This window comes from Rattus norvegicus, chromosome 15 (assembly GCF_036323735.1).
Source record: "Rattus norvegicus strain BN/NHsdMcwi chromosome 15, GRCr8, whole genome shotgun sequence".
NCBI lineage: Eukaryota > Metazoa > Chordata > Mammalia > Rodentia > Muridae > Rattus > Rattus norvegicus.
This window is the reverse complement of record NC_086033.1, coordinates 42,973,080-43,044,509: the sequence shown is the minus strand read 5'-3', so window position 1 is coordinate 43,044,509 and position 71,430 is coordinate 42,973,080. Positions and strand designations below refer to the sequence as shown.

Sequence of the window (71,430 nt, the reverse complement as noted above, 5' to 3'; positions counted from 1 at the left end):
TCGATGGGGGAAATGACATTAACTCCCCTCTGTCTGAGCCAGCATTTCCATTTCCCTAACACACGCTGTTTTGTTGAAAACCACTTTATCTCTCCCCTGCAACATGTGTCAGAGAATGTGTTAGAGAACACCACCAAATAGATGCCTTTGGCACCCAAGGGTGCTATGGAGCCCCTGCCCCTTCCTTCCTTCCTTCCTTCCTTCCTTCCTTCCTTCCTTCCTTCCTTTTTCTTTTCTCTTCTTTTCTTTTCTTTTCTTTTCTTTTTGAGACAGAATCTTACACTGCCACCCCAGAACTTGATATATAGACCTTGATATATATTAATATATATATATCAGAGCTCAATGCATATATATATATATATATATATATATATATATATATATATATATGCAGAGCTCAATGTGCCTCTACCTCTGAGTGCTGGGATTAAAGGAGTGGACCACCAAGCTTGGCTTGGCAGTGTGTGCCTTTCTCAGCACTCAGAGGCAGAGGTAGGTAGATCTCCACCAGTCCTAGGCTAGTCTGGTGTACATAGTGAGTTCCAGGACAGCCAGGACTATGTAGAGAGACCTTGTTTTAAAAACAAACAAACAAGCAAACAAGTAAATGTGTTTGCTACCATACTGAGCTGTTCCCACCTCTTAGCTATTTGACTTTTCAAAATTTTAAAATGGGTTTATTTTATTTTTAGAATTATTTATTTTATGTATGTATGTATGTATGTACGTACACTGCTGCTGTCTTTAGACACACATCAGATTTCATTACAGATGGTTGGGGGCCACCATGTGGTTGCTGGGAATTGAACTCAGGATCTCTGGAAGAGCAATCAGTGCTCTTAACCACTGAGCCATCTCTCCACCCTAAAATACTTTTTATTTATGTGCTTTATTGTTGCATGAGTACTCTGTCTGTGTGTATACCTGCATGACAGAAGAGGGCAACAGACCCTTTTGTAGATGGTTTTGAGACACCATATTGGTGTTGGGAATTGAACTCAGGACGTCTGGAAGAACAGCCAGCGCTCTTAACTGCTGAACCATCCCTCTAGCCCCTTAAGTATTTAACTTTAAAAACATTATTTTATGTGTATGGTGTTTTGCCTTCATATATGTTTGTCCACCATGAGTCTTTGGAGGCCAGAGTAGGGCATTAGAGCCCCTGGAATTGGGGTTACAGTTGTTGTGATCCACTTTGTGGGTGCTAGGAATTGAACCTGGGTCCTCTGGGAGAGCACAAGTTGTAATCGCAGCACTCAGGAGGCAGAGTTATCCTTGGCTGTAGTGAAATCAAGACCAACCTCAAAACCAACAAACAAAAAACGTTTGGTCAACAGACATGTGGTTTACTAGTGAGCGCTTTGCAACTCAGACAGGTAGAAGGTCTACCAGGACCAGATTGACAAGAGTCTGAAGCTGCAGTGTTTCGGAGGAATGAGCGTTTCAGACAGCCCATGTCTGCGTTTGTCCTGCCTGGTAGGTCAAAGGGGACATCATGGGTCCTTGATGTGTTTGACAGGACAGAGGAAAGATGGGGCACAGTCCTCTCCACTGTGGACTGCCTTCTGCCTTCTGCCTTCTGTTAATACACTTACCTGGAGCACCTCTCGAAGTCTTCAGGTCACAGTCCTTCCCCATCCCGTGACTGCCGTCCTACTGCGCATGCGCTGCTTTGTGGGTAGACGGATGATAGATGACTCTCTAGTGTCTGGGACTCTTTGTTCCCTGGTTGTTTTCGTTCTTTTGTAGCTGCCTTGGCTGTCTTTTCCTTTAGAAATCTGTGTCCTGGGTGTAGAGCTGGCTTGGGGTGAGCTGTTCATCTGGGTTTGTTTGACTGTGAAGCACTGTCTTGTATTTAAAGTTATTGTGGTCCATGCTCAAGAGCAGACCCAAGGGTGCTATTCCCTAGCCCAGAGATTGCAAGAAGACGCTGGGGCTTGCACCAGCACAGGAGGCAGGCGATCTGGGGAGTCATCTGGTGTTCCGAGATACTCTGTTTGTCCCGAATCTCAGGCAAGTGAGGCCAGGAGCATCGTGGGTTGTCAATCTTTCGCACACTGTGGATAACTTGCAGCGATCTTAGTTTGAAGCTGTGATTTAGATAAGGCATGTTTTTGGTGGCATATGGATATTCAAAAATAATGTTTGCAATACTCCAAATTTCTGCCAATGTATGTTGTTGGTCTACAACCTGGCATCATTAGGAAAGAAGATAATTCTATTCATTTCAATAAAAGTAATTCTGTTCAATAAAATAATAATTTTCAGGGCAAATATTTCTACTACTAATACTATACTACCAAATCATAAACCACACACACACACACACACACACACACACACACACACACACACCATACATAAACACACACATTCACTACCACACACTCATATCCCATATACACCACACACATACCACACATACCATACACACGTACAGCATACACACACATCATGCATACATATATCTGCACACACACACCAAACTTAACAACCTTTAAAAAATAATCAGTATTAAATACTAATTATAGTCCAGTCCTTTATACACATCACTGCATTTGACCTCCGGCAACCTTGAATTTGGAATTATTATGGGAGTTTAGCTGGTAAGAAAAAGAACTCAGCCACATCACTGTGGTTGGGTGTGAGAAAGAGGGGCTAAATCTAATTCTTCCCACTCCAAAGGTTCGGACTTTGTTTGCATGCTGTGATGCCTCTGATGTTTTATGACTTAAGGATTTTCAAGTGTACTTTGAACCCCTAGGACAGTAAGTGGCATGCTCATGGTCCTCCAGGATGGCACAGTGCAGAGGCACCGCCTTGGGGGCCTGGAGAGATGGCTCTGTAGGTCAGTGCTCACTGCTCAAGCATGAGGACTTGCGTTTGGAGTCCCAGCGTCCACGTAAAATCTCTCTGTGGGTGTGCAAATATTGGTAACTCAAGCACTGCTGGGAAGGGCACAGAGAGGAAGGTCCTGGAGCTCCCTGACCAGCCACACTAGCCAATTAGTGAGTACGAGGTTCAGGGAGAATAAAATGGAAATGATAGAGAAAGAAACCGTGAACCTATGACTTCCATATGTGAGCACACAGGCACATAGCACAGACAGATAACACACAAACTCCACAGAGGGAGGGGAGAGAGAGAGGGAGGGAGGGGGGGAGGGAAAGGGAGAGGGAGAGGGAGGGATGGAGGGAGAGAGAGAGAAGCACATACCAAAAGAAAGATTAATTATTTAATTTTTAGATAGAACTGTAGAAACCAATTGCGGGAGATATTCAATAAGAAATAAGAAATGTCATATCTTTAAAAAAAAATCCATCTTAAAAAAGTGTTGGTGCCAGGGGAAGGTAGAAATGGATAAGCAACACAGGCACTGATTTTTTCCAAGTCCAAAAGGAGGCATCTCCAACTCTAACAGAAGCAGGTTTAAAACCACTGGAAACAGTGCCTTTTCACGCCTTGATAATGAATGTCTGAAATGGACAAGTGCAAGAGCTGCAAGAGGGTAATAACAGAAATATACATGCTTAAAACGTAGTCATAGGGGGCTGGAGAGACGGCTTAGCACTTAAGAGCACTTGCTGCTTTTGTAGAGGATCGGGTTTGGTTCCCAGCATTCACAGTGTGGCTCACAATCATCCCTAATGCCACTTCCAGGAGATCTGATGACTTCCTCTGACTTCCATGAGCACCAAGCATGCCCATGGTGCACACATACATACCTGCATGCAAAATACTCATGCACATAAACTAAGTAAATACTTTTAAAAGATTTATTTATTTATTTTATGTATATAAGTAGCCGTCTTCAGACACACCAGAAGGGGGCATCAGATCCCATTACAGATGATTGTGAGCCACCATGTGGATGCTGGGAACTGGACTCAGGGACTTTAGAAGAGCAGCCAGTGGTCTTAACCACTGAGCCAACTCTCCAGCATAAGTAAATATTTTTTAAAAGTTAAAAAGAAAAATGGATTCCTAAAGATTCACTTAAGATACTAGGAAGCATTTCTTATGCATGTGGGGCAGTGTGTGCATTCACAGGTGCATGCGGAGGTCAGAGGAGGACTTTGGGGGTCTTCCTGTACTGCCCTTCATCCTAATTCTATTTATTTACCTATTCATGCATTTATTTATTTAATGTATATGAATACACTGCCACTGTCTTCAGACACACCAGAAGAGGGCATCAGATCCCATTACAGATGGTTGTGAGCCACCATGTGGTTGCTGGGAATTGAACTCAGGACCTCTGGAAGAGCAGCCAGTGCTCTTAACCGCTGAGCCATCTCTCCAGTCCACATCTTAATTCTTGGTACAGTGTTTCTTACCTTTCGACTAGGTTGGCTGGCCAGTGAGTTCCCAGGATCTACTCCCCAAAATGTTAGGGTTATGTGTGCCCATGTACAGCTTTAACTTGGGTACTAAGGATTTGAACTCAGGTCCTCTTGGGTTCACAGCAAGTGGCTTTACCTACTGAGCCATCTTCTAACCCCCCAATGTTTCCCGCTTGGACTATGGTGTCATAGAGAGCCACACTCTTCTACCATAGGATCCCAAGTATGGCAATGTGTGCATTTGAAAGCAAATCCCACAGACAGTTGCTGACTTCTCTCATGCCACACCCCATCCCAGCAGCTCAGTGCAGGAGAGATGAAGAGAACGCTCTGCCCTCTGGAAGCCCCTTACCTGGCGTCCTGCTGAAGCTGGTGAATGTTCTATTGTTCAGGAATTCAGTGCTGGTGACATCATTTGTGGGGCTAAGTGAATGTCATCCTGACACATATTATTTTTAATGATATCCTGATTAATAGTCACACTTGGGGCTATTTTAAAAATGGAAGCAGTCGCTGTGAAATGTGATAGGAATTACCCCAAAATAGATGTTTTATCCTCTGTGAATAATTTAGACGCCGGCGCTGCAAAGCAGCAGGAGTGAACTGTGAAAAAGCCGATGGGAACTGTTGGAAAGGAGAGTCAGGCTGTGGTTCTCTGCAACCCAGGGATGCCTGTTACCCCACAGGTAGTTAGGCCTCAACAAGGGAAAGCTGAACCTACCATCCGAACGGTTTTCTTGCTCTTAATTTATGTCAGTTTGGACCGGATAGAGATTATGGGACTCTGCCATTAGTAACTAGAAAGTGACTTTGATTAGGGTTAGGGGGAGCTGGGATGGGATACAAGACAAAAGGAAGGAAAAGGGGACCGGCAAGATGGCTCTGAAGGTAAATAAAGGTGCTCGCCAGTGAATGCGAGAAGAGAACTGACGACACATGTTTGTCTCTGACCTCGCAGGTTTGTCACCCGGCATGTATCTGTGTGTGCACACACGACAATAAACACATAGCCTTTGATTGTTTTAGACAGGGTCTGTCTATGTTGTCTGGCTGTCCCGGAATTTACTATGTTGACCAGGCTAGCCTAGGACTCAAAGTGAGCCACCTGTCTCTGCCTACCCAGAGCTGGGATTAAAGGCATGCACAGACACGTCTAATTTACAAGTTTGTTTGTTTGTTTTTGAAAAGATAATAGGGTTGTCAAGATGGCTCAGCAGGTGAAGGTGCTTGTCACCAAGCCTGATGACTACAGTTTTATTCCATATGGTAGAAGGAGGGAGCTAACACTTGAATATTGCTCTTTGACCTCCAAACACACACACATATACACACAGCTTAGTTAATTAATTAAAGAAGTACAGGTGTAAAAATCCAATCCTGTCTTCCATCAGGTTACGATGAACTGTGAGAAGCACCACCACCATATGCCAACCCCTTGATCTTGGACTGACTGTTTCCAGTTCCATGAGATAAGAGTAAGACCCTTCTTCTTCTTCTTCTTCTTCTTCTTCTTCTTCTTCTTCTTCTTCTTCTTCTTCTTCTTCTTCTTCTTCTTCTTCTTCTTCTTCTTCTTCTTCTTCTTCTACTACTTCTTCTTCTTCTACTACCTCTTCCTCTTCCTCTTCCTCTTCTTCTTCTTCTTCTTCTTCTTCTTCTTCTTCTTCTTCTTCTTCTTCTTCTTCTTCTTCTTCTTCTTCTACTACTTCTTCTTCTTCTACTACCTCTTCCTCTTCCTCTTCCTCTTCTTCTTCTTCTTCTTCTTCTTCTTCTTCTTCTTCTTCTTCTTCTTCTTCTTCTTCTTCTTCTACTACTACTTCTTCTTCTTCTACTACTTCTTCCTCTTCCTCTTCTTCTTCTTCTTCTTCTTCTTCTTCTTCTTCTTCTTCTTCTTCTTCTTCTTCTTCTTCTTCTTCTTCTTCTTCTACTTCTTCTTCTTCTTCTTCTTCTTCTACTTCTTCTTCTTCTTCTTCTTCTTCTTCTTCTTCTTCTTCTTCTTCTTCTTCTTCTTCTTCTTCTTCTTCTTCTTCTTCTTCTTCTTCTTCTCCCCCCCTCTCTCTCCCCCTCCCTGTCTCTCTGTCTGTCTCTCTCTCTCTCTCAGAATTGAATCCAGGGAGTCATCGATGCTAAGCACTCACTCTACCATTGAGCCACGAAGCCTCTACTTTTTTTATAAATTACCCGGCCTGTGGGACCCAATCACAGCACACTTTCAATGCTGGATGCTGACCAGGAATTGCTTCAGACTCAGGCCAAGAGTAGCCTCAATTTCAGCTCTTGAACAGAGCAGACTGATGATGCTATGTCTCCGTGGCATGTGAAGACTCTCTTCCCCAGTCCAATGAAAGGAGAGGGTTAAACAGCGCCATGGGCAGGGTGCATGCCTTGACTTTGACCCCTAGCACCACAGATAGTGTGCCCAGAACTTGGGAAATGGAGGTAGGGAGGGTCAGAAGTTCAAGGTCATGCTCTACTATGCAGTGAGTCTGAGGTCAGCCTGGGATACATGACATCCTGTCTCAATAAAAAGGAAGGGAGGGAGGGAAGAAGGAGAAGGAAGGAGGAAAAGGATGGAGAAAGGAAGGAGGAAGGAAGGAAGAAAGGAAGGAAGGAAGGAAGGAAGATTTGCATTTTGTGGTGTGGACAATGCTCACTTACAGTCTCTTTCTAAAGTATTAATCCAAAGAGACCAAAGTATGTGACTATGTGACTCAGAGCTCATCACAGCCACGACAGCGATTTACTAATTCTGTAACATACTGTACCATTTTGTGGCAGCTGGCCTTGCTGAATCCTGAAGTGGATTATTTTTCCTTTTTTGGTAAGTTTTCACTTTTTGATTTGTTTACGTTGTCCTGTCTGCAGGGGTGTGTGTGTGTGTGTGTGTGTGTGTGTGTGTGTGTGTGTGTGTGCATCACCTGTGTGCCTGGTGCCTGTGGCGGTCAGAAGAGGGCGTCAGATCTCCTGGAACTGGAGTTACTGATATGTGTGAGCTGCTGTGCGCGATCTGGGAATGGAACCCAGAGATCTACAAGAGCGAGTGCCCTTAACTGCTGAGCCATCTCTTCCAGCCCCTTAAGTGACTTTAAAAGGAGCAACTGCAATGCTAGCTCAGAGGGAACAGTAAGTGCAGTGAGTGCTTCTTACCCGCTAGACACTCATTGTTCCAGCTCTCTGCCTTTTAAATTAAACTTATGTACAGTCTCACGTAACCCTGGTGGGTCTTGGACTCTGTACGTTGTCAAGGATAACCTTGAGCTTCTGACTCTCATGCTTCCACCTCCCAAATGTGCAGGTTGCAGGTATGTGCCAGCACACAGGTTTGTTTCTGTCAGTTTGACACAATCTAGGGTAATCTTGGAAGAGGAAGCTCAATTGAGAAAATACCTCCATCAGACTGGCCTGCAGGCAAGCCTGACCTAGTTGTTTTGGTCATGCTCTTTATATCATAGCAATTGAAACCAGGTAGGGTACCCTTTTTTGTTTTGTTTTGTTTTTAAGACAGGGTTTCTCCTTGTAACAGAGCCTTGGCTGTCCTGGACTCAAGTTCCTAGAGATCCATCTGCCTCTGCCTTCCAAGTGCTGGGATTAAAGGTGTGGCCACCACACCCAGCCTGAGTCATCCTTTTAATCCTATTGGTGCTGGGCAGTGAAGCCAGGGCCTGTACATGCTAGGTAAGCTCTCTACCAACTGAGTTACATCCTCAGCCCCAAGTCAAAGACGCTTCCTTCTAACCTTTTTTTCCTTCTGTGGCTTCCCGTCTGACAACCACCCAGCCTGTTTCCCTTCCTGTCTTTCTGCTCTCACCAATGCTTTCCTTAACAACCCTTACACATTTAATTCTGTCTCGGCACTTACTCAGCTGTGTGTAGGAAAACTGAACTTCTGAAGAAGCCAAATGCATTCGTTTCCCTGGCATAGTCTCATCACAGGACTTCTACTCATGATTCTCCCAGAATTACTAAACAGCCCTCAGGCTCTGGAATAAGCCATTTCAATATATGGCTTCACCTGCCTTGGGTGTGTGTGTGTGAGAGAGAGAATGGGGACCCCACAAGTGGGCAGATGGGTCAAAATTTGAGATAGTGGAGAAATTAACCGTCAGTGTTGGTCTCTGTAGGATGGGGCCATGGTCTGGATGTGCTATATCCCTCGAAGGCTCCTATGCTAGAAGCGGGGTCATCACTATAGCGATGTTGAGATCATGGGACCGTCAAGATATAAAGTTTTGGCAGGGCATGGTGGGTCATGCTTATAAATCCAGCACTTGGGAAGGAAAGGCAGGTGGATTGCTACAAGTTCCAGGACAGTCAAGTCTACATACTGACATGTCTCAAAAATACGAAACCCAACCAAGTGAAAAACTTTACCAAGACTAAAATTAGGCCATGGTACTCCCCGATCATGAATGGATTTGCGCTGTCAGCCTGGGAATGGGTTAGTTCTGACAAAAATGGGTTGTGATGGGCAAGTCTGGCTTTTCCCTCAAACAGTTCTTCTTGACTAGCTTTATGGTGCCAAATGTACTGAGGCCATCACCAAGCTGGCCAGACGTCAGCTTCATGCTCTCTAACTTCCAGAAAGCTGGGCTAAGCCGGCCTCTTCTCTGTGGTGGTGACATAAAATGTATCAGTGCATGTCTCTTTCTCTGTGTCCTTTGACCCAGAACTTCACGTGTGTTCAAGTTATCCTGACTTCGATACCTGTTCAGTGGTGCGGGCATGCTCAAACAAATGTGTCCTTAAGTGTTTCCCGTACAGACACAAATCAAGTTCTACATCTTTATAAAGCTTTTCATTGTGCAGTAAAAGTATTATATTAAAAATTGTATCTAGGGTTTGAAGAGTTGGGTCTGCAGTTAGGAGCACTGGCTGCTCTTCCAGAGGACCAGGGTTCCACTGCTAGAACAACGTGGCTGCTCACAATCTGAAACTTCAGTTTCAGGGGATTGAGCGCCCTCTTCTGGTCTCAGCAGACACTGCATGCACATAGCTTACAAAGATGCAAACACTCATGCACATAAATCTTTAACAACAAACAAAACCTATTCAACAGCTCCCCCTTTCCCTAGAGAGGTGTTTGTTACAATGGAGAGTGCTAATAAGTATTTTTAAAATTAGGGCAACATTAGTTTAAGCAAAACAGGGCAGGTTTCATCATGCCTGGGCTAATGTGATAAGCGAATGTTCACGGCAAATATCCCACAGTGAGGTCTGGTCTGCTTTGTCAGACTTATCCTGTGCGGGCCTCACTTTGTCTTTGCGGAGCAACTCTTAGAACTAGTGTTCTGTGGGACACTGGAAATGCTGGGTGAATGACAGCCAGACTCCTTAGTCCCTCCTTCAAGGTCCACCCATTGCCTATGTTCAACAGCCGTCTGGCCTTAATCCTCCTGAGAACCTTTGAGACAGGGTCTCACTGTGTAGCCCTGGCTGGCCTGGAACTCTCTATGTCAATCAGGCTAGCCTCAAACTCAGAGATGCACCTGCCTCTGTTTCCCAGCCACTGAGAGTGAATGCCACCAAACCCTATCGACCATCTTCTTGAACCTTACACCGGACACAACTCAAAGCTCTCAGTGGGCCAACTTCTGGAGGCTTCTCTGCTTTTGGTTCCCTTTCTCCTGGCCTCCTCCAGCTCTCAGATCTGCCTTCCTCTTCCTGACACATTGAAGCTTGTTGATCCTTTCAGGCCCAGTTCAGTGTTCCTCTTCAGTAAGAGTTTAAAACGGTGATAAACTACATCCAACAGGAAAGTTACTGTCTTGACCACTCTTTTTTTTCTTTTCTTTTCTTTTTTTTCTCAGAGCTGGGGACTGAACCCAGGGCTTTGTGCTTGCTAGGCAAGCGCTCTACCACTGAGCTAAATCCCCAACCCCGACTCTTTCTTTTTTAAAGATTTTTTTTAACATTTATTTATTTATTATGTATACGCCATACAGCTTTCTGCCTGCATGTATGCCTGCAGGCCAGAAGAGGGCACCAGGCCTGATTACAGATGGTTGTGAGCCACCATGTGGTTGCTGGGAATTGAACTCAGGACCTTTGGAAGAGCAGATGGTGCTCTTAACCTCTGAGCCATCTCTCCAGCCCCTGTCTTGACCACTCTTAACTGTGTAGTTCTGTGGCACTTAGCACACTCACATTTCCCGGCGATGGTTTCTATCACTTCCAGAGTGTTCCCATTTCATTAAGCTCCGACTTTGCACATTGCCTTACCAGAAACCCCAGACAACCTCAGTGTGGCGGTTTGAGTAAGAGTGGCCCCTGTAGGTTCATATATTTAAATGCTTAGGGAGTGCCACTGTTTGAAAGGATTAGGAGGTGTGGACTTGTTGGAGGAAGTGTGTCACTGGGGGTGGGCTTTGGGGTTTCAAAAGCTCAAGCCAGGCCCATGTGGGTCCCCATTCCTGCTGCCTGCAGATTCGGTTGTAGCTACTTTTCCAGCACCGTGACTGCCTGTATGCCACCATGTCATGATGACAATGGGCTGAACTTCTGGAACTGTAAGCCAGCCCCAGTTAAACGCTTTCTTTTATAAGAATTGCCATGGTCATGGTGTCTCTTTACAGCAATAGAACATTGACTAAGACACCCTATCTCTCACATCTCTCCTTTGGCTTTTTTCGAGGCAGGGTTTTTCTGAGTAACCCTGGCTATCCTGGAGTTTTCTCTGTAGACCATGCTGATCTCAAACTCATAGAGATCCACCTGCCTCTGCCTCCCAAGTGCTGAGACTAAAGGCTATGCCACTACCGCCTGGCTTTTCTGGCTTATTTCACCCAGCATCATCTTCTCCAAATCCATTCATGTTTTAGCACATATCAAAATTAGGATTTCCTTGTCTGGGATGGAGAGATGTCTCGGCAATTAAGAGTGACTACTGGAGCCAGATGTCACCACCTGGAAGCCAGGGCAGGCAGGTACCACTGTGACAAGCAAGTAGAGTGGAGAGATGGGAAAGAAAGAGAAGCAGAGAGGCTTGTGGGCTAGAAGAAGAGAGGCAGAACTAGAGATGCGATGAGGGAGGGGGACAGCCTGACGTGAGAGGCCTGCATTGCCACCTGAGGCCATGGTGATGTCCAGGCCATGCTGCTGCCAAGGGTCTCTTCTGGGTCTATGACCCATGTTACCACCAAAGACCATTCCATTCGGACGTCTGTGGTCTGGGCTGCCACCTGAATCCATGTTGATGTGCAGGGGCCTCTCTGAGCTGGCCCTGCCCCTCACTGGCCACTGCATGGTGGTGCTAGCTGTGACAAGGGTGTGGGAGAGCTGACCCCGTCCCTTGCCTGGGACAGCTTAGGCAAGTTGGCCTTGGTGGCGTGGGTGCAGGAAAACTGACAGGCTGACCGACTCACCTACCACCCAGGCCCAGTTCCAGGGCTCTCCCACCCCAACAGCTACAACATTTATAAGCCCCTGGAGCCCATAAAGGGGCTGGTCCTGCAGATCCAAAGCAGTAGAATCTCCATGACTCAGGGCAACAGCAGGCTCTCCCAGAGGAGTCTCAGTATTGGTAGGCCAGAAGCAGAGGCCTTGGACAGGACTGAGGACTCACTGCAACGAACATTTGCAAATAAAGTTGTTTGAGTAAAAGGTTACACTGTGGGGCACACAGTGACAGACCGTAGCTTCTAGGTAAGACTTTTTTGTTTGTTTTGTTTTTTAATTTAATTTTTAATTTTTATTTTCTTTTGTGGGGAAAGTTCCGAAAGTGGAGGGTGGATATGGAAGGAATGGAAAGAGTGGGATTGGGATGCATGATGTGAAATTCATAAAGAGTCAATAAAAAATCATGTTTTAAAAAAGAGTGACTACTTTTTTTTTTTTTTTCAGAAAAAGGGAGTTCAGTTTCCATGAACTCCCTTGAACAGTGGGTGGTTCACAACTTTCTTTTTTCTTTAAACCAAACATTTTTTAAAAGATATATTTATTTTATGTATGTGAGCACACTGTAGCTGTTTTCAGACACACCAGAAGAGGGTATCAGATCCCATTACAGATGGTTGTGAGCCACCATGTGGTTGCTGGGAATTGAACTCAGGACCTCTGGAAGAGCAGTCAGGGCTCTTAACCACTGAGCCATCTCTCCAGCCGATTCACAACTTTCTATAACTCCAGTTCCAGTTCTATCTCTCTATTTCCTCCATGGGCACCACACTAGTGCCCATATCCCCACACAGACATACACACATGCATGCGGACACACACACACACACACACACACACACTTAGAAATAGTACACAAATCTTTTAGAAACAAATTTTCTTTTCACCGAAAGCTGGATGATATATTTATCACGTTTGTTTACATGTTTACCTAAGATTTATTTCATTCTCTCTCTCCCCCCCGCCCCTGTGTGGGTGTGTGTTTTCATGCACAAATGTACAGGTGCCCCTGGAGACCAAAAGAGGGCATTAGATCCCTGAAGGCTGAAGTTACAGTCGGTTCTGAGCAGCCCGACATGGGTGCTGGGATCTGAACCCAGGTTCTCTGAAGAGCAAGTGCTCTTAACCACTGAGCCACCCCTCTAGTCCTTCCTCTAATGTTGGATACATGAGCTGCTTCTGCACTCTGATGGTTTGAGAATCCTGCTGTGGCAGGCATAGGCGCAGTATTGTCTGCTGGCATTCCTGCTTTCCCTGGATACATATGCAGAAGTGGGACGCTGGATCGCGTGATAATCCCGTGTTTAACTTTCTGAGAAGCCTCTATATACTGGTCCCTGTGGAGGCTGTGTCATTTAATATCTCCAAAACCACATGACCTTTTAAAGCCAGCCTGAGTTCGTTATCACTTCCCAGCATGTGCTTAGCCGTTTTAGTCAAGTTTTGCCTTTGCTGTATTGTAAATCTTTTTTTTTTTTTGGTTCTTTTTTTTTTTTTTTTCCGGAGCTGGGGACCGAACCCAGGGCCTTGCGCTTCCTAGGTAAGCGCTCTACCACTGAGCTAAATCCCCAGCCCCTGTATTGTAAATCTTTAAAGGTAAAATCCATGCCCCTGTTCTGTCCCTTATCTCTAGTGGCTTAAGACTGTGCCACTGATGTTTGGCTCCATGCTGATGTGCCTCACAGCCTTTCAGCTGAATTTCACACTGACATCTACCAGCAAGCTAACACACACACACACACACACACACACACACACACACACACACACATGAATGTATGCACACACACATACACACATGTACATACACACATGCACATACACAATGCACATGCACATACCCAATGCACACAAACACACATGCACACAAATATACACATGCACACACATACACTGACATGCACACGTCCTCATCACGAGATTTTCTGTTTTGCTTTTGTTGGCCTCAGACTTGCTATGAACCCAAGGATGATGTCTTAGTTAGGGTCTCTATTGCAGTGAAAAGACACCATGACCCCAGCAACTTTTCTAAAGAAAAATATTTAACTGGGGCTGGCTAACAGTCCAGAGGGTTTTTCCATTATCATCCTGGTGGCATACAGGCAGACATGATGCCAGAGAGGTAGCTGAGAGTTCTATGTCTGGGTTTTCAGGTAGCAGAAAGAAAGAGTGACACTGGGACTGGCTTGATCATCTGAGACCTCAAAGCCCACCTCCAGTGACACACATCCTTTAACAAGGTCACACTTCCTAATAGTGTCACTCCCTATGGGTCTACAGGGGCCATTTTCATTCAAACCACCACAGATTACTTTGAATTTATGATCCTCCTGCCTCTACCTCTTAAGTGCTATTATAGTACATGCCACCATACCTAAGTTGTCTTTGGTGCTGGGGTGTGAAATCCAGGCCTTCCTTGTGCAAACCGGATAAGCATAAAGCATAATCATCCTGTATCCCCAGCCTGCTGTTATAAGCCATCTACTTTTGCTCATGGTAAATGAGTCCTCCACCAAAGGCTGTTGAGGAAGATCCTAATGTTTACTTGAACCAAGAAGATTGTCCCATTATGGTAAAGCATTCAAAAATGTTGCTTTAGCAGGGTTAAATTGGATTAGGGTTAGGGTCTCAGAGATGGTGCTTTCTCAGTGGTTTGGATGGAAATGGCCCCATAGGCTCATAGGGAGTGGCATTATTAGGAGGTGTGGCCTTGTGGGAGTGGGCGTGGCCTTATTGAAGGAAGTGTGTCTCAGTTCTCTGCCTGCTGTCTGTGCATCAGGATGTAGAATGCTTGGCTCCCTCTCTAGGTCCATGTCTGCCTGCAGGCTGCCATGCTTCCTGCCATGACAATAGATTAAACCTCTGAAACTGTAAACCCCAGGTATGTTTTTCTTTATGAGAGTTGCTGTGGTCAGGATGTCTCTTCACAGCAGATAGAACCCTAACCAAGACACCCAGTGTCAGTTACTCGTGCACTGGGACACACTCATCCTCTGATCTGGTCACAGGAAATATAAACCTGGGAGCTGCCATTTTTGCCCCCCTGTCTAGGCTGCTCCCTGTTTGGATCCCCCAAGGTCAGGTGTGGAATTCTCTTTTCCTCTCACCCTGGCATTCAGCTCCTCTTTTGGACCTTTCCCTATGTGAGAAAGGAGCAAAGGCAGATGGAGAGCCACTGCTCAGATTCCCATCCCTTCACACTCTCCCTGTAGCACTGTTCTTCTATAGGTTAACATTTAACATGGGGGGGTGGTGGTGGTGGAGGGGCCACTACTCAGAAATTTGAACAAATGTCAGTCACCAGCAGTAGCGTCAGTAATCTAGTTTTAACATTTCTCCCGAGGTGTGCAAGGTTAATTTAGCTTGTCAGAGGAGGCTCTGTCTGCAATTAACCTCTCCACCTCTTTGTCTTTCCCTAGTCTAGTTGCTTTAGCAGGGCTAAATTGGACTAGGGTTAGGGTCTCAGAGATATTCAGATCTGGGACCTTTATTAGCCAAGGCAATAGAAAACAGAAGGTATGGGAGGGTCATTAGTTTGATACCTGGCAAAAAGGAGGGATTCAAGGCAGAATCAGTGACCCATGGGGACAAGGGCTTCCCATGGGAATTTTCTTCAGGCCCCCAATTGCTCATTGACAAGGAGTCCTGGGAGAGGAGAGTCTAGTGATACCTGCTGCTCTTCTTAATTTTCGCTTCTTCTTTTATAAAAGGGATAGGAAATTCTGGTGGCTGGTTAAGGATCAAAGCAGTACAGGGAGGTAGAACAGGGCAGTATGCAAAGAAACTCATGTTATGTAGCTGGTAGAACACACACACACACACACACACAGGTACACACAGAGGTACATACATAGATACACAATACATGCACACATATGCATACACACATGCATACACACACATACACACACAGAGGTACATACATAGATACACACAGAGATAAACATGCATACATGCACACACATGCACACACATGCACACACACACACACACACACACACACACACACACACACACCACTCCAGCTTTTGTCATAAGCTAATTTTGGATGCTGAAGCCTACAGGAACTTGGATTCAGGACCAGAAGAAGACATAGGCAACATTTTGAACAACAGGACCCATCAGGGCCTATAAACCTGTAATCCTAGTTACTAGGAAGACTGAGAAGCAGGAGGACCACAAGTTCAAAGCCAGCCATAGAGAGCAAGGCTATAGAGAGTTTTAAGGCCAGCCTGAGGAATTTAATGAGATCTCAAAATAAATAAGGATATAAGTAAATAAAATAAAAAAGTAAAGAAAGTGGAAAAAAGAGAGTTCCTGTAGTATATTTGTTATTACCTTTGCCTTACAAATGAAAAATGTGCCCTTATTGAACCAGGTGGAAACAGCATAGGTATCGCTTTGGCCTGGTGTGGTGGCACAGGCCTTTAATCCCAGCAACGAGGAAGCAGAGACAGGTGGACCTCTGAGTTTGAGGCCAGCCTGGTCTACATAAAATCATTTAAATACGGGCTGGGGATTTAGCTCAGTGGTAGAGCGCTTACCTAGGAAGCGCAAGGCCCTGGGTTCGGTCCCCAGCTCCGAAAAAAAGAACCAAAAAAAAAAAAAATCATTTAAATAACGTGTTTGGAAGGTGCCCTCCACAAAGTCTAGTCACTTAGAACTTTCAGGAGGTGTGGCAGGTTTGCATGCTGCCTTGCAGGGTCTTTGCCTCTTAGTAAGTTTGGAGAAAAGAAAAAAAGAAGGAAGGAAGGCAGGCAGGCAGGCAGGCAGGCCAATCCTGATAGGTTTCTGAGAGGCCCTGGGATCACATTAAGTAATTTTCCTAGCTGTGCCCGAATGCTGCCTTGGTTGGATCTTAGTCAGCAGTGTGAAGGGCGATTCAGAAATGGGATCAGACAGGCCCGACAGGCGGGGACTCAGGATGGGCTGGCTGAGATAGGCTGTTGGAGACCTGCCCCTGCCACCTCCCATGCTGGACTATGGCCACTGGTGGATATGCCATTCCAGCAGGAGCCCCAGGTAGAAGGAAGACGGGAAGGGTGGGGGGAGAGATAAGTTATTCTTTGTAGGGCAAACTCTTCTAAGACTAGGATACCAATTAATCACTACGAAATCCCAGTATCCTCTGATTCCTGCTCTAAAGATTTGCTTCTGGATCTGGCCTTGTTGTGGCCTGAAATTCTAATGCATTGTGTGCCTGGAACACAGGGTGAATTTATTCTGCTTGGACAGTCAGGGAGATAAAGGAGCTCAGGTTCAGCCAAGAAGATGTTAGCAGAGGACAGGAAGAGGAAACCAAGCCAACAGTGCAAAGTACCAGAGTTGAATTCTCCTCAATTACTCCTGGCCTACCTTGGGCTGGTAGGATAAAGTAATCTTTTGGGGCCACATGCTCTCCTATTTATCAATTAATTATACATGCTTCGAGGAGGCATTACAAACAGAACTCACAGTTATGCAAAATAACAGGAAAGGGCTGGCTTTGAACCTTCAAAGTCACAGCAGCCTTAATCTAGAGGAGAGTCTGTCTGCTGTGGAGTCAAAATCATGGGAATTTGTGTTAAAAGCTTGGGGGCTCCTAACTGCCTATCAGTGACTTTGAGGGGACTGAATAGCTAGCAAAAGGGAGGGCACTGGAGAGGCAGATGAGTAGAAACTAAGTATAATTACAAGTTTGGATGCCACGAGGAAAGCCATTACCTTGTGTGGTAACTTTTTAAAAGATTATTTATTTTATTTTATGTATGAGTGTTTTGCCTACATGCACACACATGTACCACATGTTTGAAATGTCAACGAAGGCTGGAGTGTTGGATCCCAGAACTGGGGATTACTGGTGATTGTTAATCCCCATGTGGGTGATGGGAGTTGAACTCAGGTCCTCTTAACTCCTGAGCCTCTAATGGCTTTAACAATTTATATTAAAGCGAAAAGAAGAAACCGCTGCGGTTACAGCTCCCTCAGCATGTAAGAACCTCTTCTAGGGTGAAAAAAATATCATTGACAACATTATGAGATCTCCAGCAAATCACAGGGTCGTGTGAAGGGTCTGCCCTGGAGACTTCCTTCTTCCAAATGCTTATGTCCTTTTTATCTGCATATATGTTTTGTTTGCATGCCTGCCTGTGTCCTATGTGTGTGCCTGTGCTCATAGAAGCCAGAGAGTTGTTGGATCCTCTGGAACTGTAGTATACATGGCTGTGAATACCATGTGCATGCGGGGAATCAAACTAGGGTCCACTGGAAGAATGGCCAGTGCTCTTAACCACTGAGCCACCTCTCAAGCACCTCCTCACACTTTTTGAATGAGGAGAACACAAACATTTTGAAGAGGGCTAGAGGAGGGGAATAGGGCCCAGGGGTTTATTTACTTTTTAATAATATTTTTATTACATCCTTGAGAATTTTGTACAATTTATTTTTGATTACATTCACACCAGCTCGAGTCTTCTTTTTTCTTTTCGAAGATTTTATTTATTTATTTCATGGGAGTGCACTGTCTTCAGACACACCAGAAGAGGGCATCAGATCCCATTACACATGGTTGTGAACTACCATGTGGTTGCTGGGATTTGATCTCAGGACCTCGGGAAGAGGAGTCAGGGCTCTTAAACCACCTCTCTAGCCTGGCTCAGAAGTTTATTATTGTTTTTTTTTTTTTTTTGTTTTTTTTTTAAAGAGTGCAGATTCTGATGGGTAAGACCTTGTGTGAGAAATGGACCAGTGAGATTTGAACAGAAAGAACATTGTTCTCTGTAGGGAAGATGGAAGGATGGGAAAGATGACTTTCCCTCTTAGCAATTCCTTCTGGGACAGACAGAGCATAGCATGGGGTTTCCTTGTCATGCACCAGAGTGTTTGATATCACAGTTCCACACACCTAGCCAAGCCGAGGCAAGTTGAGGACATAAAGGAACCAGACATTTTTTAAAAAAATTAAAATTATATTTATAAACGTGTGTGTGTGTGTGTGGGGTCAGGATTGGGAAGGGGGGTGGTGCACTCAGCAGGGGGGAGACTTTTCCTTTACCTGCTGAGCTATGTGCCCAGCCCCAGAAAATGTTTTGAAGTCCTTCCTGCCCTAAGAGACCATTCTGTGTAGCCTCAGCCTAAGAGGCCCTATGCATAATTGTAGCCTTTCTGTAGGAAAAGGCGAACAGCTGCTGCTGGTTTAATGACATCCAATTTGGGTGGTATTTATTGAGCCTTATGTGTAAGGGACTTCTTCACAATATCCCAGCTCCCCCCACTCCCCACAACATTCACCACCCACTCCCCCCACTATGAAAACTCTAATCACAGGATTCCCAGGCAGTGGAAGCTTCCAGCCAGCTGCCTCAGAAAAGCCCAATCCTCCAGGTGGCCTGGGAGGAGGCTTCAACTCCTAGGGAGCCGTGGAAGGGTACAAGCTGGCAAGGAAAGTGTTGTTTCCAAATGAGGGGAGAAGGAAGGCAGACAAAGAAGAAATGTGCTGACCTCAGGGATCCTGTGTTCCTTTTCCTGTTTCCAGAGGTTGATGGGAAGCGCCTGCTTCCTCCCTTGGGCCTATGAGCTTGCAGCTCTCAGAGATGACAAGGCAGGAGCACACTTTTGGTTTTTTAAGGCTTGTGCCCCAAAGTAGGACCCTGTGATGAAAGTCGACAGCTTTCCCAGGGTATTAGTGGGAACCTGCATGAGGTAGGGAGGGAGGCTGTCCTCCCCATCTTGAATATATTGTCTTCTCCTTTCCTACAATTCCCTCTCAGGTTGTCCAATGATGTCCTTAGAGCATTATGAATCTGTGAGGATGTAATGTCTGTAGTGGCTTTGGAGGGATACTGGGAAAGTAACAAGGGAAGTGGGTGGGTGAGGAGAGGAAGTCTAGGCCAAAAGGATACTTTCTCGCCTTTCTCCCTTTCTGCCTCTCTCCCTACCCCCAGCCTTCCTCAGAAATAGGATCTAACTGTGTAGCTTAGGAAGCTGGCCTTGAACTCAAAGTCCTTCTGCCTCAAGCTATTGTGTAGTACCACAAGCATGTGCCATTAAGTCAGGCTACATTTCCCTTCATTTGGTGTAAAAATGACTTCAGAACCAAGGGTGGCAGGCAGCCCATGCCCGCCATCCCCGCATTTGGGAGGTTGAGGTGGAGGGATCTAGAGTACAGCTTGGGCTACAAAGTGAAAGACAGTGGGGAAAACTATAGCATTTAATTTCTCTCTTTTGTTCTTTCTTCCTTTTCTTTGAGATAAGGTCTCTTGTAGCTCAGGCTGGTCTGCTCTCTTCCTCTCTCATTTTTTAAGTTCTGGGATTATAGGTATGCATCACCACACCTGGCTCTAAATTTCCTTTTAAAAAGTTTTAGTTAAGCATTGTGGTGCACACCATTAATCACAGTGCTCAGGAGGTAGAGAAGGCAGGTGTCTCCGTGAGTTCAAGGCCGGACTGGTCTACATATCAGGCTCCAGGACTCTCTCATATATATATGTATGTATGTATCCAATATATATGTATTTCTATATATATATCCAATATATATGCATTTCTATAAACAACTATTATTTAAATAATTAAATAATTTAATTTTAAGTAATTAAATAACAATTATTTAAATAATTATTTAGAATTTAGATAGAGTCTCACTATGTAGCTCTGGCTGTCCTGGAACTTGCTATGTAGATCAGATTAGCCCTGAACTCACAAAGATTAGGCTGCCTCTGTTTCCCGAGTGCTGGGATTAAGGTGTGCACCATCCCATCTGACATAAGTTTCTAATTTCTTAAAAAGGCAGAGGCAGAGGCAGAGGCAGAGGCAGAGGCAGAGGCAGAGGCAGAGGCAGAGGCAGAGGCAGAGGCAGAGGCAGAGGCAGAGGCAGAGGCAGAGGCAGAGGCAGAGGCAGAGGCAGAGGCAGAGGCAGAGGCAGAGGAGGCAGAAGCAGAGGCAGAGGCAGAGGCAGAGGCAGAGGCAGAGGCAGAGGCAGGCTGATTTCTGAGTTTAAGGCCAGCCTGGTTTACAGAGTGGGTTCTAGGACAGTCATGGCTACACAGAGAAACCCTGTCTTGAAAAGCAAACAAACAAATAACAAAGTAAGCAAGCAGGCAAGCAAAAAAAGGAAGGAAGGAAGGAAGGAAGGAAGGAAGGAAGGAAATTATATACTTCAAGAGCAGAAACTTCCCTCATGGGGTAAAAGCCATGAAGAACGCCCCAAACCCCACGTGGACAGCCAGGCTGGAGCCTCTAGAGAGAATGTGTACACTGCCTCATGTGGGCAGGAGAGACCTGCAATGGAAGGCACAGTTGGGCAGAGCCACAGGAACCTGCAGAGGCAGGAACAGCAAAGCCTAGGCTATGGGATCCATAATTGGCTAACAAATAATAATGCCAAAATTGGATATTAACAGCAATTAGTTTCCATAGAAGCACTGGGGAAAAGAGCTGCAGAAAAGCCCACTGGGCCTCAAACCCAAGCAATCTGAAATTAAACTAGTGTCTCAATTAAATGGGAATAAATATTGCCACATGAATCAATGTTCGTGTGGGAGGAGGCTGGGGAGGAGACCCCTGTGAATCTCAAGGCTACTTTTCTGCCTATGGGCAAGCTTTTGCAGGGCCAGCTTGAATCAGTTGACTTCTAGGCCTGACATATGACCTAGGCAGGCTAAGTAGTTAATGTATGACCTTGAAACCAGAGTCTCAAGGTTATTTCGGTTTTCTGGCTTATTGACCCTTAGGAGGGCTGCTTACCTCATTAACGGAGCCCAGGTAGGCCCAACAAATGAGGGGCACGAGGAATTTCGTTCTTTGTATAAACAGAAACCTTGTTCTGTCCTTGCAGGGCAGTTTGAGAAGATCTGACTTCTCTCTGGCTGATTCAGTTCCGCAGCTCCATCCCAGTGGCAGAGATCTGGGACTAGCGCCACCTAGGGAGCGTGCTCTTCAGGTGTAGGATTTTTGTTGTTTTACCTTATTTAGAGTGTAAATGGGGTGGGGAAGTGTTGTGTAAGGGGTTATGGGGATGTGGGGGAAGATGCCTCAGCCTTGGCCCCATCATCCTGCGTATCAAGAAGGGTGGAGTAGGTTGGGGTGGGGTTATGAAAAGGCCACTCACCCCTCCCGGAAAATAGTCTAACTGGAGCGCCCTGTTGGTGCAAGCAACTGACCACAAAGTGGCTTTCCCCGGTAAAGTCCTCCCCTTCCTCCCCTTCCTCCCCTTCCTCCCCTTCCTCCCCTTCCTCCCCTTCCTCCCCTTCCTCCCCTTCCTCCCCTTCCTCCCCTTCCTCCCCTTCCTCCCCTTAGCTATAATCGTCTCTAGGCCGCACAGTCAGCCCCTCTTACACTCTGTGAGCCTTTTTTGGTTTACCGGATGGCGGATATCGCTATCCAGACCACAGGCAGATTGCAAAGGACAGGCTGGCCTTAGGCAAGGCCTGAATCTCAGGAGCAGGGTGGAGTGGGGTGGTGGTGGTTGCTGTAGTCTGGGAGTGGCAAAGGAGACAATACACTTAGCTGAGGTCGCGGGGCTTGGTGTAGTCTATTCTTTGAAGGTGTACCCACTCGACCTGCTCCTGTCCTGAATTTTGTAACCACTCTGAGGGTGGGCTGTCGGTATGGGCTGGCTGCAGAGTGAAATTGAGGCGGGTGGAATGGGCGCGAGTTGAAGTAGGAGCAATGTGCGAGCTCAGGGACTGCCTCTGCAGTTGGTTGACACGAGTGGGAATTAGGATTTCGGCTTTAGGTGCATCTTGGAACTGAATTGAAATAAACCCACTTCTTTGTGAACCTCAGATCGGCCAGTGTTTAAAACAAACGAACAAACAAAAAATCAGGGACATCTAAAATCTCCAGGATCCGAAATCTGCATGATTGGGAAGAGGGTCACAGAAAATTTGGGAGCACAAAAGGACGTAAACAGTACTGGCTGGAGTACATGTCTCTGCACCCGGAGCAGAAGAGAAGAAAACGAGTTTTCTCTTAGAAACAGCAGGGTTTGGGTCTCAGCACATCCAGCCTGTGCTAGGCTATCACCGAACGGGCATATTGGCGCCTGGTGAAGTAGCTGCCTTGAGAACACAGCATGAAGCTTCAAAATGCAGTCATCTTGCCTCCCGGGTCCCAGGTCTGGCAATTTTGTCATATATTTAAGCAGCAAAGAGATTTGATTTGAATTTAAAATGACCCTAGCTTCAGTAAAATCTCCTAATGACCCTGGAATTTATTTGGGGGCTTCTGTGGCTATGACCCCGGGCAGGCCCTTGTTGCTAGGTCATGTTTCCATTTTAAGACAAAAGAGAAAAATGTTAAGATGGACCTCTCTGACCTGGAACTTTCCTTGTTCTCCAGAAGGTCTGCTGCCCCACCCCCACATGAATTTGGTACTTCAAAATCTCTAGGCACAAAGGCTGCTTCCAACAAACTCAGCTGAAAAGTCTTCTCCCACCCTGCTCCCCCTCCCCGCACCACGTTTTCGTGTGTGGCGCAATTAATTATTAAAAATTTGATTCGATTTGGCTAGGACTTGGCAAAAATACCCAATGAAAGAACTATAGATGGGTCTTGAAAGAAAAAAGATCTTTATTAGGTGTCATAATTCTCAACATTGTTGTTGATATTCTCAATGTGAATCAGACTGCTAAGACTCATACACACACACACACACACACACACACACACACACACCACCACCACCACCACCACCATCACCACTACCACCACCGCTGCTGCAGCCAGCACACACTACAGTCTGCCCATGTTGACTCATGGGCTCAAAACCACCCACAGAGTAGCTGAGGAAGGGGAGGCTCCATCTGTCCCAGGCAGGAATTCTGCAGCTGCCCCCAGACGGCACTCTAAGGTTGGAATGGGGGTGGGTATTATGTAAGTTCAATAGTGGGAGAGAAATTTTCCTTGTAGAGCTGGTGTGGATGGGTGCACATTTTTCTGTGGTCAAGTGCCTTCCACATTAGCGATGGATACGGTGATGTGAGAAAATCTATGGCTTAATACGTGTGCACGGAGAAATACTAGCTGGGGACATACCCCTCCCACATATTAGTTATCTGATGAAAGTTTTTAATGCACCCTCCCCCAACAGAAGACATTCATAGATTTCCCCCCCCTCGCACTGTCTCTGTTAAAGAATGGATTCTTTCTCACTGAGACAGATCTGGGCTGTCTCTGGCAGGGGAGAGAAACATAGCAATTGTAATTAGTTCTTTGATACATTACTAAATCTAGTCCCAGCGCTGGGTTCCTTAAGGAACACAAGAGATTGTACCCCATAGGGACTAAGGCAGTAGTGGTTGTGAACAAATCCAAGGGGAAAAGAAAACACATTCAGTCATCAAGCGATGGCAACCTCATCCTACTGTTAGATCATACGTTTCTCCTTTCATTTTAGCCAGAAGATGTAATTAGAAGGTTCAGACAGGCAGGGGAGATGATGTTGAGAATTCTAGAGGTGCCTTGGGAGAGTCGAAAGCTTCGAGTTCTCTGCATAATTACTGATGGGCAGAGAAGGGCGACAAGGGTAGAGGAAGGAGGTGGCTCAGGCTGACCTCGCCTCTTCATTTGGTGGAAGCGAAAGGGGGCTTGCAATTATACCTGGGGCTGAGCAGGTCATTAGAGACCTACACATAAACCCCTTCTGTGAAGGGGATCTGGTAGACACATACTCACACTGGTTCACACAGACTGGCCAGCCCAGAGCACTCCCACACACTAATAATGCTTTCTGGACCAAGAGTTTACGTAAGCAATAAAATAACAATGCACCCCTCCCAACACGGATCCTCTGTAGCAGATCCCAGGCAGGCCTTATGGACGGGGCCTGCGGTTGGAGTTCTCAAAGAAAAAGCATATTGGGTTTCTACCTAAAAGGACCTTACTTGGGGGAAGCATCTGGAGGTTATGTAAGATGAAATATTGGTGAAGGACGAGGGGACATTTGAAGGAATCACGGGGAAGCAATTACTGAGCAGAGGATTGCTAATGGGGACATTTGTGGTCCAGGGGGTGTTGAGCCATCAGCAGCTTAGGCCATTGCTTGAAGGCAAAATAACATCTCAACGAGCATGAAGAGGGGGGTGTTGCGGCAAATGGGCGTACCCCCAAATGGTACAGCACACTAGCTGCCCTCTTCTAAACTATTCATAAGGTAGGGGAGCATTCCAGGATGGGGCCAATTCTTATTTCAAGGGAGGTAGATTTTGAAGGTAATGACTATGACATCTCTTAGGACAGCCATTGCTGAGTCTTTCCTTTTCCACCTTGAAGCAGTCCTGTTTGCCTTGTAGGACTCAGCCAGAGAAGCCCTCAGGATGTGTGCACTGCAGCTTTCTGCCTGCAAGAGTGAGCAGGCAGTGGTGGCTCATTTTTGCAGAGCAGAGAAGGATCTAGGACTGCCTAGGTGCAATGTGGTGAGTTTAACCTCAGCCTGGCTGGCTCTAACACTCTCCTCTGTGAGGAAATTTAGAAGTTGAAATAATCGCAAAGTAGGACACATAGTAGATACTCAAGAAATAATGAATATTCTTGAGGAAAGTAGGCCAGAGAGGTACTGATCCATGATACCTTCAGATACTAATATACTAGACAAGATGAGGCTGAGGCTTTGAGACAAGAGTCCTCCATTAACTTCAACGGATGCTCTTTTAGACCCTGATTACTGTGTTAGGAATCAGATTAAACTCCTAAACATCCTTTATGGGCTTGGCCTTGCAAAGGCAGGCCTCTGGCATGGCAGCAGGGGGGAGGGCTACAGCCTGCTTCCTGGGGGTAGGGGGAAGGCCAGCTCTTGGCCTCCTTTCCCTCCCTCTGCTGCTGTGTCCTGCCCCTCCTCCATTTTCTCCACCTGGAAATTAATGAGTTTAGGTCGGCCACCAGGCCACCATCCATCCACTGCAGGTTGGCGGAACACTGAGATGGAGACTGGATGGAACTGTGTCGGGGGGCCTCCAGGACCAGCTGCTGCTGGGGGCTGATTTGGGAAGCAGGTGCTTCAGGATGAGGGAGGCTTAACCCTTTCTGTTCTTGGACAGCCTGTTTCGAAACAGACTTTCCGCAGGCCCCCACCTTACACATGCTGTTTTTCCTTCTGTCCGGGGGTTTTAAGAGCAACGGGGAGCAGCCCTCACTCTGGGTTGGTGGGGGGAGGCTATGCGGGGTACTGCGCCTTTTTTTCCCTGTAGCTTCTGGATCTCTGCCTGAAACTTCAGTCACAGCCCCAAGGAGTCTGGGAGGCCCTGCTTTGAGCAGTGGGCTAGCTGTCAGTTTTGATGGAGTCTGTGTGCTGCCCACGAACAAATTTGCTGATTGCCTTCACCCCAGAGTCCTGCTTAAGCCTGTCAAATGCCCGCAGCTCTCCACCGAAGGGTGACAAACAGCTTCCCCTAAAGACTACCCCCAGCAACCCCCAAGCAGTACACAAGGTAGCTGCAGTCCAGGCTCTGGGGCAGTCCGCCAGTCGCATGGGTACTCGATTATTTTTTGTTTAAGGGTAAATTGAAATTCGGAACTAAAACGGATAGGGATGAAGGTGCTGGCCTTCTACAATGGGCAGGGTCCCAGATGCTAAGATGCACGTTTCACTCTCCACCCTCCTGCCAGGCTATTTTCTACTTTCACCACCACCCTGCTTGCATAGATACGTGTTCCTATCACAGAACGAGTTGTTTGCTTCCTAGATTCTATTCGCATCTGCACAAACCCCTCTCTGTTGGTAGCCGCACACCTCCCCACCCTAAGGGCTACATTGCGAGGCACTTAGAAGTCCGCTACCCCTACTGTGGGCGCCTGCAGCTGCAGCACTGAAATCTGCACAAGGCGTTGTGCTGAGTCGATCCTTCCGTGGCGGGCCCTCGTGGACCCAAGGTGCTCAGACAGCCCCATTCTTGGCATTCACCGCGTGCCTTAATTGTATGGACATTTAAATCAAGGTCCGCTGTGAACACGGAGAGAGAGGCCTTTCTCCTGAGGAAGGAAGAAGGAAGGAAGGAAAGAAAGATCGGAAGAAGGAAGGATGGGAGGGAGGGAGGATAGGAGAAAGGGAGGGGGGAGGGGGAAGAAAAGGAGGGAGGGAGAAAGGAAGGAAAGGTGGAAAGAAAGGGAGGGGATGGGGAGAAGATGAAATGAAAAAAACGAGGGATGAGAAAAAAAAAGAGCTGGCGACGCGTGCGTGTGCGTGCGCACTGACAGCAGAGAGGGTGTGGGGTTTGGGGAACGCGATGAGCTAAGGACCACCGCATCCTTCCTACCGCAGCTCCCCCAGTCACAGACAATGAGATAACAGCCACGTCCTCCGTAGGCTCTTTGTTCTCCCGCATCCTTTCGTTTCCAAGCTTTTTCCTGCAAAGGGGAGGGGGGTGGAGGGTTCGGGGTGTGGGTGGAAGTGGGAGACGGAGGGGTGCCTCCCCAGTGTTAATTACCCCTACTCCCTCACTCCTCTCCTCGCGCTTCGCCTCCCCTGCAGTTCCAGACAATGAAAAAACATCAACCCCACCTCGCCCCACCGCAGCGAATCCTACCCACCCAGTTCGCTCTCAGCTTCGCCTAGGAAACTGAGGGGGGCCAGGAGGAGGGAGATGACAGCGAGGAAAGGGATGGGAAGCAGGGGCCCAGCTACCGCTGCCTGGGCAGGGCGTGTGGCCGCGGTCTTTACCTAGAGTGTAGAGTCCTGGTGCAGCCTGGCCGGGCGTGCCGCAGGGCAGAGCCGCAGTGGTCCCTTACCAGGATCTGTGGGAATCAGCCTTCCGGAACTCTCCTGCTGCGGTCCTCTCGCTTAGGTCCCAAGTGGTAGATGGGAAAAAGGAAAAGAAAAAAAATAATAAATAAATAAGAGCGAGGCCCATCTGGCCCCTCATCAGCCTTGTCAAGTCTTGCATACGCTAAAATGCTAATGACCTAGATAGCTCATGCAAAATGCAGCAGGGAGGGACGAAGAAGGAGGGGGAGCGAAAGGAGAGCGAGGGAGGGAGGAGTGAAGGGAGAGGGAGGGGGAGACAGAGGGAGGAGGGAGACTGGGAAGGGGGAGGGAGGGGAGAGAGAGAGAGAGAGAGAGAGAGAGAGAGAGAGAGAGAGAGAGAGAGAGAGAGAGAGAGCCCCTACTCGTTCCCCACCCCACCCGTCAACCGGTTTTACAGCGGTAAAGGGTGGGCGTAGATTTAAAAGGTCACCCCTATAGAAGGTAGCTAGATGGGATGGGGGAGAGATCCTCAAACCCTTTGGGACAATAAAACATTATTTTAAGACCCCTCCCTCTCTTCTCTCCACCACTCTGTTTACACACAAGTCCAGTCACCTTATGCGTGTACATATCAATTTCTCAAGACTGCTTTCGACACCCACGTTGCCATTCTCTGAGCAAACCCACCCAGTGCACCAGAGTGAGGAAGATGCTTTCTAAACCACAGCCGCCCCCTCCTCCCCCGGCCCATCCCACTCCCCACTAGTGCCTTAGCCTTTCAGGCAGACCCCCACTGCTTCTCTTTTCTAAGCCTTCCTCATTCTCCGTCCAGAAGGCTCAAAAAGACCAGGTAGAGGGCATATAGGACAAATTAAATCCAACTGGATCGGTTCCGCTCAGCTTCCCACCCACCCCATAGGGTTGGGGGACACAGTCTTTATCTAACACTGACCCTCTTAAAGCATGCCACAAAAATCAATAAAATTGAGTCCACATACCCTCAGAGGTCCGCAGGTCCTGCTGGGTACCGTTGGGCAGCGTTGATCTCTTCAGTCCGGGAGCCAGAGTTCCGCGTGACCCTTGTCACCGGGCCCAAGACGCTTTGTCCCGGAGCCCCGCACAAGATCCTCATCTTTTTGTTCTCCCTTAAAAGACACTGGTTGCAGCCCGCAGCGTCTCAGCCAGTCCAAACCAACGGCAGATCTATTGGAATAAAAAGGGATGGGGATAATATACAGGCAGATGGATGCGGAAGAGTAGTGGAGGCTAAAGGCAGCCCCGCAAGCAGGGAGCGGCCTCCCTGGCCAAGCCCCAAGCGCTTCCTTGGCTTTTGCTGCCAGCCGGCACTGGTGGTTGCTCCACCTGGCCGGAGGAAAAGCTAACGGTTAAACCCAGCATCCTGGCGATGACCCTGAAGAGAACTAAGACATAAAACCAAAAACCAAACCAAACCAAAAACCAAAACCAAACCAAAACAAAACAAAAATAGCAAAAAACCAGAATCCTCCTTTGGTGAACCAGAGCTTGCGTGCAGAAGAAACTGCACTGCTGGTGGCCGTGGCCGAGGGGAAAGGATGCTAGCGCAGGAGGCGAAGGTTGCAGAGGCTGCACCCTCAGATGAATAATAATAACGCGCTGAGAAGTTGCAGTGCAGCCTGGAAATCCAGCCCTGCGCGTGAACTCGCGTCGAGTGCGGATTGCAGGGGATGGGGGAGAAGGGGGGGAGGAGAGAGGGGGAGGGGGTGAGGGGATTGAGAGGAAGACAGAGAGAGGGACGCAGAGAATTTAGTGCCTTTTCTTTTAGTCTTACCAGGCGCTGATCTCCTTCACTGTCCTCGTTGGGTGAGGCCGAAGTCCTTTTTAAAAATTATTATTCCTTTAACGGATTATTCAGCTAAGAGAAGCCACATCTGCTGACGGTTCCGAAAACAAGAGGATTAGGAGTCGGTCCACAGAGCCCAGCCCGCAGCCCCCCACCCCCCTCTGCACCAGCACACGTCACTCTCACTGCCCCCGGGCACCTCCCTCTCTTAGCTCGGTGTTCGGGAGGGCTGTGCCAAGAAAAATGCGGATTTTGGGAAAGTGAGAAGTGGGGGTGCTCTCAGGAACGGGAAAGCCAAGGCCGGAGGTGGCGATTCGCACCCCCACACTTACACTCGCTTCCGTTTATCCGTTTAGATCCTGGGAGAAGTGGGTGCTTTCGCCGCACCCACATGAGCCGCATCTGCAGTGGTCAGAACCCTCCGATTCCTTGAAGCCACCCTTGCTGCCCCAGGCCCTGCCAAAGTCCTCTGTGCGGACTCTGAGGCTCAATCCTACCCCGTCTGAATCGCTTCATGTTTTCCAGTCCTCTTTTTCTCAGTCCCCTTGGTGCAGTACCGCATCTAGCCCACTCCGGGTTTCTTGCGCTTCGGTCAATGGAGTGGGGGCTCGGGGCACCTGCACACCTTCTGCTTCTGGTCCTCAGCCGGAACTGCCGGGCTAGGGCTCGGTCCAGGCTGGTGAGGATGGAGCTGGGTGCTGCTGCAGTTGCGGTTGCTGTCACTGCGGAGAGCGCGCGGCTGCGGGGCGGTGCGGCGACCCGAGCGCCAGTGCAGCCTCCTCCTCACCCCTCCCTAGGCTGGCGTCTGGGCAGGACAGTGCTGGGGGTGGGAAGACGAATGGCGGAAGGTGGGGGGATGGAGAACCATAGTCTCTTGTCGTCCCCCCCAACCTCCCCCCCCCCCGCAGTCAAGGTGAAAGTGAAGGAGAGCGGGCGCGCGTGCTCGCGCCTCTAGTTGCGTGCGCGCGCTCCTCCCCTGCCCGCGCCCTCCCGCCCGCCCTCGCCCGCCGGGGCCAGATGGACGTCCGAGATTACAGAGGCACAAAAGTGCGTCTACACGTCCAGCCACCCGTCCTGCGGACGTGGAGAGCCACTTCGGGGAGGCGCCTTTTGTTGTAGTTGTGCGGCTGTGTAACTGTTTTTTTTTTTTTTTTTCTTTCCAAGAGCACAGAGTTAGCTGTGGCTTAAAGAAGGACCCAGAATGAATGTCCCCATAAGAGCGAACCGAAAAGACCTTCCCCCATTCGAGCCCCCGCGCCTGCGATGAGAAATCTGTCTTCCCAAAGGGTTATTGCGGCAGCCGCGAGGCAGCTCCGACCAGCACACGCAGGCCCATCTGCTTTCCCTACGCCTGCTTTTCTTTGATGACTTAAAAGAAAAAAGAAACAAACAAACAAAAACCCCGAACTGTTTCTTGGGCTATGTTGAATTCAAGACATGTAGACGTGGGGAGAACAAATTCACAAACTCGGACAGCTAAAAGCAGCCTTAAGTGTTGTAGATGTCAATGGCCAGTGCAGGGGGTGGTGGCCGAGGCATCTACCTAGCCGGGATGGATCTCCGGGGATGCCCCCTCCCCCTGGATGCAAGGCCATTGCTATTTCTGTCAACTGTTAGGTAAGGGCCCCAACAGAAGAATGGCTGTAACAAAACCTCCCTCATTTGCTTTATTTTTTTTCCCCCTTCAACAATGTGTGGTTAGAAACTTAGGAAATAAGCAGTTTTTGTAAATTTCTAGAATTGAGAATCTTGGGGGGTGGGTGAGTGAGAACTAAAACATCCTTGCAACAGATTTTAATAAAAAATAATGTAGCTAGTTGGCAAAGGTCCCCACTAGGCGATCTTTCTGGGAATACTGACCACTTTATAATAGTCTCCACCAATTCGCACCACCCTGTAAGTGATGACTTGGTCTTACTTCCCACCATTTTGATCAAGGTTTTTAGATTTAGGGCTATTCTATGTTCTGTTTACAAAGCATTCCTTGGCAGACAGTTTCGAACCCCTGCACCAGGGAAGGACGGGGCTGTGACTTGAGGTCCAGTCGGTTTTGACTGAAGAGCAATGGTGCATAGAGGCTACTGTCCTTTGCTAGATTGTCAGAGAGGCCTGGTTTTGTTCAGCTTGAGGACGGTTTCAATGCAAGTCTCCTGCGCAGTTGCGGCATTGCGGGATGCTGGCTCTCTCATCTTGCTGCGTGGGGCGCGCGCGCGCGCGGGGGTGGGGTGGGGGTGGAGTGGGGGTGGAGTGGGGGAGCGGAGACCTGGTTTTGTAACAGGCTCCGCGGGCCGGAGTGGGAACGCCTTAAATGATGAGAACCAGGGTTAAAAAAGAAAAGGAGAGGTGGGGGGGGGGGCTTAGATACGGCAGCTGATGCTGAATTAATAGTTAGAGCGTACCCCTGGGACTTTCTCCGACCAGGGGGTCAGGAGTCCTCGCCCCTCCCCCAGCCACAGATTTCATATCTGTTTTTAACCAGTCTGAGCGGATGGATGCTGGGCCATTTGTAATGGCTTCTTAAAACCTAAACCCTTGGGCTTAAGGGCTGTCCATGCGCCTGATCAAACTCACCCCAAATACTAACACGTTAAGAAATTACATTGTAAAACCTCCCCAAATCGGATTGACTGGGCTGTTTGGGGCCCATATGGCTGGACAGCTGTACAGCTCCACTGAAAAGACACCATTGCCCCTCGGATGGGATAAAGCCGGGCTTCCCCAGAGAGCTCAGACATGACCTAAGTATTAGCGTAGCCTGGGGTGAAGACTGAGTTAAATCTCTCCCCCTTCTTGAGGTTAAAATAAAGACAACAGAAATCAAAAGGGGAGTACTTTTGAATTCATTGTGAATGGCGTGCCTCCTGCTGGTCCCACCGTAGGAAGGAAGGAAGACTGAGAGGTGCCCTTCAGCTGGGCACACGCATGAGGGTGGGGAAACGGAAGGGGCAGGAGATTGGAAAGAAATATATTATCTGCCAAGCCGTGGCATGTGTCAGTGACATTTGTGGTTCCCTTTTTAGAAAAGCAGGGTTCTGACCTTCCTCAGCTGATGCTCCCGTGTTAAACATGAAGAACAGCGTCTGAGTACGATTTTCACCACGGTGAGAGGAAAGATGGGAGCTGTACACACACACACACACACACACACACACACACACACACACACACACACACACACACAGAGAGAGAGAGAGAGAGAGAGAGAGAGAGAGAGAGAGAGAGAGAGCCCATTATGAAATGCAGCGGGTTTAATTTTTAATATGATGGCGGAGCCTCTAGCACACTCTTTGCTTGTTGTTTGCATTCAGGACGAGTCCTTTATCCTGCGGCAGAAATCTTTTAAATGGCTTAAAAAAATGTCCTGAAATAGAATATTCTATCATCGCCTTCTAGTTTCAGAATACAAAACTCCCATCCCTAGTGAAATATTCAGACAAATAAGCTAAGTTTGTTCTTACTTATCTGTCTGTTTGTCTGATACCGGTTTTCTTCAGGCCTTTCCAGTAATGTTGAGGGACGGGGAGAGAGGGAGAGAGGGAGAGAGAGAGAGAGAGAGAGAGAGAGAGAGAGAGAGAGAGAGAGAGAGAGAGAGAGAGAGAGAGAGAGACTGCTTCGAGGTTTATAAAATCTCCATCCAAAGTCATTCAACTCTATTCTGGAGGATCATTTTTACAGTGAGCCTCCCTCATTTGCAAGTTTTATATCAATTTCAGCAGATTCAGAAGTGCTCGCTTTCTGTGAACGTCAGTTCACATCTTTGGAAATAACCGCAGATACTTCTGCAGTTACCTTGTCTTTCCAAAAGCAAAACACAGCAGAAAACAAATTTGGAGGTGGCATTTGGACTGCTAATGATAGATCTCAGGAGCTGCTTAACTCCTTCTGATGCACATAAAAGAAAAAAGCAAGGTCCAGAGAGATGGAAAAATCCCTTCTAGAACCTTGAAGTTGATTCCTAGTAAGTTCAGAGGTTTAGGACAAAACCTGGGTAATTTTGGTTGTTGTCGTTGTATATTTTCTCCTATATCATATTTGCATTTTAAAATTTTTTCCTTATGATTTTTGTCAAATAAAGGAAGTAAACAGCTTGGGTAACATTAATCTAAAGCAACGTATGCTATTTTTCAACATAACTGGCAAAGAAGAGCATGGAGGTTTTCATATAGAAATGATAAAATCCCGAGGACCTGGAATTGCTAATTACTCTGAATTGAGAGTTGCCCATTGTGAATGCATGTTGAATTACCATAGGCCACCCCATGAATAGGCACAGTTGTGGTGTGACAATTAAAACAAGCAAATAAAAACATTTACAGAAGGCTAAAAGAAGTAGCCTGTTGTCAGTTTCATTCGGTTCATTTTGCTTAGAGTAAATTTTTAAGATTCAGATGTTCCTATGCACATCTCTCTAGTGTTAGTTGTATTTTGGGACATGTTTAGAAAAATACACAGAGCCAGCTCTCATGTGTAGAGGGAAAAGAACCTGGGGACAGTTCAGGGACTTTGATCCAGTGCACTAAGTCTCTAACATGTTCAGGAAGCAATCACATTAAAGCTGGCACAAACCCTTTTGAGGAAGGACCCACAAAACTCCTGGAATTAGCACCCTCCATACTCATTTTGAGGGAAGAATAAGGCCCTTGACAAGGGTCTTGGGTACAAGTTTAGTTTACCAGATGGCAGTCATCAGTCAATTTATTTTGTTTCTGTTTTATTTGAGGATTTATTAATAGTATACAACTTCTCTAATCTTTAGAGAAAGCCAAAAGCCAAATAAACCATGGCTTGCTGGAGGACACCCCCCCCCATCTTCTTTTGCAGCAACATGGGGAGGTGATTTGCAAAGTCCTTGTCCACACCCTGGGTGTAGGAGCTGGTTCCAGCCAGTAGGCAGGAAGATAGCATCTCTCTTTTAAAGATCTGTCTGGCAAATCCTGCTCAGGTCTTAAAAAAGCACAAGGAAAGCTGAAAGTCTATGTGTGTTTAAATGTAAATTTAAATGCACAGCCTTCTTTAGTTTTGATGACTCTGTGGGTCAGGTAATGGTCCCTACAGCAGGTGAGAGTCCCTCCAGTCCCCTTGGAATGTTCCAGTCCAGTGTAACTGGGCCTCCTGTGCCTTCTAAGCAGGTTGACTGGAGCCTACAGCAGATTTAAAAGCCATCCCGTGTCCCATCGCTCCATCCTGACCTAGATTGCAGGATGAAGCCTAATGATTCATTTGCAATGCTTATGGTGGGCAGCGACTGAAGGCTTCCCCTCCCCCTTGCCTCCAAAGAAGCCCTGTTCTCCTTATCATCTGATAGTACCACAAATAAATATTTTTGTTCAATTGCTACACAGGGCATGAGATTATTTCCTAATGAATTATCTGCCTCGGGAGAGGAACCATAACTCACCAGTGCTTCGGGCAATTTTTAACATGTGTCAGATTGTGTTTGCACTGGAGAATATTTTTTTGGGGGGGTAAGCAATCGCTTGTTTTTCTTTTCGTCTTTGTGCAGAGTTATAACATTCAACACACTTTAGGGCTAGAAAAGCCTGGCTCGTGTCTAACAGGAACATGAAACTGTTTATATGCACAGAAGGGGACAGAGGGGTGGGCGATCTCATGATCATATTCATGTGCCAGATATTGTGTTAATATGAACCGGACAAGGCCTTCAGTGAATTTCATTTAGAGGCAGCCACCACGCACAATAAATTATAAAATCAGTGCATTAGCCCTGAAAAAAAAAAGGCTCTGACTGATAACGAGGGACCAATTGGTGTGTTCATTAAATATACAGATTTGAAGCAGAGTTAGTCGACGAAACGACGGGAATGGAAATCTTGTCAATCATAGGTGAGACGGCTGACAAGTTGGTGGGGGCGAGCCTGCTTCAGATGTGATTCATATCTTGTAGGATTGTGTCTGAGGGTGATTTAAATAAATTTGGACATTAGGTAGTGACAAGGAGAAAATGAAAAATAACGTCCAATTGGGCAAAAAGACTGCTAGGCCTCTGGGATTGGAGAGAGAGAGAGAGAGAGAGAGAGAGAGAGAGAGAGAGAGAGAGAGAGGGAGGAACAGGGAAGCTGGGTGAATGGGGGGGTCGTTGGAGGATTGCTTTTTTTATAATGAATGAATGAATAGATGAAATCTAGAATATTTATTTCCCAGTAGCCAGCACTCAGGAGACACTTAACCATTGTTCATAAAATAAAACCACTGTCCCCTCTGTGTTTGGCAGCTTCAAACAGATCATCTGCATATATAACATCGCCGGGGAGGCCAAAGGACTGTTGAGCAAAGTACAGGGTAGGGGCGGCGGAGGGCTCACGCTCTTGAATTGCACAGCACAGTAAAGCACAGTAAACGGCATTTCCAAACACTACATAAAACAAAGGGGGCCGTGCATACCCACTCCGAGTCAGGCGCAGTGCTGTTGGGGCCTTTCTCTCACACGACCCACGATCGATCGACAGTCTCACAGACAGGAGAACCCCATTTTACAAAGAGGAGACACTGCAGACTGCTTTGAATGACTTGATGAAGTGTGTCAACTGGGATTGGGGTGCAAGTCTGCCAGCTCCGAAGATTCTGCTCTCTGTCATAATGCCATTCCACAGCCTTCTAGAACCCGGATGCCGTTATCTAACGCAAAGCTGATCTTTCTTTTTTCTTTTTCTTTTTCTTTTTCTTTTTCTTTTTTTCTTTTCTTTTCTCTCCTTTTCTTTTCTTTTCTTTTTCTTTTTCTTTTCCTTCCTTCCTTCCTTCCTTCCTTCCTTCCTTTCTTTCTTTTTTTTTTTATAAAAGCAATCAAACCAAACAAACCAAAACAGCATTTGTCCTGCTGCCTGCAAGCAGGGTGAGGTGACGGCAGATCAGCGGAGGAGAAATGTCACTTCAGACTGTTTTTTTTCCCCACTGCTAAACAGTGTTGTACACCACACAAACGGGACTGCAAAGGGTAGGTTGTTACTAACCCTTTGATGCCGGTTATGTTTCAGAGAGGATACTCAGGGCAATCAACATAAACCACACACACTGTATCCTAAATAACAGACCTGCTGGTGTGCATCATGCTGCCATCCTCCCTGCGACCCAGGAAGCCAAAGGCGATGATCTACAGCGCAGATAACACTGTGCATTTAAACAGCAACCTTTAAGGGCAGTAGCAGTGTTCCACCACCACTTGGGGTAGGGCAGGGGAGGGGTGTCAGAGAATTTAGCAATTCTTTCCAGGGTAGAGTTCTCCTGGGGAAATTCTGGGGGTAGCAGACTGTCAATCAAGGTGCATACTTCCTTCTGGGTGAACTGCTACCCCAAGATAGGCCTGGTAAATCAAGGTCCCTAGTTTGGCCGACACTCGAGTTTTGGTGCCTGGTCAGACACCGGAGCTAGTACCATAGAATAAAAGGAAGAACTGGTAAAAAAAATGTGGGGATAAAGAAAAAAAAGTGGGGTTGGGGTGGGGAAAGAAGAGGGAGGCCACTCAAGCCTTATGACATGAGTTCCACTCCAGAACCCATGGTAGAGAGATCAGACTCCTCAAAGCTGTCCTCTGACCTTCAGGGTGCTGTGTCACCCCTCACCTCACCTCACCCTTCATGCACATAGGCACAACTAATAAATAAAAACCAGAGCTTTTTGTCTTTATGTGATTCCTTTCTCTGTTTACTTTTTGGTTTGGTGCTGGGAACTGAACTGGGGTCCCCATGTTAAGCACATACTTCATCACTGAGCTCCACTCAGCCCCAGTATTAAGATTCAAATTATTCACTGCCTGGGACAAGAATTGTGGCAGTTAATTTAGTTCTTTGCCGTGATAAAGCAGCAATCAGAATCTTACCAAGATCCTTCTCTGTCTAATAAAGAAGCCTGTGTACCCAATTGGGCTCTCTGGTGTGGGACTTATGGATAGGGAAGAGGTAGGAGCCTGGGTTCAAGCTTTAGGTTTGGCTGGGCCCTTGGGTCTGTCCTTTCCCCTTTCAGATGCTTAGGCCTTCCCTCACAGATAGATAGAGGCCAGTGGGTGCCTTCCACTTGTCTGCCACCCTGACCTTTTGTGGTCTTCTCTGCTCCCCCTTGTGAGGATTTCTCTTGGTTCCTAACAGAACGACTTACTGTTCAGGATCTCATCTGATCAACTGGCACCTTTTGTTTGCTCTCCTAAAGGAAGCTTTAAAGGCCTTAACATCGGTGAACATCTTGGGAACTCCTCACCTGATGAAAAGGTGCTGGCTTGATCTAGGCTCTTGTGTTCTCCCCCCACAACTGATGGCCTTATAGAACAGCCATGGATCTCAGAGGTTAGACATTCCAGTTCTACCTGGTTTTCTATATGAACTATGATGATGGTGTTCAGACCAAGGAGTTTACTGATTAATAACCAGTGAATGGTTTGCTATCTCCTCTTATTCTCTTTGAAGAATAAACCAGGGGCCAGAGAGATGGCTCAGTGGATAGACTCACTGTTGCTGAGCGGGACAACCTGAGCTTGGCCCTTAGGACCCACATGACCCCCACATGTGTTCTGTGATGCACATGTGCAAATGCACACTTGCACAAATAAACAAAGTAAGAAGAAATAAATACATAAAAAAGATGTATAAAGATGTTCCCTGAGGTCCATAGCTTCTCACAACTCACTCTTTCAAGAATGCTAGTAAATGAATATTGTCCCCAGGCCTCACCATGTAGTCCCTCTCTCTGGTCTTCCCAGCAGAAGAGGAGTCTGGAGAAAGCACACTTCATGGCTACTCTTAGGCGTCTCGGAGAGTGAACAAGCACCACAGACAGAGTACAAAGGGAGATGGAGCCTAATAGCAGTTCATGCCTGGAATTTTGGGGAACAGGAGCTGAATCCTGAGGCTTTCAGAAACCTTGCAGACCTGGAGTTTGGGGAGATGGTGCTTCCCTAGATAAGCATGGTCTTGGAACTGTTGTGTGCATGGCCTAGGGGGAGTCCTGCGGCTGTGATGAGATCGAGGCTCTTATGTGTGGTGTGCCTTGCTCAGCACAGTTGTTTGCTAGGTGGCCTGATTGTGTGGGAAGCCAAAGAAGGGTTAGCTGAGGAGAGGGGGAATCCGGTGTTCTTTTGATAATTTTTTTTTTTTGGTTCTTTTTTTTTCCGGAGCTGGGGACCGAACCCAGGGCCTTGCGCTTCCTAGGCAAGCGCTCTACCACTGAGCTAAATCCCCAACCCCAAAAGATTTATTTATTTTGTATATGAGTACACTGTAGCTGTCTTCAGACACAGCAGAAGAGGGCATCAGATCCCATTACAGATGGTTGTGAGACACCATGTGGTTGCTGGGATTTGAACTCAGGACCTCTGGAAGAGCAGTCGGTGCTCTTAACCACTGAGCCATCTCTCCAGCCCGATAATTTTTATACTATTATTTTGTGTGCATGTTTTGCCTGCATGTATGTAAGGGTACCATGAGGAAGCAGTGCCCTTTATGCCAGAATAGATTATTCAATCCTCTGGAACTGGAGTTACAGAAGGTCGTGAGCCACCATGTGGGTGCTGGGAATCCAATCTGGGTCTTTAGCAAGAGGAACCAATTCTCTCAACCACCGAGCTATCTCTTCAGCACCCCCTTTTAAAATTTATTTCACTATATCTTGGGGGTTCTTGTTCACTTCCTTTCTCATTAGTCCATAGCTTAGTTTTGTTAGAACCTCAAGTTTTCAGAGATCCTTTTTGTAAAGGGAAATAATACTTATGCACCTATGATAGAGTTGTCAGGATAAAATGATAAAATATAAAATATGTTTTAGCAAGTGCTTAATAAGTGCTAGCTGAAGGAAGAGATTCATATCTAGGAAGGAGGAGGGGGAGGAGTGAGAGGAGGAGGGAGAGGAAGAGAAAAGAAAGAAAGGAAGGACCCCCAAAGGGTGGGGATACAGTTCAGCAGGAGAGTGTCTGACTAGTGCCTGATGACTCCAGTTCAGCGTCACAAAGGAGGAAAGGAAGCTGCTGGCAAACACTGCCATGACATCCTTGGCTTTGTCTTAGGCGAAGACCAGAGTAGTTTCCCAATATTTTGTGGGTGACAGGTAGCAAAGGAGGGTAACTGTAGCAACCTCTTTAGACCTCAAGGGTCTAAGGCAGTCTCCATCTTGGAGACTCAGGTTTAAAATCTAGGTCTGTTTTCAGGGAGATCACATTCTGCACAGTTCACTGCTGGCACAATAGGTTAGCATGACTGGCATAAGGGCAGAGACTGAGAAAGCTGCTGTGATTGTGAATTTTTTTTGGGGGGGGCGTGGTGTTTGGGAGAACCCAGATGCTATTCAAGGTTTATCAGGTGTGATGAAGTGACACAGGATGACAGGAAGGCCTCTCTCTTTCTCTCTCTTTAACATGCTATAAGGGGTATGTGAAGAACATGCTCACAGAGACCCTTCAATGAGGAAAACAGAAAATCTCCCGGAAATAAGTGTTGTTGTCATTGTATGTTGCACCAGCAGCATCATATATATGCATATATATTTATCTATGTATCATATCTATCTATATATCCAGAGTCAGAATAAAATCTACCTATGTGTTGTTTGTAAGGAAAATGTAAAAATATACAAAATGCAAAGGGTGGGGAAAGAATGACAGATAGATCTTTTTTGTTGTGGTGGTTTTTGTTTTTGTATTTTGAGACAGGGTTTCTCTGTGTAGCCTTGGCTCTCCTGGAAGTCGCTCTGTAGACCAGGCTGGCCTCAAACACACACTTGCCTCTGCCTCCTGAATGTTGGGATTAAAGGGGTGTACTACCATGACTGGCAAGTAGCTATATTTTAACCAATCAAAAACTGACAATGTTTGTAGATATCAGGCTAAAGCAACCTGGAATACTAAATGTATTGATAAAGGTGGGCTATCCACAGCAACCACTGGAGGGAGACCAACTGAGTAGAATGGTAATTCTAAACTTGTGTGCTCTTAGAAACTGAAAACAGCCAACCCCCGAAACCTCCAAACTCAGAAAAGCCAAAGAAACAACATGAGCAAAGAGAAGTCCTTATAGGAAGAGACTTGAGATTACGATCCAGAGATTTCGAACCTCCTTCTCTTGGTCATCGATTTAAAAAGCCAACAACATAGAAAGGCTATGCAAGCTTGGAACACTGTGACAATCTCATCCTAAGGGCTGGGGACACAGGTCAGTTTTATATTGTTTGTCTAACATGCAAGAACCCCCGGGGTCAGTATCGAGCTCCCCATGAGGTGGGTGTGGTAGGCCACACCTATAACCCCACCACTGGGCAAGTAGAGGCCAGACTAATTTAAATGTATCCTTGGCTACATGCAAGTTGGAAGCCGTAGTGGGCTGCATGGGACCTCCACCACTACATACACACTTCATTTTTAACACACAGGTTTAGAAAACCTTTTACTCGTTATTAGGAAAACCCTACCCCTGAGATGTTTTCTGTATGATCTTGATCATGTTCTACTCGTCAGCTCCATTTCTGTGTCCTATTTGTTGGTAGCAATGCAGATGAGTCATGGTGCTCACTTTTGGCCTGCCTTCCTCTCTTCTTCCCTCCTCCCCCTCACTCTCTCCTTTCTCTTTTTCTCCCTCCCTCCCTCTTCCTTTTCCTTTCTTCCCCTCACCCTCTCTTCTTTCTTTCCTTCCCCTTTTCCTTTCTTTAAGACAGATCTCATGTCGCCCAGGCTGGCCTCAATATATAGCCAAAAATGACCTTGGACACCTGGTTCTCTGCTTCCACTTCTTGAGCTCTGAGATTTCAGGCACATATTTCCATTCCTAGTTTTGTGTGGTGCTGGGGCTTAAACTCTGGGCTTAAACCGACAAACATTTGACAAACATTCTACCTTCTGAACTATATCCCTGATCCTACCATTTTTCTTTTATTAGGTAAACAATATGTAACATGAAATTAACATTTTAGCCTTTTATTTTGTTTTGTTTTGAGACAGGGTCTCACTCTGCAGTCTAGGCTGGCCTGGAGCTCACTGTAGCCCAGGCTGGCTTTGGATTTGTGCCTGCCCTCCCACCTCAGCTTCCCCACATGAATCACCAAATCCAGCACCATTCAAAACAGTAGCACTAAATACAACCCTGATGCCACCTAACCATCACCCCTCTCTTCATTCCCATCACCCCTGGACAGGAACGCTGTCCCCATTCTTTTCAACCACGCCATTTTGGATAAGTTGCCAGTTTCTTCATCTGTAAGTTGGGCTAATCATATTATCGACTGAATAGGATGATGGTCAAGGTTAAATGACGTCATGCACGAAAGCTGCTTAGCACTGTGCCTGGAACTGTGACTTACTGAGTACACGCTGAGTGCTACTGCAGAAAAGAGCAAGAGAGAAGGACACAGACCTCTTAGCATAGGGACAGTCTTGTAGCTGTGCATGATAGGAAGCAATGACTGAAGATGCTCTGATTAGAGGGGGCTTGACAGGAACTATTGCTGCTGGCAAATAACATCTCCTCCAGGTTTGTAGAAGCTCCCTGCCAGCCTCAGCAACACATCTGGCGTGCCACAGAAACTCAAGACATGCTTGAATAAGGAAGGAGTGAATGTACACTCGAACATTTCAGTGTTCGGAGGGAGGACAGAAATCATAGAGTCTTAGCCATCAGTTTATCAACTTGAAAAGATAGAGGCACCGGGAAGTCAAGTAGCATGTCTAGGTTCCTCAGACATAGACCTGGCTGATAGACACAGTCAAGTTTCTGAAATGTATCTCATCCTGTCAACTTAGAGCAACTCAGAAAAATATAAGGCTGACCCCATGGTGCGTGCGATGCCTAACTGAGAGTCCACACTTCCATTGTTCTGCTCTGTTTGCAGTTTGAACCAGACTGCTGTAAATAATTGCTTTTTTTTATTGAGGAGAGAATATTCCCTTCCATTTTAGAGTCAAAGGTCATACTGGCTGAGGGAATCATAGACATCAACTTTTTAAGAGCTACAATTATTAAGGAAAATAGAACTTAAAAAAAGGTTTAAGCAGCTCATGTTTTTTAACCTTACCCAGCCCCAGTCTTCCTGAGTTGTTGTCGGGCATGGATAATGGGAGTAGTAAGGCCTCAGGATGCTGTGCTGGGGTAAGTGTTGCGATATCGAATGTGGGCGTTGGGGTTGGTGAGTGCATCTCAGTCAGCATGTGAGATCTCTGGCATGGCCATAAAGTAAAATAAACCACAAACCCATGGGTCACTTGCATCACACCTGGTACATGGATGACATTCAGCAAACACGCAGTCCGTGGACCGGGTGAGGCAATGTTTTCAAGGCAAGCATTTCCAGGTGATGGGAGTACTTGATATTGTGGCCCAGAGAAAAACCTCAAGGGAGAGGACGGCCGTGAGGGCGAGGCGATTTATGGCCAACACAGACTGTTGTTTGCTGTTGTGCCCGAGTTGCAGTTAGTCCAAAATAGCTCCCTATGTTCACTGTAAACAGGGAGCTGTGTCCCAGTGACTTTCACACTGTAGCTGCAGCCTTTGGCTTCATGCCCAGGGGTATTGAATCACTTGGCCGGAGGGCACCTATCATATCCCCCATCCCTGTAGAATAAAGGAATCTTGTGCTGGGGATCTGGACCCTAGGTTCAAGACCTGTTTCTTAGTAACTCTGTAATTTTAGGGTCGCATCTCTCTGAACCTCAGAAAACGCGGCTGCTCTGACTCTTGCTCAGAAACACTGCGTTCTATTTATTTGCTGCATTCACAGATAAATATGTATTTCTGCGCCATGAAAATGTAAGCGCCCACCATGTGCCTCTCTCTCTCTCTCTCTCTCTGTCACACACACACACACACACACACACACACACACACACACACACACACACACACACACTCTCTCTCTCTCTCTCTCTCTCTGTCAGGACCTAGAATCTTTACTTGGTTGATGCCCCCAGTGAATAGGTTGTTACTCACCATCTTCAGAGTGATATAGCCCAGAAGCCTCTGGACTACATCCTCACTCTCCTTGTGACTTGGTGCTTCTGTCGCCAAAGAGGTAGAAATGGTGCTCTCTGATTCCCAACCCCTGGAGTCTGTGCTGTGGCTGCTACTGTTGCTGCTGCTGCTGCAGCCGCCCCTGCCTTTTCTACTAGGGATGCAGCAGTCGTACAGAAACGCTGAGCACAGCACATTTCTGAGCTGGGTGTGTGTGTGGGGGGAGGCAGACTGGATCGCTGCAGAGTGAAATAGGTTTCCATTCTTCCAATGGCTAGTTCTCCCCTTTATGTATTAGTATATGTGTGTAAGGCCAGGGAGTAAGTTTATTTTTAAACACTGCAACCTATAAAGTCACAGATGCCTTGAGATACCCTAGCTTTTGTCAGCACCAGATCCCCTTTGTGCAGCCAGAGTTAATAAGCTGGGACTGGGGGCTTGCTGCCCAGTTTAGAAGGTGATCACATGAAGGTGATGTGCGTGCTTGTCGGTGACAATGGCGGCAGCATCTTTAGAATGTCCTATGGCTAACACCAGGCTTTTTTCCTCAGGGGTGATGTTTCTGCTCTTAGAGTCCAGGCACCATCATTTAGACTGATGGGCTGAGTGCTGCTTTGGGGCGGGCTTTCCTGACATAATCTTCTGGGAATAGAACAGGGGCAGAGCTCCTGACTCAGGAGTGATAGGCTTGGAATTTGCCTTTCAGTTTCCAGATGTCTTCCTGAATTGCTCAGTCAAGTGTCATAGCTGGCTGGTCCTTATTTCTCCATCCACCCCACAGCATATGGTCTCTGGGCACCTTTGCCTTTCTGAGTTTCCATTTTCTTCAAAAAAAAAAAAAAGTACCACAGGGTGATCAAAATAGGATTCACTTATGTGGCTTATGACAACAGCTTGTCTCCCCCAACATATGTGTTCTCTCTTGTGTGTGAGACTCTGTGTGTATGTGTGCATCTCTGTGTGTGCATGTATGTGTCTGTGTCTCTGTGTGCGTTTGTGTATCTATGTTCAGATATGTGTGCATGGCAGAGTACATGCTTGGCTGTCATTCTTCATCACATCTTTTTTTTTTTTTTTTTTTTTTTTTTTTGGAGCTGGGGACCGAACCCAGGGCCTTGCGCTTCCTAGGTAAGCGCTCTACCACTGAGCTAAATCCCCAGCCCCGCTTCATCACATCTTTTGAGGCAGGGTCTCCTACTGGCCTGGAACTCAGCGATTTGGGTAAGCTGGCTAGACAATGAATCCCAAAGATCCTCCTGCCTTCTACTTTTCCAAGTGCTAGGATTGCAAGCCTATGCCACTATGGTCAGTTTTTCTACACACACACACACACACACACACACACACACACACACACACACACACACAAAACTAAATATAAAATAAAAATTTTTAAAAAGAAAGAGTCATGGGCATGTGTCTGAATATAATCAAATAAAAAATCCAGGTTCTTGTGTAATAGTCCACACTAAAGAGGGTGACTCACTCTCACGAATGCTCACAATAATAACAAATGGACTGTGCCTAGTTTATTATTGGAGCCCAGAGCAGAGTAGGTGGATCACATGACTTCACTAGCCGCAGTGAGAACCCTGCATGACTGTCAGAAACATTTTGAATATGGGGCTTCAACTCCTTATTCTATGGATTGACGGCCCAAGAGGAAGAACCTTCTCCAGGCTGGGAGCTGTGTGTTCTTTGAGTCTGTCCTACTTGGTAAGCTTCCTGAAGCCAAACTTGCCTCAGGTGGCAAAAGGCCATGGCCCCTCTCGTCCCAAACCTGGCCCATCACAGGGGTTGCTGTTGGCCAAGATCTCTTTTTGCTCCATAGTTGTTCATTCTTTCAGCTTCTGGTGCATGGCTGCGGAGGGCCCAGATTTAATTCTTTAGGAATGGTTCCTATCTAAGGAGAGATGCCACATCTGAAGCGCCATCCCACATCCAGTGATGTCACTGCTAGGCTCTCTAAAGGGATGCCAGAGTCCCTTGTGGCTAAAACATTTTTCTGCGCCCCTCCCCCATACCCTTTACACAGCCCAGCTTGAGCTCATGATCCTTTTGCCTCAGCCTCCTGAGTGCTAGGATTACAGCCCTGTTTAATGGAAGTTTGTCTAAAGCGTTTATTGTGACTCTGGAAATCCATCCACCCAAATGTTTCTCCAAATGCACTCATCTGCAACCTCCCAGAGTGCAAGACTCCCCATCAGGCCATGTTCCAGAGACTCCACCCCATGTGGTATTCATACTGTGTCTTATATGAACCGAAAGGGAAAGAACCTCTTCATTCCTTAAGTTTCTGCAGTGCTGTGCTTAGTTGTTACAGTAGCATTACTATTATCTCCACTCAGTTGTGTGTGTATGTGTGCGTATGTGTGGGTGCATGTATGTGTATGTGTACCTTATGTGTATATGTATGTGGAGACCATAGGACAACCTCAGCTGTTGTGTTCTTCAGGTGCTGTTCACCCTTCCTTCCTTCCTTCCTTCCTTCCTTCCTTCCTTCCTTCCTTCCTTCTTTCCTTTCTTCCTTCCTTCCTTCCTTCCTTCTTTCCTTTCTTCCTTTCTTTCGAAATGAGTCCTCTCATTGGCCTGGAATTCACCAAGTAGACAAGACTAGCTGGCCAGTGTTGTGCAACAGTTTCCAGTGAGAGTCAAGGGTTCCATCTGGCAGGGAAGCACTTTAAACAGTAAGATAAACAATTCAAAGAAGCTTCAGGAAGTCCCTGAAACTGATCAAATTCACTAGATAGGTCTCCCCCTCCCAGAGTAAGTACTGAAGGAGGTGCAAGGCAGTCTCAGACAAGCCAAGATGCAAAGAAGACTCTGAGACCATAGCAGCTTCCTAGAAGAAGAAACCAGTTGAGCTGCCTGAAAGAGGTTTAGACTAGAGTCATTTGGAAAAGACACTCCAAACCCATTGAGCTGCTTATAGGCTGTGCAGTATGCTCCAGGGTACCAGCTTTTGAAAACTGTAACCCCTTTTAGGGTAGACTTTGAGTCATTTCTTATAAGTACTCTCTCACCCAATATTCCTATAATTAACCCCAATAAGACTCATTGGTGCACCAAGTTCGATTTTGCTGGCATTCATATTTTGGTCTGTTATGAGCTCCCTCTCTGGGTGTATGTTTTAACTCCCCAAGGAGAGTCTTTTTATATACCAACCAGCGAGCCCCAGAGATCCTTGCCTCTCCAGATCTTGGATTACAACAATGTGCCGTCATAACCACCCTTCTAAAACATTTTTACTTATTATTTTTAGTTTACATGCACGAGTGTCTGCCTGCATGCATGTGTGGAAGTGCACTGCTTGTGTGCAGTGGCTGCAGAGGTCAGAATGGGGTATTGTTCCTCTGGAACTGGAGTTACAGAAGGTTGTGAACTGCCACATAGGTGATGGGAACTGAATCTGGGTCCTCTGAGTTGTGCTTTTAGCTACTGAGCCATGTCTCTAACCTCCCTTTAATAACCAACCAACCAACCAACCAACCAACCAACCAACCAACCATCACCACCATCACCATCTACAATTGGGTTCTCGCAATTGGCCTTGTTCTCACACTTGCAAGGTAAGTGACAAAAAACCTGGACTCACTGTATTGTCCTAGGGTCCATTCAATTATTGATAGTAAGGGGCACACTGGCCTGAAAATCAGGTGATCCGAATCCCAGTTCTGTTCCTTCAAGAGACTCAATTGCTGACTTTGAACTTCATGTCTCTTGGCCATCCTTTTATCTGTAAAATGAAGATGGGGCAGGAGGTGCCAGTCATTTGAAAGGTCTCATCCAATTTAACAGTCCACTATGGTCCTTGGTCTGAATTTTTTTTTTTATTGATGAAGATCTAGTGGCATCCTGTGGCAGTTGTATTTGTTGAAAATTTCCACCCAAGTGAAAGATTTGGAATGTGACCCTCCATTGTGACCTCTCCCTTGCTTCTTCTAATCCTGTCTCCTTTGCCTTCTGTCCACACCACCTGTCCTCCATTTTCCCTTGATGCGGCTCATCCGCCAGCCAGAGAGCAGGTCCAGAAAACCTCAGTGTTCTTTGAGCTCAGCTGCTTCTGTGTGCTTCCAGCTGAAATCCCATCTGGAGCCAATGTGCTGGGCCAACTCCTCCTGTGAGAGCCATCTTCTCCCTTTGTGCCTCTCAGTCTCCCACCCTAGGGGTGGCTTGGACAGAATCACCCACTGAGGTCAAACTTTGTATATTTGTTTTTCTCCCGGAAGACAGATCTCTTCTGGAATCTAAATGCTCTGGATACCTGTCTCCAGGGACATGATTCTGTGGTTGGCGTTTGTGGTTGGCATTGGTTGCCTGACAGGAGGACCCAGGCTGCCCTCATGGCTCTTACATGAGTGTAGGCGTGGCAACCGGACAGTCAGAAAATGCTTCCCCTTCACTTACCTGTGCTTTGCATGGGTAGAGTGCACGTCCATGTCATACCAACGCAACCGCACGGTAGCCAAGTTTGATGTGCGTATCATTCCAATTACAGGATAAGGAACATGAAGTTAAGGGTGATTCTTTTAAGAGTACACTGTATTCATTTCTTCCTTCCTATTTGTACCAGAATACTTGATGATAGAAGTGAAGAGTTTGTTCCAGCTTACAGTTTCAGGTGATAAACTCCATCATAGCAGGGCTAGCATGACGGTTGGCACCATGGGGGCTTAGTCTTGTCTTGGTCAAGTGGTTCTCAATCTTCCTAAAGCTGCGACCCTTTAATATAGCTCCTTATGTTGTGGTGATTCCCAACCATAAAATTTACTTTTCTTGCTACTTAATAACTGTAATTTTGCTACTTCTATAAATCATAATGTAAATATCCGCTATGCAGTCCCCGAAGGGTCGTGACCTACATGTTGTGAACTGCTGTCTTGTTGGAACAGGAACCAGAGAGCCAGACCAGAACCAGAAATGCCCTATCTGCTTTAAGGCCCACCCTCTACAACTGACTTCTGATATCTAGGTCACAGTCCTAGAGATCCTACCTCCATGAAGTGCCACCCATGGCAGGTCAAGTGTTCAGGCATACAAATCTGTGGGGGCCTTTTCATATGCAAATAACACGACACAGATAGAGTCAGAGGAGGACTTGGAGCATGGTCTTCTAGTCTCAAAACCTCTGCTTTTGTCTGGGACTGTAGCTCGTGGGCACTTGTTCAGGAGGTACACACTATGTGGGTTAAGCCTCAGAGCTTCAAAACAAAAGCAACAGACACATGGAAATAACTTGAGCTTTTAATTTCCCCCCTATTAGCCCAACAGACTTCTTTCCAAGATCCACTCCTAGGTCCTTGAGGCAGTTTCCAGGCTCCTAGGAAACCTAGCTGGACTCTTGGCATGCAGATGGTAAGTTTGCAATGTTTCCAAAGAAGATTGGGGGTAATTTCAGCCTACGATCTGTCTGGATAATCCTTGCGTTTCATTCTAATTAAGATCATTTAATCTCGGCTTGTGAGAAGTTAAGTGCATTTTCCTTTTAACAATTCCCATAACAATGCATGATGATGATGATGATGATGATGATGATGATGATGGTAACTGGCCTTGCCATATGAAGGACAATAGGAAGCTGCCCAGGAGGTTACAGAGTGTAATGTTACAGATCTTAAGAAACCTTCTCGGGCTGGAGAGATGGCTCAGCCGTTAAAGGCTAGGCTCACAACCAAAAATATAAGAAACCTTCTCCCCCTTGTTGTCTCAAGTGGCAGTGTCCCCTTCAATTCCCTGAAGGCTAGCCTCCATAAAGGTCTTCTCCTAGATTTTCTCCTAGGAGTGGGCCTGGAAAGTGAGCTGTTTAAGAGGCTTGGTATGGGAGAGTTGCACTGGAGGCAAGGGGTCTGAGGAATCACTAGAAGGGGAAGGAAGACATAGAGAGTGGATTTTTGGGATGTAAATGGCCACTCATCTGGCATGGTACCTTGGCTGATGCCATTCTTTTTTTTTTTTTTTTTTTCGGAGCTGGGGACCGAACCCAGGGCCTTGCGCTTGCTAGGCAAGCGTTCTACCACTGAGCTAAATCCCCAACTGGCTGATGCCATTCTTAAATGCTTTTTGTAGACCTTAAAGTGTGTGTGTGTGTGTGTGTGTGTGTGTGTGTGTGTGTGTGTGTGTGTGTATACGTACTTGTGTGGGCCAGAGTGCCTGTGTAGAAGTCAGAGCACAGTTTGGGGAGGTTGGTTCTCTCCTCCACCATGTGGTTTCTAGAAATCAAGCCCAGGGTGTCGGACTTGGCCGCAGATACCAATACCCACTAAGCCACCTCCTGACCCTGATACAGTCCTTGAAGCTTCAAAAATCTTGTTTCTGAGTCTTTGAGAGCTGAGTTAAGTGGCAGGAGTAGAGGAGCAAGAGGGGATGTAAGGGAATTTGCCCCAATTCTGAAAAATAGCAGCCAAGTTCCAACGCGGAGGATTGCTCGACTCCAGAGCTAAATTGGAAGTAGGGCATGGAGTAGCTTGGGAATGTCCTTGCTGCGTCTGCCTGTTCCAGGCGCCAAGCTGAGCCACTTCAGCACCGAAGACAGCACCCTGGAGGCTGCCTGTCGCTGTTTACACTGGGGAGTCCTGAATCTTTGAGTCCGTGTCCTTGGCAAATCATGCAGGAAGATGGGAACACGGGTGTTAAAGAGGTTCTGCACCCAGGCACCTCACCCATACTCCTTTGGGTTTTCCCTCAGGAATAAGTTTTTGCTTTTTTGCTTTATCCAGTCCTTTCTGCCCTATTCTATAAGACAGAGGGTAGAATCTTGCAGCCTTTCTGCCCCTTCCCCATCCTATACCTATTCTCTCTCTCTCTCTCTCTCTCTCTCTCTCTCTCTCTCTCTCTCTCTCTCTCTCTCTCTTTTGCTTGCTCCCACTCCCACCCCCACCTTTTTTTTTGGCCTTTATAGACAAGGTCTCTCTCTGTATAGGGTTATCTGTCCTGGAACTCACTCTGTAGACCAGTTAGACCAGGCTGGCCTTGAACTCACAGAGATCTGCCTGCCCCTGCTACCCAAGTGAGGGAATTAGAGGTGTGCACATATTTCTTAAGTCTAAGCATGCTCTTTCTCCTTATGGAACCCAGGCCCTCTGATTTCCACACAAAGCTGGCAATACTCCAGAGTTAAAAAGAGGAAGACATTGTCATAGCTAACAGGGCATCAGTCAGAAAACCTAGCAGAGAGGCTGGACATCCAACTTCTCTGTGTATCCCAAGGGGACACTTAGTAACTGTAGTCCCAAGGAAATGGACTCAGCCTCTGGAACTGTATGTTAGCTCCAATTAAATGTTTTCCTTTATAAGAGCTGCCTTGCTCATGGTGTCTGTTCACAGCAATAAAACCCCAACTAATGCAACAGTAAAGAAAAATTGAGTGTACACCCATGGAAGGCCTTTGTGGGCGTAGTTCTAATTCTTCCCCAACCATGTCATCTTGAGCAGGTCATGTAACTTTTTCAAGTCTCAGGGGAGCATATGTTGCATACAAATGGACACCCTTACAGGAAATTATCTAACCGAAGTAGGACAGGATAATTAAAATCAGTCCTCCAATGTCTCGGGTGGAAAGGAGCCAGCATTTCTGTTTTTCCCGACACTGTGGAGTGTCAAGCTCTGCCTGCCATGGGATGAAGTAGATCATGGTGCCAGGCCAATGGTTGCCAGCGAATGTGGTTTCAGTTCTCTTCTGCAGATGGAAAGTCTCTTTTACTTCTTCCACTGTTTTTTGGTACTATTTTCTTTTCTTTTTTTTCTGTTTTTTTCTATGACGTTTATTTTTTCTTCCATTAATTTTAAAAAAAGATTTATTTTTTAAAGATTTATTTATTATATGTGAGTACACTGTAGCTGTCTTCAGACACACCAGAAGAGGGCATCAGATCCCATTACAGATGGTTGTGAGCCATCATGACCATGTGGTTCCTGGAAATTGAACTTAGAACCTCTGGAAGAACAGTTAGTGCTCTTAATCACTGAGCCATCTCTCCAGGCCTTCTTCCACTAATTTAACAAGTTAGGGATACTCTTAGTGACATCCTTGGTTTATCAGATGGTCACCGTGCTGTGGGAAATAGCTGGTGATCCCTCCCATCCCCTTCTGTACCAGGTGAACATCTCAGAAAGTTGCAGAAGCCCATGGAGCTGTGTGAAGACTCTGCATCCATCCACCCTCCAGTTACCTTCATGTTCCTTCCACGCATCATCACCACGTCTTTCAGATGAGGGGGTATCTTCTTCTGAGCTCTTCAGGGAAGATGGCGTTGTTTAGTTCTCAAGCAAGTGGGAGTCATGCACAGCTTGTCAGCAGACAGTGTCCACACAGGTGGGTCACCCTGTGACAGGCATCTTATCGTGTCCTACCCAGTCTGCAATAGTCACTTTATTGCCCCTGATTTCCGACAGGACCTCAGTTTTGTTGATGTGTCTGCCATTCCCACACAGCTTCACGCCTCTGGAACCTGACTCACCTTCATTCCCAGAATGGCACAGCCTTCCCCCTTTGCTGGTGTCGGTGCTGAGAGGTCTCTGGCAAGGGCTGAGAGGTGGGGATGGATCTGAATGAGAGGCCTAGAATTCCTGGTCCTGGTCTAAGATAAGAGCCAACACTGGTGATACAGGGTGGTTGATGAAAGGAGCCTGGGTCCTCTGAGGTCCTGCTGAGCTACAGTATGCATGCAGCATGTTTTGGAATGTGGATTTCCTATGGGTTTCCTGGTCTGTGGGATAATAGAGTTGTTGGCTGATGGAACGAGGGTTTCTTGCTTTTATTTTTTATGTGTACGAGTATTTTGCCTGCATGTGTATCTGTGCCCTTGATACTGGAGGGAGCCAGAAGACAGCATCAGAGTCTCTGGACTGGAGTTACAGATGGTTGTAAGTTACCTGGTAAGCGCTGGAATCTGAATCCCAATCTTCGGCCAGAGCAGCAATCGCTTTTAAACATGGAGTCAGTCACCTGTCCAGCTCCTGAGAGAGGGAAAGAAACCATTCTAATAAGCGACATGCCACTCAGGAGATTGGAGTGCATCATTTGTCAAAGACACAGTGAAAGCTTGAATTGTTATGTAACTCCACATGTGCCCCAAATAATCTACTGCTCCCCTGGACCCAGCAGCGAGTCCGCTCATTTCCCGCATTCTCTGCACTACGTATGAGGTCACACTAAGTGGCGATGGTAAGAAGGCAAAACCTGCTTGCTTGAGACTTTATAATTAGACATACAGAATCATCATCTAAAAATTGATATTATTTTTGTGTATGTGAGGGGAGGTTCTCAAGAAAACGGCATTGGTTCCCTGGAGCTAGAGTTCCAGATGGTTGTGAGCTGTCAGATGTGGGTGCTACGAACTGAACTGGGGTCCTCTGCAAGTCCAAGAGATGCGTTCTTAACCACTAAGCCTTCTCAGCAGCCCCCAGACTCATTCATTTTTGAGACGGGGTCCCACGTCTCCCAGGATAGCCTTGACCTCATTATTAGCTGAGCATGGCCTTGAACGCCTTTCTCCTCCTGCTTCTGTCTCTCAAATGCTGGATCCCAGTCCCAGGCCACTGTGTCCAGCTCAGACTTATCTTATCCACGTTTTGTGGCATTTCTCCTCTGTATCACTACCAGTTGCAAATGGGAACTTCTTACTAGTGTAATTTTGTTTGTTGTGGGAGGAAATTCTTTAGTGGGATAAAGAATGTGGGAGACATTGTTTAGTTTCCTAGAACCAAGCTCCTACAAAAGGAGGCCTTTGTCGAGGAGTGGCACCTTTTCACTGCTTGGAGTCTATCTTTGGGGACTGAGATTCTATGTATCCAAGGTTTCCTTGGGAGTACAGTTATTTTTGGTTGTGAGCCTAGCCTTTAACGGCTGAGCCATCTCTCCAGCCCGGGAGTACAGTTATTAATTGTCCCCTTGGGACACACAGAAAGGTGGGACGTCCAGCCTTCTCTTCAAGGTTTTCTGATGGATGCCCTGTTAGCTGGAAACGGATGTCTTCCTCTTTTTGTCTCTGGAGTATTGCCTGCCTCCCAGGGGTGGTAGGAAGTAAAGGAAGCCACATTTAGATGCTGCTCGATTCTTCACACTCTTAGAGACAACTGATATGCTGTTGGGTAAAAAGGACAGATGCGGAAACCGAAGACAAGAAAAGCTGCAGGACGACACCTTCACACTCCTAATAGAACTAGTGATAAAATCTGGAAAATCATACTGGAGCTGGTGAGGTGGTCCAGTGGGTAAATGTGTCTACTGGCAAGCCTGAAATCCTGGGATTTGATCCTTGGGGATCCATATGGGGTAAAGAGAGAGCTGATTCCCTCAAGTTGTCTTCTGACCTCCACATGCATGAAATTTCAAATGTACACTTGCTTACACACACACACACACACACACACACACACACACACACACACACACACGCACCCACACCTGCACATGCACATGCACACACGCAGGCATGCATGCACTCACACAGTAATAAATTTTTGCTTAAAAATAAAATGAGGGGACATAGTTCAGTTTGTCACATGGTTTACAAACACAAGAACCTGAAGATCCCAGAAACCATTTGGAAAAAAAAGCTAAGTGTTGTAGCAGGCACATGCTTGTAACTCAACTCTGGAGGCAGAGACGAGGGGGATCTATGGGGCTCACTGGCCAGCCAGTCACCTCTAGTTGGTGAGTCTCAGGCCAGTGAGAGGCCCTGTCTCAAGAAGAGGAAGGGGAGGAGGAGGAGGAGAAAGAGGAAGAGAAGAAGTAAGAGGAAGAGAAGGAGGAGGAAGAAGAAGAAGAGGAGGAGGAGGAGGAGGAGGAGGAGCAGCAGCAGCAGCAACAACAATAGTGTATTTTGCCTAAGGAATGGCTCTCACAGTGGTCCTCTGTTCATGAACCCATGCTGGAACACACACACACATACACACACACACACACACACACACACACACACACACACACACACACACATCATGTTGAGCACATCCCAAATGCAAGAACTGAGACATTTTGCCTGTTCTTGGGTTGGGGAAGTCTACAGAAAAGCAAAAAGCCACTTTTAACTATGAAGCCAGCTCACGGGAGGTGTTAATAATTCTTTGGACAACAAAGGAAGATCTGTCACACTAGGATATTAGTTTTTCAGAATCATAAATTAACCATAAAGCCAACCTAGAAAAGAAAGGAAATTTGTGAGCAGCAATGCATGGAGAGGGTTTAGATCCTGTCTCTGTCATTGGCAGCATTATGAGAGTTACCCCAGCAGTACAGATTATTAAAAAATATTTGTCATTATTATGCATCTGGTGCGTGTGTGTGTGTGTGTGTGTGTGTGTGTGTGTGTGTGTGTGTGTGTATGCATACACATACTCAGTGCTCATGGGGAAGTCAGAAACAACTTTGTGGAGTGGGTCTCTCCCACCATGGGGCGAGTTCTGAGGAATAGAACTCAGGCCATCATGCCTGTGCTCCAAGCGCTTTAGCCCTTGAGCCATCTCTCTGGCTCAGCAGTAATTCTGTTATATGCTCATCTCCCTATGCTCATCTCCCACAACCATTCCCATTTTTTGGTGACAGCAGCAGTGTAAGGTGTTAGCCCATTTGGAACAATGAGGCAGAACTAGATTGCCTAGGAGCACTGTAACAGCCTTAATGTATGTTACACCGCATACAATTCACCCTTTCTTTCCAAGGTTTCTTGTCTAGTCACTAAGTTGGACAAAGCCTGACCCACAGTCAACTGCAGAACATTTCCAGTACCTCTCCTGCTGTCGAATGAGATCCTCCAAGGGGAGGGCTGCCATCTTTATCACGTCAGCTGTGTCTGCTTGTACAAGATTCACGGTGGGTCAGGTCGGGCATTATTAACACTCATTCACAGAAGGAGGGGTGTGGAGGGTCATTGGATCTTCACTTGAAATTCTAGCTACTCTTCTGAATCTTTTGTATGAAATTCTGCCATAACTGACTCTGGGCCTTGGGGAGGCTGAGGCTCCTTCTGTACCTTGTGGAGAAGTCATCTCTTGATGCAGGGCGAAGGCTTTCTGGTGTGCCACTTTGGAATCACTTCTACTCCCTGTCAGTCCAATAAAACTCATGGGTTCTTCTGGGGGGAACTTTGGTGGAATCATACTTTGTCTCATCATAGGAACCTTAGAAGGGGCAGGGTAGATGTTCTCTGGATACCTTCCCCATCTTAAATCTATTACTTGCATTTCTTCCTCAAATCCCTAGTACCCCTACTTAGGAATCTTAACTCTAGCCTGTAGGGCACTGGACAACTTGTTAAGTGTGAAAAGCCATAGCTTCAGAAATTTGACTGTCATTCAGCACCTTGAGGACGCTTGGCTTTCAAATGATTCCAATGAGATAGGTACATAGTTTATTGTTGATGTCTGCAATTCCTTATTAGTTGGTGTCTATTGTTGTCTTAGGGTTTCATTGATGTGAAGAGACACCATGACTAAGGTGACTCTTATAAAGGAAAACATTTCATTGGGGCTGGCTTACAGGTTCAGAGCTTCACTCAGTTATCATCATGGTGGGAAGTAGCGTGTGGGCAGACAAGCTGGAGGAGCAGAGAGTTGTATGTCTTGATCTGAAGGCAGCCAGAAGGAGACTGTCTTCTGCAGTCAGCCAGCAGGAGGCTCCATTTGCACTGGGAAGAGCCTAAGCACAGGAGGAGATCTCAAAGCCCCGCCTTCACGTGACACACTTCCTCTAACAAGGCTGCACTCCCTCCAATGAACCCATACCTCCTAAGAGTGCCACTTCCTATGGGTCAAGCATATTCAAACCACCACAATTGTGGTTGTTTTATTTATTTTTGTGTGCTGCATTTGTGTGTGTGTGCAGGTTTGTGTGTGCTGTAGTACACATGTGGAGGTTAGAAGACAACCTCTAGTATTGATTTGCCTTTGTCTTGCTTGAGACCAAAACCATTTGCTGTTTACTATACGAGCTAGCTATGACTGCCCTATGAACTCTTAGAGATTTCCCTGTCTCCACCCTCACCCAAGATTGCCTTAGGAGAACTGGGTTTTACAGACACAGGCTAACATGTCTGGCTTACCATGGCTCCTTGGGATCTGCATTTAGTTCTGCATTTTGTGTGGGGATCAATTTACCCATGGAACTGTCTTCCCAACCCATTTGTACTTAATTTTTTCAGTATACTGATTAGGCTAAGAAGCTCTAGAATTGGATTCCCAGACTGTTTCTAAGCTGCCTAAGGCTGGGCTTATTGGAAATTTCAAATTAAATTTCCTATGTAGTTTGGGCTGAGAGTGCTGATCCACAGATGGTCAAACAACACTGTCCTCCTTGGCCCCATCTCTAGACCAGGAGACTGGCTGCTGTATAGCACTCTGGCAAAATGGGGGCTCTGTGGTTTCCTTTCATGGCCGCATGGGCTAGTCACACTGCAAGGTGATATGTGGTCCTGTTAGGGAATGCTCTTCAGGCCTCTCTGCCAATGAGGTTTAAGCCATGTTCCTAAATGCAAGCACCAGGTGAACTAGAGCTGTGGAACGCAGAGCCACATGTTAAGCTTGCAGCCTGGCAGTGGCGGTGCCTACCTTTAATCCCAGCACTCAAGAGGCAAATCCCTGTGAGTTCAAGGCTAGTCTGATCTACAGGGTGAGTTCTAGGACAGCCAGGGGTATATAGTGAAACTCTGTCTCAAAAAGCAAACAAACAAAAAACAATGCAAAAAAACCTCAAACAAACAAACAAACAAACAAACAAACACCCCACCAAAAAACAAACCAAAAAACCCAACCAAACAAACAATGTTCAAAATGTAGGGTATCAAAGCATAAAGGAAGGGTGTAACCCTAGATTGTGTAAAAGCCCCACGATGGGGAGAATATTAATTAACTTGCCTGAAAGCACACGTTCAAGGGAGTCCTTGGTCCAAATAGCCATTTTCTTTCCAGTATGCCTGTGCTTTGAGAATGGCGGAACCGTGGAACGTCTGTCCATTTGGGGGCTGGTGTAGCGAAGCACTGTAGAGCAGGTAGCTTACAGCCATAGATGCTTATTTATCATGGATGGGAGGATGAGCATTGCCAGCAGATTCCACATCTGTGAAGGCTCAGTGGCTCATATAACGGCTTCTTTCTGGGTCCTCACATGGCAAAGGGTGCCCACGAGCTTTCTGGAGCCTCTTATTTGTATGCTCATCCATTTTATTAAGCATGTTAAAGATTTATTATCTTACGTGTATGAGTGTTTTGCCTGCACATACATCTGTGCACCATGTACATGCCTGGTTTCCAGCCAAGGTCAGAGGAAGACATCAGAGTCCCTGGGACTGGAGTTATGGATGGTTGTGAGCTGTCATGTGAGTGCTGGGAATCGAACCTGGGTCCTATGCAAGAGCAACAAGGGTTTTTAACCACTGCGCCAACTCTCCAGCCCCTATTTATTTATTCGTGAGATAGGGTCTCATGGCAATCTTGAATTAGCCAAAGATGGCCTTGTTCCTATCTTCCTTCCAAGTGCTGGGATTATTAGGAATGTATTATCATACCTGTCTCTATCACCACCACCACCACCACCACCACCACCACCACCACCACCACCACCACCACCACCACCATCATCATCATCATCATTTTATATAGAGCCTTACTATGTAGCTCAGGTTTAGAACTTGTGACTGTCCTGCCTTAGCCTCCCAAGTGCTCAGATTATAAGCATACCTCATCTCACCTGATCTAGGGGCCTCTTATAGGAGGGTGCTAATTCCATTAATGAGGCTCCACCCCTATGACTGAATCTCTTCCCAAAGGCTTCACCTTAAAGCACTAAAGACCAGGCACTTTGAGCATTGTTAGGTATGTGTGAAAACTGTCCCTCACTGATAGCCGGGAGCGTAGCCATGATACCTCCAGGTGACTTTAAATGAGAGTATTAACATCTCTCTCTTCCATTTACTTAATTTCTAGGGCTTGTCTGACAACATAGATGGCATGTGCTATGCTGAGAATGGGCCTTGGAACAGAATTATCCCTCTCAGCTCTAATGGTCTCTACTTGTATCATTGTTTCTCCACCTTGTAAACTTGACGAATCAAACCAAGACGAGAGAGAGAGAGAGAGAGAGAGAGAGAGAGAGAGAGAGAGAGAGAGAGAGAGAGAGAGATCACTCTAGCTCCTGGGCTGACTCTACAGGGATGGTCTCCATCCCTTCTCTGACTTCTCACGGAGAGCTTGCGGAGGAGAATGAGATCATGTCTGTAAAGTGAGCTGAACTTCTTGGAGCAAAGAAGCTAATGATCCCGTGGCCTACGGGTGCCATTATCTGTCTCCAATTTCTAATCCTGATTCAAGGGCCAGACTGAGTTTATCTTGCAGAACTGGTCAGCTCTTGAGTCAAAGAGCCGAATCCTCTTATTTTCCTCTTCTGGGTTTTCAGATGGTGACAAGAGCTCCTATTGCCATGGCAACGGGAGCTGTGGAAAACTTAACCCTGAAATGTGGGCTGGAGTTGGCAGCTTCTGTGGCAGGGGCGGTCAATCTCCCCAACCCTGGCCCCCGCCCTGGCTCTTCCTCCATCCCTAATTCGCTCATAGCAGCCAGGATTTAAGGGACCAAACTAGAGCCTCTAGAGCCACGTGGGCCTGGTGTGAAGAATGGCTCCCACACTTATTAGCTACATGATACTTGGCAAATCACTTAACCTCACTGAGTCCATACTGTATGTATGTGACTTATACCATAGGGTGAACTGAGGGCACTCTGTATGCATGTGGTCATTTGAAGCAAGGATTCTAGGTCGCCCCCTAACGACTTCTGCTTTCGAGTTCATTGGTCTGTAAGAGTGTGGGCCAGGACAAACTCCTGTATTGTAGTTTTTCTTAGGTTGGGAAGATTTAGAGAAAACCAGCCAAACAGTTTCTTCGTTGTATCCATTTCTTCTTAAGATGTGGTAACATGAAGGGCCAGGCATCTAGCTCAGTGGTCAAGCGCTTACCTAGCATGTGTAGAGCCGTGGCTTCAATCTCCACTGCAACAAAAAGGCTTTTTAAAGGGAAATAATGACGGAAAATAATGCAATAATACAGTTGGAAAGAAAACACTTTTCAACAGGCAGTGCGGGACCAGAGAAGCAGGCCTCTGCATCCCTGAGCCACAGATACAGCCTGAGCCATTCACTGTCTTCCTCTCTGACTTCAGACTTCCACTTTGTCCTATGGGTTTAAAAGGTGGGTGGCTCTCTGAAAATGGAAAACAAAATAAAATGCCTCTCAGAGTCTGAATAAAGTTATCTTTGCCTGAAAATGTCTTCTCATGCACCTCTCCAAGGATGGAAAGCCTATTGCCAATGCCTCCTGAGTCAACATGTTCAACTAGAGCTTCACTCTCTGGGCCTAGGGCAGACACCGTGCCTATCACTGGGGGCCGGGGTTGGGCACTGGGGAGTTCTGGCTCTAGAAGACTGGAGAAGAAAGAGTCCAAAGAGAAGGGAGGGGAGAGGAGAACACAGAAACTTAGGCCTCAGTACAGGCTCTACCTCCAGATGCTTTTCTGGGTGGGACCACCAGCCCCTCTCTAGAGTATGTGTCAGAGAAGGCATGAAAGAAATGTCCAAGAACTCTCTCTGTCCTTTTCTATCACCACATCTAAAATACCAACACCGATGACATAAAGAGGGGGTTTCATTTTGACTAATATTTTCAGAAGGTTTAGCTGCTTATTACTTGTCCCCCACACGTTTGGGTGGAACATTAACCTGGCGGGGTTCTATGGTGTAAGAGAGCTAATCACTTCACAGACATCTGGGAAGTAGAGAGCAAGTCATGAAGTGTTATTCCCCACCAGCATCCTCCATGTCTAATTCCACATCCTCCACGATGAGCTTCCTCCACTGAGCCTTTCCTCTTTAAGTGCCCATAGCCTTCCTAAATAGTGCTCCCAACTGGAAGACTAAATATTTAAAACACGAACCTGTTGGGACCATCTATATTTAACTTATAATAGGCTACATGGGTCCCTAAAGGCTATGGATAAAGCAAGAGGGTTGGCCCTTCTTGACTCTGAAGCCTCAATTATGTATGGTTTCAGAGCTGCAGGGCCAAGCACATAGAACTTCTTCCCTGGGGCCTTTCAGGGCTTGGGGAGGTGACTCATTGCTCCTGGCTCTATTCAGGGTCCATTGAAGAGGCTGACGGGATAGAGGGATGCACGGGCAGTAGGCAATGGTAGATTGTCAGGAAAGTCAATGAATAGGAATTTGTGTGGGGCGCTATTCGCTTTCTGGAGAAAGCATTATTTCCCACCCAGTGGGTGTATGTTCACATCAGTGTATGAAGTCATGTCTTGTGTGTCCCTGGGCTTCCCAGCTCTTTCTCTTTGTCCTGCTTTTGTTGTGATTCCTTCTGCTTCCCTCCTCCCAACCCCCCATGGTTTTCTCCACAGTCCTGGCCCTCTCTCAGCTTCCCCTCTCTAGCTCTAGGCCCTGCCTTGTTTTGCTCTGGTTCTCCCCTTGAGCTGGAGACTGAGCATTTTGCTCTGCTATAGGCAAACCCCAGCCAGACAGAGGTCTAGGAAAGGAAATCCCTGAGGGAGTTCAGCGGGTCCGCAGCTCTCAGTGCCAGAGTAGGTGGGTCCCGAGTTTGCAGGGGGAGGGCAGAGGCAGGAGGCTTCTGTTGCCTCTTTGATGAACTCAATCTCTAAGCCAGGGACCTTACTGCAAGAATCGGCTTCTGTACATTTGAAATTTGGGTCATCAGTGTACAGATAGGGACACCATTTTATGATTTTGAAGATGGGGTCTCATTGCAGCCTAGGGTGCTCGTTAGAAGGGAATAAGAATGTGTTGCTTAGCTGCAGTGGAATATGAGTCTGGGTGCAGGATGGGGAGTCTGTGGTTTGACTGAGAAGGCAGGCACAAACAGCAGCCTGCAGGCTTTCGGGGATGTGCACTGAGAGAGAAAGTCAGGCCTGCTGCTTATATAAGGAATGTGGAGCTCTGTTCTGGTCCAGGAACAGCGTTAGACTAACGCCCTCTTTGCCTGGACTAGAGCAATTTAAATGCAATGAGTGAGGTATGCAAACATTCCAGTAAATGATTGAGAAGAGAGGATGCAGTTCAAGGACATGCAGAAGTGTGGAATGGGGCTTCAGTTGCACACATAGCCACCGATGCCCTGACATTTCAGGGATGCTGAAGTCAGAGGGATGAGGGTTTAAGAGCTGAGTGTGGGGGGTTGGGGATTTAGCTCAGTGGTAGAGCGCTTGCCTAGGAAGCGCAAGGCCCTGGGTTCGGTCCCCAGCTGGGGGGGGGGAGGGGGGGAAGAGCTGAGTGTGGTTAGAATGCAAAGGTGTGACTACGAATGCTGGGGCGCGGTTCTTATCGGTTGGGAGAGCGTTCCTGGTCTGAAGAGTGATTCCCAGAGGATGACCTACAGATGTTGTAGCCTTTTCAGTGAGCAGAATGAACAGAATGCGTGTTTACATTTTGTTTAGGCGGAAGAACTTGCTTATTATTTGTATCATGCGCTACCTCTCTGTGCTCTGCACTCATCTCCTGCTGGCTTGTGTGTGCTTTTCTTGGTTTATTATGATCTCATACACCCTAACCCTTGTTGGTTTGCTGCAATAATTTTTTACAATTTATGTCTGATTTGAGCTTTCAACACACACACATATGGTATAGTTGATACACAATGAACTGCCCATAGTTAAGATATTCAATTTTATGGGTTAAGAGTATATGCACCGGGGCTGGAGAGATGGCTCAGTGGTTAAGAGCACTGACTGCTCTTCCAGAGGTCCAGAGTTCAATTCCCAGCAACCACATGGTGGCTCGCAACCATCTGTAATGGGATACGATGCCCTCTTCTGGTGTGTCTGACAGCTACAGTGTACCCACATACCTGAAATAAATAAATAAATAAATCTTAAAAAAAGAGTATATGCACCAATCAAAATATCATAACCAACCAACACATTGACATCCCGCAGCGATCCCTTAAACCCCTAGGTCATCCTCTGTTAATTCTACCCTCAGCAGTGTAATCTATGGTTTCCTTTCTACTGCCATAACTCAGCTTATGTTTTCTGGATTTCCCTAGGCATTGCTACACAGTATGTACTCTTATTTTATTTAAAATTTGACTTCCAAACTCAACATAAGATTTGGGTTTTATCTATGCTGTCCCTTGTTTCCACGGTCATGCTCTTTGTGGCTGAGTATGGCTATGTCACCATTTGGTTTATTTCCCCAATGATGGGCATTTGGGTCATCCACAGTTTGTGGATATTAACAGTTAACCTGTTGTGAAATCTTTGGCTGTCAAGTAGAATTTAAACAGAAATAAAATTATGTTTTTGATGTACAGGGCCACAGAGGATGAAGGGCCAGGACACGGACAAGTGACAATGGGGTCCAGAGTGTTCTTTTGGAGGGAAGTGAGCAAAGATAGAGCTGACGGGAGATGTATCTCAGAGAGCCTGGGATTCAGGAGTGAGGAGCCATGGGAACCTTACTGATTGATTGATTGATTGATTGATTGGTTTTTCAAGACAGGGTTTCTCTGTGTAGCCTTGGATGTTCTGGAACAATCTCTGTAGGCCAGGCTGGCTTCCAATTCACAGAGATCTGTCTGCCTCTGCCTCCCAAGTGCTGGGGTTTAAGGCATGCGCCACCACACTCTGCAATAGCTCTTTCTTTTCTTTTCTTTTCTTTCTCTCTCTCTCTCTCTTTTTTTTTTTTTTTGGAGCTGAGGACCGAACCCAGGGCCTTGTGCTTGCTAGGCAAGCGCTCTACCACTGAGCTAAATCACCAACCCTGCAATAATTCTTTTTTAAGCTGTGAGAACATGATAAAATTTCCAGCCCTTCATGTTGACATTCTTTCAATTCACATTGAATGACGAATGTTCACACTGACGCCCCCCCCCCCCCCCCCCGGTTCACACTGGATGAGGTGTGTTCACACTGATGTTCTCTCCATTCCTACTTACTTAACTTTCAACGTTGTCTCAGGAAACATTCACTTAAGCTTGGCACTAGGAATTGATGAGAGGTAGAGTCCTGGAGTCTTGGAAGATAGAAGTCTCCCTGACTTGAAATTTTTTTCCATTAAAATAATATGCATGGTATCACTTACACAAGAATGTCTGCATTCAAACAACCTTGGAAAAATGCAAAAACATGGGTTTTATGAATGAAGTTTGAGTCAAGCCTGGTGGCATAGGCCTGTGATACTAGCCACTTGGGAGAGGCTGAGGCAGGAGAATCTCAGGTTCAAGACCAGCTATTTGGTAAGAGCTCTACCTCAAAATAAAACTGAAAGAATGTCTGCGGCTCTAGCCTTGAGGTGAGCACTTGGTCAACAAGGGTGTGGCTCTGGGTTCAGTTCCCACTGCCACAAAATAAACAAACAGGTGAAGCCCCAGTTTCACAGTAATTTCCATGAACAATTGCGACTATGTTAGCTTGGGAAAACTCATCACAGCTGAAACATGTCCTCTTATAGACATCATCGTGTGGTAACAGGATGGGATTGGGGGAAACAGCCGCAAAGAGAGGCACACCGAGTCAAGTAGTCAGCCTGCCTGCATTGAGGGGGGGGGCACAAGTAGCTAGAGACAACTCCCCAAATGCCTCAACCCCATTCTCATCTTTGCTCCTGGTTAACCCCAGTTATGTGGGAAGCCACCATGCGGTCCGGAGAAGTAGACAGCAGGCTGTGTGGAGACCAACGTGATTGCGCTCTTTATCTGCCTCCTGTCTTCCCCCTGTCCTCTTGTACTTGAGGACCATCTTTACCCTCTGGCTTAGATTTGGCCACCAGGAGGTACCACCAGGGGGCGTGACAGGGTCTTTCTTTCCCCAACTCCCTCCTTTCTGGCTGCTGCAGTCTGGACCGAAGGACCAAAGACTACAGTTTTTCCTGTTCGGAAACACCCTACCACCTTTAAACAGTTATTTCTTCAGGCTCCAGCAGCCTGTAGCTTCCCATGTCCCTTGGGATGCAGGCGTGGTAACAAGTCCCTGATGATGGCAGCCCTGGGTACCACATCATCCCTCGCTATTTTTTTTTCCTAATCTTTCCGATGGCTTTACGAATTGCCTCTCGGTGTCTGTCCTTGGTGACCTGGCCTGTGTTACCATCAGTTTCTTACTAGGACTGAGTGTTACAAAGAGACTAGGTCCTTCCTTGCAAGACAGAGGAAGCCGGGCTGTATTTCAGGGAAAGATTTGCTAGCACAGTTTCTTCTAGCGTGTTCCGGTTTAAAAGAACAAGGCTGCATTTATAGCTACACTGACTAGCGAGTGAACCTAGCCTGGCAAAGTAGGTCACTGGTTTCAGACTCGTTCTAACGTCTCCTTTAATGGGTCGTTTCATCTCTAACTTCAGGTCTACTTTTATTAATTAGGCTGCTGAGCCTGTCATCTTTTAATGAATGAATAAATAAATAAATAAATTAATTAATAAATAAACTTTATATCCTGACTGCAGTCTCCCCTCCTCTTTTCCCAGTCCTCCCCGCTCATTCCTCATCCACTCCTCCCTCTTTGTCTTCGGAAAAGGATATCAACCAGTCTTGAGCCCATCATGTTATACCCCACTCCTGCCTCCGTTCCCCACCTTCCCTGCCTGGGGTGGGCGTTTTCTAAGTTGCACAATAGAGAAACGTTCTCATGATTCATGATCCTTGGTTTCCTTTCATCGATGGCAGGGTCCAGGAAGGAGCTGATATCCCATCACTGTTAGAGGCTGGCAGCTCATGGTGAGGTCAGGCACCTGAAGATACACAACACAAATAATAACATCAAGGTCAGCTGGGCATGGTGGCACACGCCTTTAATCTTAGCACTTGGGAGGCAGAGGTGAGGGGGCTTCTGAGTTTGAGGCCAGCCTGGTCTACAGAGCTAGTTCTAGGACAGCCATGGCTACACAAAGAAACTCTGTCTCAAACAAACAAATAAAAAGCACAGCAGCAGCAGCAACAACGACAACAACAACAACAACAACAGATAACATAAAGGATATTTGAACAACATGAATGTAAACTAGAAGTAAGCGTGTTGAGGGGATGCTTACTAAATGCATGCTCTAGGTTAGGCTGTGTTCTAGGAGCACGGGAGAGGACTTCAGACTGGGATTGTTTCCTGTCTCATGGTATTCTTATGTTGCTATTAATAGGAATAATTAGGTATAACTGGCTTGTTAGTGCATTACAAATCTGCTGTTTAATGAAGTAATTAAATTAGTGACTGCTTAGCACACACGGTGGGGAAGTCAGCACTGAGGAACGCTGGTATTTTGGCGGAGGTCATTGTAAGTTCTGTCACACGCCGGCTAGCAGGGTAGCATGTGTCAGACAATATGCATTGTTGTCTGTCCATGGCTGAGAAGGGTGCAGACTGTACCACAGGACAGGCTGGTCTTCAGAGCTTGGCTGTGCTTCTCACTGCATGTGAGCTGAGGAGAGCTTAGGGACCTCACTGCATCTTGTGGCTTTGTCAGCTGGAACGCCTGCATCATGCACTTCTAGGGTCCATACTTGCTCTTTGTATGACAGCTGCTAAGTACAGCCCGTGGTGACCCTTGATGTCCTCCTCTGACTTAGGAAAACTTTATTTAAAATCGTATATACACATATGTCTGTGTGTGGGCATGTGCACATGGGTGTACGTTGCCTGTGAAGGCCAGAATGGGGCATTCAAACCCCTCATCTGGGGTTACGCCTGATGTGAATGCTGGGAACGGAACTCAGGTTGGAGCAGTATGCACTCTTAATGGCCGAATCCTCTCTCTAGTCTCGACTGTATTTTTGCTCATTCTGCTTCCCCTTGGTGAGACTGCAACTCCAGAGCAGCTCTTCGTCTCTCAGGGGGAAAACAGAGGCGACAAGTGAGAAACAAAACATAGCCGGGGACACTTCTCAGATGCCTCCTGTGTGTTAGGTGGCAGGGCTGACTGACCCTCTGCACAGGATTTGCTGTCTAGTTCTGTGGTTGAGAGACTGGAAGGATAGAAACTGCTGGGTAAATCAGCTTAAGGGCCCAGACAATAAGAAGCAGAGTCAGGTATGGAGTCCAGTGTGGGGGCGGTTACGTAATAACTGGAAGGAACTTGAAGCTATAGTTAAAAATAGCAGAAGTGGTTAACAAAACAGGCAGAGTTAAGATTTGAACTCAGGCATCCAGCATTGCATTGCTCCGTCTCTTGGGGGAGTTTAATGAAGTTCTATTGTGGCTGTTGTATCAGGGCCTGGGAGCGGGGTGAGAGAGGCTACAGATGTGGCTCTTTGCGTTTCTAAAGTGGGGAGGAATATGACTTCTTCCTCCCCTGTTTTCAGTTCTGTTTCATTAAAGTATTTATTTACTTGTTATTTAGTTTTCTGAAATGGGATCTCATGTATCCCAGCCTGGCCTCAAAGTTGTTATGTCACCAAAGATGACCATGAATTGTAATTCTCCTGCTTCTACCTCCCAAGTGGTAAGCCATCACACCCCATTATATGTGATATTGGAAATCAACCCCCAAATTTCATGTGTGTTAAACAAACATTGTACTGTATGATCTACACCCCCAAACTTGTTAAGTCTTTTAAAATAGTTAAAAGTTAAAATATGTTAATTTGTTTATTTTAATTTTAATATCTATCTATCTATCATCTATCTATCATCCATCTATCTATCTATCTATCTATCTATCTATCTATCTATCTATCTATCTATCTATCTATCTATCTATCTGAGACAGGGTCTTACTACATAGTCATGACTGTTCTGGAGACCATTATATAGATTAGACCTCAGCCTCCCAAGTTTTAGGATTTAAAGGTGAGTGCCACCAAGCCTAGGAATTTAATTTTATTCATGTGTATGAGTGTGTCTGTATAAGTGTGTACACTATGGTATGTGGGTACCTGCAGAGACCAGGGGTTATTGATCCCCTTCAACTGGTAATACTGTCAGTTGTGAGCTGCCAGATTGGGGTACTAGGAACTGAACCTGGGTCTTTTGCAAAAGCAGTGCTTCTTAACCATTGAGCTAGCTCTCCAGCCCCCTTTAAAAATAATTTTTAAGTAGCATGTGTAGTGATGTATTCACTTTTTCCTTTTTTAATATAAATTTTAAGCTAGAATGTGAAGCTAACTGTCAATAACTCCTCAGCTAGGGTGGAACTCCGTGTCCATCTTCCTGATCCATGCCGGGATTTTGTCTGGCTCGAGGTTTCTGAGGCATTGTACATTCCGTCACAGTTCTTAACACAAGGAGCTTATTTAAGAAGGTGTCTGAATGCAAGAAGAACTGAAAGTATAGGAGATGGCTGCTTCTTGGTATGGTGGAGGAGAAAGTTATTGTAGATAAAAGGGAGAGCATAGGCAGAGGCAGACACGTCTGGGAGAGTCCAGAGAGGTCATCACCCTGAGCCACGTGGGTGAGGGGCAGGAAGGGGAGAGAGCGGAACCAGGTGTAGCAGCTAGGAGGTCCAATGGTACAGAGAGGGCAGGTAACCAGAGTGGTTGGCTTTTATAGGGATGAGCTGCCCAGCCTCAGTGGGCTGGGGAGTTCTAAGGAGGGGTGTGGATATACCAGTCAGGAGGGCCCAGTAACTAGTAGGGACTGAGGAGCGTAGGAAGACCCTGCTGTCCAGGTCTGATTTGCTATGTTAAACAGGCACCTCAGCCATTTGTGCCAGGTTTGCAACCTATCAGTGGCCCTCTGAGGTAGATACTGAGGAACCCACCCGTAGCTGCCTTTCACTGGGACAATAGGCTGTGGGTAGCTTAGCACTACCTCTGGCTGGGATTTGTTCTTGGCAACAGTGAAGTGCTTCATCTGTAACCCCGCCCCTTTCTCCTCTCCTGTGGAGTGGCTCCCCATGATGGGCTAATAGAACACAGAGCCCAGTGTGCTTGTCTCACTTTGGGACAACTCTGAAAGGGCTGTGCCAGTCCCAGGAAGCCTGGTTTCAGTCTCAGTTGCTCTACGTCCTGAACCCGCTCCCTCCCACCTTATTGTATTTCTGGTGACATCATAGCACAAACCCAGACAATTAAATTTCCAGAAAGAGGGAACTCTCCTGAGCCATGAGTGCCACCACGAGATAAACCTACTTTTCTGAGTCTTCTGTTCAAGGTGGCTCAGCCCCAATGTCTGCACCACTGGGATGTATGTGTTTGTGAATCAAATGCAAAAGCTGCTCTGGGGTAAGGAGGTTCAGGTTCCAGATCGAGCTTGGGCTCCTCCACAGTTGCCCAGCCTCAGCCACCCTCTGGTTCTTGGCTATCTGATCATCAAAGGACCCCAGCTGCTCCTCTGCCACCCATCCCCTAATACCACCATCTGTCTAATCTCCTCTCACCGAGGGTTAGGGCTTTGGCAAGGCCACCAGGGCGTCTGCTTTGGTGGCAGTCACAACAGCTTCAGTGTCTGTGGGTGACCTGCATATCCGTAGACACAGGACTTGGTTTCCCTGGGGCTGCCTGGGGCTGGACAGCACACTCCGGATGTGCAGAAGGTTATAGTGTCCCATGGGGTGATCTGCGGTGCGTGAAGGAGAACATGAAGGAGCCAGCAAATACTTGGCTCTGTTTGTCCCCTCTCTGCCACTCTTGGACTGTCTATAAAACACCGAGGTAACGAACGAGCAGTCTCTTATAGTCAGTTCTGGGGTTAACAAAGCACAGATCAAATGACTTAGAAACAACAGGCACTGTGTGCACACGCATGTGTATGTGTGTGCACACATGTGTGTGTTGGATGTGTGTGTACACAAGAACATACTCCTGTGTGTTGGTGTATACATGTATGTATTTGTAGGTAGAGGCTGAAGGGCAGCCTTGGGTTGTTCTTCAGGTCCCATCCATCTTTTTATTTTATTAAAAAAAAGTACAGGCTGGAGAGATGGCTGTCCAGTGAGCCCAGGGATTCTCCTCTCTCCTCTCTCCAGTGTTAGGATGACAGGTGGGCATCACCACACCCACGTACTTACTTGGCTTCTCTGGGATCAAGCTCAGGTCTTCATCAACTGAGCTCTCTCCTCATCCCCCCCCCCCACTTCTTTACAGTGCTGGAGACCTGGGAGTCCTGAATCATAGCCCTAGCAGTGTGTGTCAGAGGAAGGCCTCGTCCTGTTTCTGAAGGCCCTTTTCTTACATGTTGGCGGAGATGAACGAGCTTCTTGGGACCTCTTTTACAAGGACACCACCCTCATTCAAGGGGGGAGAATCAATCCTCACGACCTGATCCCCTCTCCAAGATGGCCACACCATCATTTTTGGGGCTTGCTTTTACACACAGCATGGTGTTTCTGGAGACTGGCTGGTCTTTGGTGTGCCCCTGCACCCAGCTGGGTGGCCTGGAATTTCATCCTTAGCACTGCTGAAAGAGAAAGACTTACTTTAGGTTCTGCTCCTCAGGAACCCTGGAGAAAACATTTCCCTGAGGGGTTTGAGGTACAAATTTGAATGATATTTTGTATCTGAGTGTTGGATTAAATAATAATTTTGGCAAAATAATTTCGAGTATTTTGTTTTAATCAGTCATATAGGACATTTTCTTTTCTTTCTTTTCAGTTTTATTTTTAATTGTTTAATGTTTTTGTTTGTTTGCTTGTTTGTTTGTGTGTTTGCTTATTTGAGACAGAGTTGGCTGTCCTGAAACTCACTCTGCAGACCAGGCTGGCCTCAAACTCACAGAGATCAGTCTGCCTCTGCCTCCTGAGTGCTGGGTTTAAAGGTGTACATCACCATGTCCGGGTTGAGACCTGTTTTTACTTGGGCAGAGATGGGAGTTTTGTTTAATGTTGGGACTAGGGCATCCATTTCGATGCAGGGGTGTATGGATTTGGAATGTCTCCAGAGTAGGTCGCCTTGGAACGTCTGACAGAAGGTCTCCAGGCTGAGAAATGAACATACCGCTTTCATGACTTCACAATCCTGCTTTTGACCTCAGAGGCAGAGGGGACTTCTTAACACAGTAGCCCACACTGAGGCCTGCCAAGAACTAGCAAGCACCCTGGACTGTATACAAGATGTGAGATGCATTAGGAAGAATCTCTTCTCTCTCGGAACTTATTAATATGAGACTAGAGCCTGGGGAATCAAGGCTACAGAAGTATAAATATGAGAAAACTCAAGTTGCAGGAATAGTACAGGGCAGGAAATGTCACTGATGACGTTCAGTAGCATACAAACACCAGCGACTGAGACAAAGAAGGGAAGAGGACTGAGGGTGTGGCCGACACTGCTGTCTTGCTTTCAGGAGGAGGATGTGCTGGTGTAGTCTAAATCTCAGAGTTTAGGATGTTAAGGCGGGGAGAGTTCTACATCAAGAGCAGCTTTGAGTCTGAGGCCTGTCTGCACTGAGTTCCTGTTCTCAAACAAAGCCAGGAAAGGGAACTCAGGTGAGCTCACCAGCCTCAGGTGGCCCATTCTGTCAACCGTCTACAGGTTTACCATGCCCAGCTGCTGGAAGACCTAGCAGTCAGGATCTCGCTTCCTCTTTCTGTTACTTATAATATACAGCAAGTGAATATGTTCATAGCTTGTCAACTTAAGCTATTCGTGCTTATGTTTCTAAATTAGAAATTTACTTTCGTTTTCTGCCATGGCTGTGTCTCAGAGCAGAGAAGGCCCCAGGTCTTCACAGCTGTGCATCCCTGGATATGATTTGCTTTCGGGTCTATTTGGAGCTGGATTTATTTCCCTGTGGGCACGAGCTACCTAAAAACTTCAGACCCCAAGACTTTTGGAAGACACTAGAACACTGAGTGTTGTTTTTTGGTGCTAAGGACAGATCCCAGGTTCTCACGAAAGCCAGGTAGGCATCCTGTCATTCTGCGTCTTCTCATTGAGTCACACCCCCAGCTCGGTTGAATGAGTTTCACTTAGGTGGTGTTAGAGAGGACCAATCTCAAGAGGAATGGAAATTTGATTCCTCATTGTGTGTTTTGTATCGAGTTTCAATGAAGTAACTAATGTGGACTTGCTTTACGAACTATAAAGTACTTTTGTGACTTATGGTTGACTAAAGAAGGGTTGTCAGTGAAGAGTCTCTTTCCACAAACAACTCAGGGAAACCAGTGGGCTCAACAGAGCCATGTAGGGGGGCAGAACTCTGGTTTAATTTTATTTATTTATGTTTTGTTTTTAATAAGTATGTGTACTTGTGTGTGTGCTTGTGTGTGTGTGTGTGCTTGTGTGTGTGTGTGCTCACATATGCACGTGTGTATAGGTACCCTCAGAGGCTAGAAGAAGGCATCAGATCCCCTGGAGCTAGAGTTATAGGTAGTTGTGAACTTCTTGACGTGGGTCTTAGGAAATGAACTCAGGACCTCTGGAA

General features: G+C 46.6%; 2 long non-coding RNA genes and 1 other non-coding gene across 6 annotated transcripts; 1 reads left to right on the top strand and 2 right to left on the bottom strand.

The window, feature by feature from the left end:
* Positions 1-23,267: 23,267 nt before the first annotated feature.
* Positions 23,268-35,763, bottom strand: LOC102554677 (uncharacterized). 2 transcript variants are annotated; one of them, XR_005494054.2, is made up of 6 exons: positions 35,618-35,756; positions 29,548-30,035; positions 29,204-29,303; positions 28,392-28,596; positions 27,370-27,488; positions 23,268-27,056 (listed from the first exon to the last, which is right to left on the bottom strand). It is a non-coding gene; the product is annotated as an uncharacterized LOC102554677 (long non-coding RNA). The 2 variants fall into 2 exon arrangements; XR_010057932.1 differs by having other exon boundaries at positions 29,204-30,035; positions 35,618-35,763.
* Positions 26,592-26,676, bottom strand: Mir124-1 (microRNA 124-1). The gene has a single exon (NR_031866.1). It is a non-coding gene; the product is annotated as a microRNA 124-1 (primary transcript).
* Positions 35,764-35,844: 81 nt separating the features above from the next.
* On the top strand, positions 35,845-69,598 carry LOC102554489 (uncharacterized). 3 transcript variants are annotated; one of them, XR_005494057.2, is made up of 6 exons: positions 35,882-36,167; positions 40,147-40,362; positions 42,219-42,288; positions 48,410-48,501; positions 51,242-51,457; positions 51,577-51,883. It is a non-coding gene; the product is annotated as an uncharacterized LOC102554489 (long non-coding RNA). The 3 variants fall into 3 exon arrangements; XR_005494056.2 differs by lacking the exon at positions 42,219-42,288 and having other exon boundaries at positions 35,845-36,167; XR_005494059.2 differs by lacking the exons at positions 42,219-42,288; positions 51,577-51,883 and adding an exon at positions 69,156-69,598 and having other exon boundaries at positions 35,869-36,167.
* Positions 69,599-71,430: the final 1,832 nt, after the last annotated feature.